A 65,663-nucleotide genomic window follows, 5' to 3' on the forward strand; every position below is an offset into this window, starting at 1 on the left:
CAGAAGGCAGGTACATTATAATTAAGGGCTTTTTGGCTAACACTAAGATTACCTTGTGTAACTTATATGCCCCAAATAGGAACCAGATAGGTTGGCTGTGTAAAACATTGAATGTTCTGGAACTTTTTACTGAGGGTCTGTTGTTGGTGGGAGGGGATTTTAATGTATCTTTGAACCCAGCCTTAGATACTTCAACGGGCAGATCGGCTCTTTCTCAGAGGGCGCTGAGACGATTACACCTTTCATTACAAAAATTGCATCTGATAGACCCTTGGAGAACGCTTTTTCCTTCGGGCAGAGATTACACTTTTTATTCCCATCCGAATAATAGCTATCACAGAATTGATTACCTACTGGTACAAACAGCTAATCTCCAATTAGTTAGAAAAGCTAATATAGATATCATTTCTCTCTCAGATCACGCTCCCATTTTTCTTGACATAGAGATAAAAACTCTACCACGGCCGGCTGGGTCGTGGTCACTGAATGAAACTCTTTTGGACTCGGATTCTCACATTGAAAAACTGACAAGTACTCTTGACTTCTTTTTTCAGAATAATTTGCACTCAGGCCCGCCCTTGCCTATGGTGTGGGAATCTCATAAAGCAGTAATGAGAGGGGAATTTATAGCCCTAGGCTCATATTTGAAAAAGGAGCGATCAAAAAAGGTTGTGTCTATTCTACATCAAATCAGTTCCTTCGAGAGGTTACATAAGAGATCTCAGGTAAATAAAATATTGTCAGAACTGACAGATCTGAGAACCTCATTAAAAAACCTTTTAAACATTAAATCAGCAAAAATTTATATGAGAAGTAGACAGAAGTTTTATCTCCATGGCAATAAGAGTAGTAAGCTTATGACATCCCTACTTAAGAAACAAAAGGAAAAGACGTTTATTAGACAACTTAGAGCTTTAGATGGCTCTTCAATTCTCGGGACTGCAGATATTGCCAGGGAGTTTAAAGACTTTTATGAAAATTTATACAATTTAAATACACCTGATAGCGTGCAGGAGCCAGTCACAGCCTTAGCAAAAATGAAAGAATTTTTGACCTCGTTACATCTCCCTAAAATAACTCTTGAAGGTCAGTCCTTATTGACTGCCCCAGTTACCCCTACAGAGATTTTAGACATTCTTTCTACTATTCCGAACGGAAAGGCACCGGGCCCAGATGGTCTTCCCATTATCTATTATAAAAAGTTTATAAAACCACTGTTACCTCACCTAGTGTCTTTGTTTAATTCCTATTTAGCAGGCCAGCTCCCCCCTAGACAATCCTTGGAGGCATACATCACAGTCCTCCCTAAGGAGGGTAAAGATCCCAATCTGTGCACTAGCTACAGACCAATATCACTGCTTAATGCAGATATCAAGATGTGGGCTAAAATATTAGCGGGCAGATTAAGCAATTTCTTACCTAAGCTAATTTATGCAGACCAAGTAGGCTTTGTAAGAGGCAGGGAGGGGAAGGATAATTCTACTAAAGTCATTCAGTCTATAATGTTTGCTAAGACTCGGGGTATGCCCTTGATGCTCTTGTCGACGGATGCTGAGAAGGCTTTCGATAGAGTGAGCTGGAGGTTTATGGAACAAGTAATGATTAAGTTTGGCTTCCCTCCTCAATATATAACAGCAGTCCTCTCGCTTTATTCACAACCGACGGCCAAGGTCAGAGTCAACGGCACCCTGTCAGATAGTTTTGGGATTAGCAACGGGACTAGACAGGGTTGCCCCTTGTCGCCTTCTTTGTTCATTTTAGTTATAGAAACTTTGATACAAAGCATCAGACAAGATCAACGTATAGAGGGGTTGACGGTGGGTCAGAGGTCACTTAAGACTCTAGCTTTCGCAGACGATTTGCTTTTCCTTATCTCCAATCCATCCCAGGCCTTTCCAATTATTCTTCAAGCCTTTCATCATTTTGGTCTCCTTTCTAATTTCAAAATCAATTTGTCAAAATCTGAAGTGTTAAACATTGGTCTCCCTCACTCTCAGACCTCCACCATTCGTACGCAGATTCCATTCTCTTGGGCCACTAATTCTATTAGATATTTGGGAATAATGATAACTAGAGACCCCACTAACCTATTCCATGACAATTACACTCCTTTAATTCAAAAGGTCAAAAACCTGATGCAGAAGTATAGCTTACCCACTTTATCCTGGATGGGTCGTATTAATGTGTTTAAGGCATATATAATGCCCATTATACTATATACCATGAACATGGTTCCGATTCGGATTCCCCTGACATTTTTTGGAACATTAAAATCCCTTATTGGAAAATTTATATGGAAAAATAAAAGGGCTAGGTTACCTTATAAGTTTCTTTCTCGTCCTCTCTCTTTTGGAGGGTTAGGGGTTCCAGACCTTCTTTTATATTATAAGGCTATCCATCTCAGTAGATGGTTAAAGGTGGTGTCCTGTGCTGAAAGGGAGGAGGGGGATAGTGTTGACTGGGCTTTACTGGGCCCGAGAGGTTTGCCGTATCTCTGGACTAGGGCTAAGCCGCCGGCCTCTCTTAGGTTGGATGATGTAACTACAACTACGTTGCGTATTAAAAGATTGGTAATGGGAGAGTTCCCGGAAGATACTTTCCCCTCCACATTGACACCGATTGGCTCAATTCCCTATTTGTTAGAGCAAGACTTTCAGGATCCATACAATTTATGGTCCAACCTCCCTAGAGAAACGTTAAATAGTTTTTATAGTAATAACACTTTGCGGGAGGGATCTTGGCCACAGGGGGCATCGGTCCAACCAACAAATTTTCTCCAGAAACAACACATCAAACGCATACTTTTACAGTTTGGAAGGAGATTCCCGTCTAAATCTAATTGGTCCTGGCTAGATATTATGATTAAACTTCCATCCCCACGGCAGAAAATTATATCCCGCATTTACTCACATCTCATCTCTCCGAATGTACATTCTAAACCCTCATTTATACACTCGTGGGAAATTGAACTTAATATCACGTTTACAGAAGATCAAATATCTAAAATGCTGTCAAATGCTAGGGGTTTTTCTAGATGTGTACTTTTGCAGGAGAATTCTTATAAAATATTAACTAGGTGGCATTTAACTCCAGCTAAGTTGTTCCAGTTAGGCCTCGTGGATAATGATGATTGCTGGCGATGCCTCAATCCTAGAGGACATCATACGCATATATTCTGGGAATGTCCTAGATTGCGAATTTTTTGGGAGGGAGTTGAGTTAGTTCTCAAAAAATTAGGATTAATAAAGGTGGATCTTGGAGCCACGGAAGCTCTCCTTTCATGCCCGTCAAAAGATTTTTTACCAAAAAAACATGGGCTTCTTCCACTGATGTTGAGTGCGGCGAGACAGTTGATAGCTACCCATTGGAAGGATGTAGCTCCTCCCACGTTGGGAGAATGGTATACGAAAATAAATCAGATTTATCGTTTAGAGGAGCTGTCTAGCTGGGAAATTTATAATCATAAAGCTTTCGTGTCGACTTGGGCCCCTTGGAATAGGTACTTAGAAGACAATCCTCTTTAGGAACATTCTGGAGTTTTTTGTTTTGTTAGGCTCTACTGAATTGGGTGGCTTCTGCTTTGGGGCTCCTGGCCTTACTACCCCATATTAGATAGCTCAATTGTAATACATGGAGAAGCGTTATTTTTTGAAGTGCACCCATGCAATGATTGTGCTCATGTTGTCAACCACATGTTGTTATTGTTAATGTTGTTGATATTGTATATGAATATGTTCCCTTTTCCCCTTCCCTTTCTTTTTTCCTTTCCTCCCCTACCTATTTTTTCCTTATTTTCTCCTCCCTTCCCGCCCTAAACCAGACACTATTTAATATGTCGCCAACTGTACCTGAGAATTGGTGTTGTGTTTAATGGTGATGTTCAAAAACTTAAAAAATTCTAAAATAAAGAATTTACAAAAAAAGAAGGAGAAAGACGTAGAACTGCAACCTATGCTTCCATAAGAGAGAGAAGGAACAGTGCGGAACGAAGGAGTAGGAGAACAGAGAAGAGTTGTGGGTTGGAAGAGGAACCCTGCTTATAGGTTTTCAGCGCAAGGCCGGGGCCCGGTCCCCGAGGTTGTATGGACACTTACGGTTCTGCAGCAGACACCGGTGGAGTAGTTGGCTGTAAATGCATTACTCCCATCCAAGACTTGGGGCACAACTGCATCTGTATAGGGAGCCGGGACTCAGGATAAAGGGAGTCCCCGAAGTAGGCTACAGCTGTCTGCCGTACAAGGAGAGTTGTTAGGAACATCTGACAGGAGGAACTTCAGAGTACCACGGTACTGGAGCTCTTCACACTAAAAGGCGCAATAGAGGAGTCGTTCAGGAAAGGTACATGTTGGCGGAGTGTTGGAGAGGAGAACCCTGACTTGCCCGGGAGGTTGACTGGGTCTCTGCCCCGGAGGACACGGCACGGAGGCAGGCACCAGTGTGTACCACGAACTGTGAGTAAAGCTTTGGAACTACAAGCCCTGGTGTCTTCCAGTTATTGTGCACCAACGCCGTCAGCACCGCTACATCTGGGTATCATCCTTTACACTACCTGCGCCTATACACTGCCCTAGGGTTACAGCTTCACCTGTGGGGAGCTACACCATCTATGCTGCAACACACCATCAGCCCCAGAGGATCTGCACGCAGCGTTGGCTTAACATCTTGCTTGCCAAACACCACAGGTGGCGTCACAAACTATTTCATTTCATTAACTACAAACCACCATTGATTTGGGCGCCCAGGGCCACGGACCGGGTCACAGCTGCCGTGACACATCCCACTGACACCGGCCTGGTACCGAGTACCCCACATCCCTGGGACGGGGGCGACCCAATTTTGGTGTCACGAACATGATGACGAGACCCGATGCCATCGGGTTCTGTGCACCTGAAATTGAAAAGACTTTGAACTTTTGAAAATATGCAGAAGACCTAATTTAATAGACTGTAAAATGGACATTAGAAATGGCTGCTGGTGCGGAGAAGAAGGGCGTGAAGAGATGGGAGGTCCTAGGAAACGACCGCGATGAGTATTGGGCCTTCCCTGCCTGAACTACTATGTGACAGCGACATGGCCCACCCCCCCGAGGGGTTCGCATATTGGCTTGGTATGGAGGCACTGGAAGAAGACGCCACCCCCGGAAGGAGGGGCAGAAGAAGCCAGTGGCGGGAAAGGGGCCAAGGCAGGAAGAAGAACGCCAGAACGCCATTTTGGAGAGTGAGGGAAGGAGGCCTGCGGAGCGCGGGGAAATGGATCTCCCTGGCGCCATGGCTGAAGGCTCCAACCCGATCTACGAGATGAACCGCCGGCATTTGGAAGAAGAAATAGTCAAGCTGACCACCTGGCTGCGGCTGAGGCAGGAAGCCTTGGAGAGACTGAGCCGGCAGCGCGCCCAGGAGGGGCCTACACCTGCGGTACCCGCGACACCGGTACCCGCCGCTGCTGCACCGGATCTTTTCCTGGCAGACCTTGCGGAGCTTGGAGCCACTGCCATGCCATCAGCAGCGTATACTGTCCCCTCTTTGCCGCTGATACCGGAGGACTTGTATACAGCCCAGGGAGCTGAAGCGGAGGAAGAGAAGCTCCTGCCTGGATCTGGCGCGGCTGTGCAGGTCCCGCCAGCGACCCCCGCGGAACCGGAGTTGCCATGGGCTCCACCGCCGTCCCCGGTGTCTCACCGGGCAGCGCCCGCTGCCACCACGCCTGCACCAGAGCAGAGGCCGCACCGCCGGGAACTCCCAGGTATATACCCCAGCCTTCCTAATGGGTTGATGGGGAGGAGGAGGAGGACCATGCTGCTAGGGGTACGATTGGAGCCGGCATGCCTGATCTGACATCTACAGGCCAGAGGGGGGTCTGGATTGTTTTGGGACGGTGATCTCGGGATCCCTTCACTGCCAAGTCCCCAGGTAGTTGCCTGCCAGCGCCGACAAGCTGCAGAAGCCTTAGGAGCTAGACCTCGTACCAGAACCACGGAACCACCTATTGAGGAGGAGCAGTTGATGGGCATTGAGATACATCATGGGTTCCATTTGCCCCAGCTTCAAGGCCCTTTAGTAAGAAACCAGAATCGGGATGATACTACATCTGAGGAGAGTTCCAGTTTGGCTTCCAGAACCCCAGGAGGGGACCACAATTAGGAAAAACTTCCAATCTCGTTACCCAGGAGGGTTTATTTGCACCAGTTGTGCCTTGTTTTTGTTAGCATGCTTTTCTGGTAGCACTTTTGTTGCCTAGTTTTTTGCAATGGCAGCGTTTTCCCAATTTGAACTAGCGATCATGAACTTGGAGTGATCCAAAAACTTTTATTGTAAATAGTTGCACCTCTTTAGGTGCCCTCTCTTGGTTTTACATATTTAGACACTTTGCGAAAATAATGTTTTTGCATGGACACTTTTCGAAGATGATGTCTACCTCAAAGGACACTGCAAGAAATCCCGGCTGGGAGCGGTGTCCAGCACTTACAAGAATAATTGTTGAATGTTTTACTGTGAAGTATTTGATAATGTGTTTTATAAGAGTATTAGCAACTGAGAAATGGCTTTTATAGAAGAATTAGGAATGTCTGATATAGAAATGAATAAAGAATTTAAAGTGACAGGTGACGGACCAGGTACTTGCGGTCAGCGTCTTGCATCTAAAGAGAGGAAAATGAAAGGAAAATGTGTTACAGAGAATAGCACTTTGAATTGAGAATTGCACTTAGAATTAAAAATTTTAGATAGAATTGTTTGTAACGTTCAAGATGAGTACCTCCTATAGGAAGGAAGATTAGTATAAGAAAAGTTTGTTATGCATTACAAAATTTTTGTATGTTTCTTTGCTGTCTACTTTGTTATCTTGCAGCCCGCGGACGTGCTGTGTTTAACGGGGGGGTATGTGGCGCCCCTGAGGTTCAGTCGCCACAGAGGTACTGCACCTTCTCCTAAGGTGTAGTGCCCCACCAACTAGGTAAGTTGGGAACTCCTTCCACACTCCAACACCTGCATCTCACACACAGGATAGTTCAGCACTGACCACATTGCGGCTTCATGCTTAGAGGGTAGCAGAGCACCTTTCGTGGGTCCTTGCTTCGTAACACGAGATGTGCTGGGAGGTGGGTGGAGTGGATATCCATATAAGAGTGGGAAGGTTTAGAATGACAGGTCAGTCTCAGATCAGTCTGAGAGGAGTCTGACGGGAGGTCAAGGCGGAGGAAGACAGTTAGTCAGGAGAGGCTGAGGACTGGTCTTAGTGGAACGAACTCCCTAGGAGAGAGAAGAAGGAGTGCTGCAGCTGCCTCAGTGATCTGAGCCAGCTGGCACGGGAAAGTAACAGAAGGAGAAAGACGTAGAACTGCAACCTATGCTTCCATAAGAGAGAGAAGGAACAGTGCGGAACGAAGGAGTAGGAGAACAGAGAAGAGTTGTGGGTTGGAAGAGGAACCCTGCTTATAGGTTTTCAGCGCAAGGCCGGGGCCCGGTCCCCGAGGTTGTATGGTCACTTACGGTTCTGCAGCAGACACCGGTGGAGTAGTTGGCTGTAAATGCATTACTCCCATCCAAGACTTGGGGCACAACAGCATCTGTATAGGGAGCCGGGACTCAGGATAAAGGGAGTCCCCGAAGTAGGCTACAGCTGTCTGCCGTACAAGGAGAGTTCTTAGGAACATCTCACAGGAGGAACTTCAGAGTACCACGGTACTGGAGCTCTTCACACTAAAAGGCGCAATAGAGGAGTCGTTCAGGAAAGGTACATGTTGGCGGAGTGTTGGAGAGGAGAACCCTGACTTGCCCGGGAGGTTGACTGGGTCTCTTCCCCGGAGGACATAGCATGGAGGCAGGCACCAATGTGTACCACGAACTGTGAGTAAAGCTTTGGAACTACAAGCCCTGTCTTCCAGTCATTGTGCGCCAACGCCGTCAGCACCACTACATCTGGGTATCATCCTTTACACTACCTGCGCCTATAAACTGCCCTGGGGTTACAGCTTCACCTGTGTGGAGCTATACCATCTATGCTGCAACACACCATCAGCACCAGAGGATCTGCACGCAGGGTTGGCTTAACATCTTGCTTGCCAAACACCACAGGTGGCGTCACGAACTATTTCATTTCATTAACTACAAACCACCATTGATTTGGGCGCCCAGGGCCACGGACCGGGTCACAGCTGCCGTGACACATCCCACTAACACCTGCCCGGTACCGAGTACCCCACAGCCCTGGGACGGGGTGACCCAGGAGCGTGTGAAACATTGCACTACACTCGGATATCTTCCAAATGCAGTGTGATTCCCGACGATTCCGGCAACAGAGGAGACGGAGAAATTACTTTCTCCGTCTCCTCGGCACCTGTGCTGCGATTCTTTCATGCCAGAAGATTGGAGCACAGAGCACTGACACTCGGATCATGCTCGTAGCAGAGCAGGAGCCGAGGGTCATTAGAATATCACATCCGATGCTATATGCTAGTGTGACCCCGACCTGAGGATTCATAAGTCTGCAGTCACATAAATTGACTGTAGATGTATACCCCAAGGCCCCGGACAACCCCTGTAAAGGCTTTTTCTTCTTTTGGCTCAAAGTAAATTCACTTCAATAAAATGTACTGTTATAGAAGAATCCAGTAAACACATCTATACAATCACATTTACCTAGCTGATCCAAGAGTGTCTTAGAAAACACAGTAAGGTTTGAGAAAGAAAAAATTCTGACACCCAGAAGGTAAAGGTTTATAGGGTTAAACCTCTGTGTTCTTTCTGTAGGATCATATTTACCTGCTGTAAGGGAAGAACACACATACTGTATTGCTGTTAATGCCAACATTATAGAAGGTTTGGTGGTCCAGACAGAAACCTTCCAGGGACTTCAGAGTGAGAACCTCAAAGTAGATGATTAAAGGGATTTTACTATGTTTTTAAGATATCCCTTGATATGACTTCTTATCCATAACTCGACTATCTTTGACAGTCTAATTTAGAAAGAAAAGAACAGAGACGTTCATGCTTGGTATCTACTCAAATCCGATGGGCTTTTGTAGACCTGATATCGGGATCTCTGGGGGCCCAATGGTCATACCCGAAGCAATCAGTAATATGATCCACAATCAATAACATTTGGTAAAACCCTTTTAAGTGTCATCCAGGATATTATAAAAAGCTAAGAATGTGTTAAATATATCACAACCAGGGCTGTGGAGTCGGAGTCGGAGTCGTGGAGTCGGAGTTAGTTTTGGTTGGAGTCGGAGTCGGTAGAAATGTACCGACTCCGACTCCAGCTTTAAAAAAAATGTATTAATATTTCATAATTGAACTTTCATATGAATTTTATAAATGTTACTCAAATATATATGTTCTATCAAACTATGAACAACAGTGATAAGCAGTTCTGCTGGAGATAGAGACATTTCTTACTTCTTGGGTGTCACTGTTCTCCACTGCCCTTATCTAATCTTATACTTGGTTAACCTCATGCTGCCCCAACCCCCCTACTTACAATGTATGAAACTGAAAGTGAAAATGTGTTGCAAATTCTTAGTAGTAAAGCTCCTCCTCTAGACTAGATCATACTAGGTGTGTGTCTTCCAAGCATCTCACAGCTGCCTGCTACTCAGAAGAGGAAGACTGTAAGAAGTATTATCCTTTCAACAAACTTTGCATTAGTTAACTGTTAGTACCTGAGGAATAATAACAGTATTACTGACCACTATATCAGTTGTACGACCTGCCAATAATTTTGTACAATTGTTTTTAGGAAAAACAATTGTCATTTGGATTGTGAATGCAGAATTAAAAACCTGAGTGTCAAAGAAGCATCACATTAAATCAGCTGTATTTGAACATTTCACCATCACTCAAGATAGAAAACATTATGTCTGTCAGTGTATGACAAATGATCCAGACGAAAACAAATGCTGTGAAGCCAAGATGAGTGCATATTCAGGCAAAGATAAAAATGCTCCTACCAGAGCTTCTAATCTAAAGAGACATTTACAGCGCTTTCATCCAGAAGTACTGAAAGCAGTGGATGAGAAAGACTGCATCCAAACCAATGAACCAGTGCCCAGCTCTTCCAGCCAAACAAAGGAGCAGAGAACTTTGCAGCCATCAGTTGCAAGATATTTTGTCAGTGACAAAGTTACTGTGACAATGACAGTAGATACATTTAAAAAACAGATCATAGAGCTTGTTGTAAAAGATAGTGTGCCTATTTCATTATTTTCACGACCAGCTTTTATGTGTCTGAATGGGGAAATGGCCCGCAAGCTTGGCTCTCTGGAGAGAGAGAGTATTAGAAAATTAGTAATCGAAGAAGCTTTTAAACAAAAGGAAGAACTTAAAAAAACTCTCAAGGGACGCTTTCTGTTTCTTAAAATGGATGCCTGCACACGTCACAGAGTGAACTATTTTGCCATCAATGTCCGATTTGTTTGTGACAAAAATGAAATAGTTACCAAGACATTGGCAGTAAAAGACACCAAAGCTCATCACACCAGTGAGTTTCTCCAGGTCTTGGTGGAAAAGGTTCTGCAAGACTATGAACTTAAAAAAGAGCAAGTTCTTTCTGTCGTAACTGACAATGCTTCAAATATGATAAGTACTATTAAGCTAATGAATGAGAGTAATGATGGTGACCAGCAGCTAGAAGAACATTCTGGGTCCACAGACACAGAAATGTTTGAAATAGAGGAACACAGTATTGTAACTGAGGAGCAAACTGAAGTTGCTTCAGATGAACAGCAACATGATAGTTTAGATGATCTTGTTGAAACTGTGTCAATATGTTCTTTCATTCATCACATGCGCTGTGTTGTGCATACGCTACAGCTGGCTATAAGAGACAGTCTGCAAGAAGGACATGCTGCTGCACTGATTGGCAAGGTGAGAAAATTGGCTACTGTTGCCAGAACCCCTAAAGTTGACTCAATTTTGAAGAGACGTGCTGGAAAAGGGGAAATTATTGATCAAGCCACACGATGGGGCAGTACTTAATGATTCAGCGCTTGGTTGAACTGAAAACCTTTCTTGTAGACATGGCTAACCCTCAACTGACGCTAAATGAAAGTCAGTGGAATCAGGTGACTGAGCTAGAAAAATTGCTAGAGCACCCATTTACAGTGACTAAAAAATTACAAGCAGAGGACTTAACTCCAGGTATTTTCTTATAGGAGTGGAAGAACCTGATGTTTTGCCTGTCCCAAAGAGGAGGGTTAATTGCAAGTGGCATTGCTACATCAATGAAACGGAGAGAGGAGCTACTATTACAAAATAACATTCTTTTGGCAGCTGTTTATGTAGACCCAATGCATCAGATTCTTCTAGATGATCAACAGCTAAGTAAAGGAAAAGAAGCTCTGTTTGAAATAGCAATAAGGATGAAAGGGTTGCAGAACAGTCAGGAGGAACAAGAAGAATTTGGTCGTCCTGCCACATCTTCACCCTCATCATCAACTGATGAAGAATTTAATTTCGAAAAATATTTGGATCACAAGGACCGTGCAAAGCGTTCTCGCATAGAAGAAGAGTCATCCCCATCAAGGAACACAGCCAGTACATTTCAGCAGAATTTTTCATGTGCACTAAAAGAAATTGAGAAATTTGACCGTTCATCAAAAATAACAGTGCAACAAGCGATTCCTCTGTATCCTGACATTGTCAGAGATGTTGCCCGAGTGGTTACTGCTTTGCCACCAACACAAGTTAGTGTAGAGAGGTTGTTCTCTGCTCTCAAAATAATTAGATCAGATTCGAGGGCATCCATGAAGGAGGATCTGACAGAGGCAATACTTTTTCTGAGGACAAATTTATAGATTTCTTCTTATTAACTGCATAAAAGTGTTTATTGCATATTTACTTACAGTTTAGAAAAGTTTATAAAAGTTATTTGCTATATTCTAATTGTATTCTAATAAATGTAGTTTTTGCTCTAAGTGGTCTGATTACTTATATGATAGTGAGAAACTGAATAAGCACGATGTTTAATATTTTACAGCAGTAAATTTGTTGTTATGAATTGTCCATTTATGAAGGAGTCGGAGTCGGAGCCGGAGTCGGAGCCTGATAAAATCCAGGAGTCGGAGTCGGAGTCGCAACTGTGGCTTACCGACTCCACAGCCCTGATCACAACAAACATAACTGACTTCCCACCGGTCCAGTCTTAGTGCTCTAGTTGTCCCCACCAGTCCTAAACAATTTTTCATCACATACATTTTTCGATGTGACAGCTGCAGCCAATCACTGACAGCATTTACATGTATGACACATGAACGACGGGGTCAGTGATTGGTAGCACTGGTAACATAAGTGATGGGCAGCCCACGATCATGTGGTATTGCTCCAGCAGGGGATTTAGAAAGCTAGTAATGGTTACTTTGTAATTTTGACAGATTACCTGTTCTTAGTCCATTTTTCAAAACTTTTGGCCAAAAGCTTTAAGTGATTTTGGTTACAAGTAGAGTTGAGCGAATTTTTCAAAATTCGGTTCCGAATATGATCGGCGCTGAATATTGATTTTACAACGTCAATGGGAGGAGAAATGATCGAATATGTTTGGAACCGATCATCAAACATAAATTCGGCATGAATAGGGTACCAATATGGAAAATTCAGATTCGGCGACCGATTCCGAACATATTCGCTCAACTCTAGTTACATGTTACATATTTATTCCCTTTACATTACAGTAGTGCAAGTGGGCAATACTGAACAAGGTACACATTTTGTAACAGTTATATAATTTTTGGCACCATTTTTTATGATTTTTTTTCGCCTTAAGTTCTTACGCCAAGGGAAATGATGACTTGTTCGATACTCTAGTATAAAGCGGCTGCTTGAAGTGTCTCCATATCACTAAAACAAGGCGTAGAAGAAATACAGCACAGGCCACTGCCAGCAACACCGCTGCGAAAAAGAAAACGCTGATGAGTATAAGAGGACAAAACAGTCAAGTAACTCAGTTATAGACAGTAAGATGCACAGGAAGCCTTGATCCTACACGGTTTCCAATATTTTCCTTCCTCGATTGCTTGTAAGGAAAATCACATATAGTATATATATTTTAAATGATCAGAGTTATCAATACATTTGTGCCAATATTCTGGAGTAGAAATGTGACGTTCTAGTGCAGGGGTGGGGAACCTCAGGCCCCAGGGCCATTTACGGCCCTTAATGACCTTTTATCCGGCCCCCGGGCAGATTCTCAGGGACTGCAGTGCTTTGGCAAGGAGTTGTATTTTGACTGCCACCAGCTCCTTAATTTCTTCTTGCTCTGTGAGCATACACACGCAGTGTTCACTACTGAACACTGAAGGGCATGCAATGAAAGATTACATCCTGACACCAGTGCCTGAGTCAGGATGTACTTTGTGGGCGGAGTTTGTACGGCCCCCGAAGGATGCTACAAATGTCCAAATGGCCCTTGGCAGAAAAAAGATTCCTCACCCCTGTTCTAGTGAATAATGTTGTTTAACATAAATATAAAAGGGGTCGGTGTTTCAGAGTTGTGTCCAGTGAGAATCATTTAGCCAAATCTTTCAGCATTTTTATCACTTAGTTCAACCTGGCATCTTTTTTTAAAATTTTTTATTTTTTGCTTACTCCAGATTTATTTATTAAAATGACTAATTCTGATTTGTGGTCCACCGATGTGATCTCCATGACGTGTAAGAATAAAGAGTCTGGGGCACTAAAGTTGGCCCTTTAGCTTCCCTGTGCCTGTAAGGTTCGCTCAAGAAAGAGGAAGAAAAGCAGATGAATGAGTTCTGTTTTTTTTCTGGAAATAAAACCAACCTTTTCCGGATAAACCCTTTTAAAACGCATTATATGTCAAAGAGATCTTTGTGTCTCCCAAGTAAAAACTATGTTAGCCAAAGGGGCACAGCACTCTACCGAGCTTTACATGCCCTTTGTTTAATTGTTTGTTGCAGATGTCGACAAGTCAGAAGTTACTGACTTGTTAGCTGGAGGCACATCATCTTCACTCTGAGACTTGAATTATTACTTTAGCTGTTCCCGCATAAAAAGGTTCAAAATGTTGTCATTTTTTTCTCCAAAGCTGATGTGTTTAGGATCTTTCTTTGTGCAGATGTTGTATTCATTTTTATGTCACTGTATGAACATGAAAATGTAAAAGTAAATGTTTGGTTTGTCCAATGGTGGGGACAGTGACGCCAGCGCCGATTTTTATTTTATCAGTGACAAACATTTAGAAGAAGGTAGTGGACAACCCCTTTAATATATTGTCCCCTTTGCGTTAAAAACAATACATATAGAGGGCAGCATGGTGGCTCAGTGGTTAGCACTTCAGCCTTGCAGCGCTGGAGTCCTGGGTTCGAATGATGTGATGATAATGTGTGCAAACCATAAAGTGCTGCGGAATATTTTAGCGCTATATAAAAATAAATATTATTATTATATAGTACTTCTATCATCGATTGTGTTTTGTGCACCAAATTCAACAAAATCACTCACACGGTTTAGTTTCATGAATTTTGCACAAAAAAAAAAATATATATCCTTAACTGTTTTTGTGACTTTTCAGTGCAAAAATTTGTTCTTGTTGAACTGGATGCACGATATAATAGTGGCTGCAGAGCAGAATATCTCTTTTTTTTTTTTACAATTTAACCACTCCATTGCAGCGATATCACATAGCAATCTAAATAGTTAACTTAACCCAAGTCTAAAGGCCCCTTTACATTTAGCGATGCACCAGCGATCCGACCAGCGATCTGACCCGGTCAGGATCGCTGGTGTATCGCTAAATGATCGCTAGTGAGCTGTCACACAGGCAGATCTCACAGCGGTGCAGCAGTGACGCAGCGCACGATACTTACCATTCACACACAGCGATCCAGACGTCCTCCCGCCCGCCTCCACGCGTCACTCGTCGTCACAGCAGGAAGCGCACGACGAGAAATGGAGCCGGACATTCTCGCACGATCAGCGATGGACAGCGGGGGAGCCGGTCGGAGGTAAGTATCACACATAGCGATATCGCTATAACGTCACAAAATCGGTGACGTTATAGCGATATCGCTATGTGTAAAACCCTCTTTAGTGTGTGTCAGAGAGTTTTTACTGGGGGCATGTACTACTTCTTCCTGTAGGATACTGACCAATTATAAGCAGGCAGCAAGACTCACAAGAAAGAAGAAAACACTCCCCATAGCTTTCAGTAGATTTCTCTGTGTCTGAGATGTAGCCCTGCTCTCCTGGTCTAACCTCCTGCATGATTAGAAAGCACAGATAACTACCACCTTTCAGATAAGGTCACTGTTGTGGAGGGGCAGTGCAGCAGAGTTTAGCTGTGTCACATTAAACACCCTTCAAACAGCTTGCCTCATTTTTTAGCATAGTCACCTCAGCTGTACATTCCCTCCCCCACACTTCCTGTCCACATATGTGCCAGTAATCACACTTATGTATGTTGCACTCAACTTGTAATCACTCAGCATCAAGAGCCGAGCAGGGTCTCATTACATCTCACACAGGAGGAGAAGTCCAGAACAGGCAAGTTATTCCTATGTGAGATGTATTGACAGTCTGATATGACTACAGAGTGATTACAAGTTGCTTGAGTACAGCAGAAGAAACAAGAAGCCATAGAAGTCCATAGATGGGAGGAATATCGCAATTGCAGGGCGCATGGGCGTGACAACCACTATACGTCACAGGGCCCTGTGACAATAATGGGAGACAACAGGCACGCAAATGAAGACTGGAGTCCAAGTTTCCTTCCAGGTACAGCATGCCCCGAAGACTGTAAGACCGGATTAACATAAAAGATTAAAAGAGGATATCTGAAGCACGAGACTGCAGATATGAGGCATACAGGCATGACTATTTTAAGTATTTTAAGTATTCTAGCACTTGTATGTCCATATTAATAGCTTACATACGTCCAAGGGGGTGACAGATTTCCTTTAAATAAGAAAGACAACTTAAAAAATGGCACAAATCTTATAGAGATTATGTCTAGATACTAAAACTACTAAAAGGGCAAATTACTCAAGAAAATTGGAGAAACAACAAGGATGAATCAGAGCCACAATGTCTACCTTGCAGAATTTCCTTTAAAGTCGCAAACTTAATACGAAGTAGAATGCAACATTTACCTATATAAATATTATTCTCAGTAGGAGAAGCTTCAATGAAATGTTTGTCCAACGCTCCAGATAAGGCCACAATAACCACAGGGTACACGGTCAGTGTATAGCGGATATACTTGTCAAGTACAAAGTTTTCCAAACAGAACCTAAAAGAAAAAATGGCATTAACATACGGTCGTTGAGCTTTTCAGGATTAAAAAAAGCATGGTTTCTTTCTTCCAGATACAGCGCCACATCTGCCCACAGGTTGTACATGGTATTACAGTTCAGCAGAATATTCTTCTTTATAGAAACCACTGGAGCCATAGGCGGAGGAGGACATGACTTGGGGATGGGTGGACCTTTACTCCTGCAGCTTTTTTGGTATAGTGGTGTAGATTTTTAACCCCTTCCTGCCATCCGACGTACTATCCCGTCCACGGTACCCGGGCCCGTATGATCGGGGAAGGGATAGTACGTCGGCGTGATCAGCGGCGCCCACGTGGTGAGCGCCGCTGATCGCGGCCGGGTGTCAGCTGATTATCACAGCTGACACCCGGCACAATGTGTCAGGGGCGGTCACGGACCGCCCCCGACACGTTAACCCCTTGCACACCGCGATCAAACACGATCGCGGTGTACCGGGGGTTAAAGGGAAGCATCGGCAGGGAGGGGGCTCCCTCCGTGCTTCCCTGAGCCCCCCACGGCAGCGCAATGTGCAGCGCTGCTGCGGGGGACTCCCTTCCTCCAGGCCCCCGAATCCAAGATGGCGACGGGGGCCTTCGGGGGCCTGCGGAAGCTGGCTTCCTCAGTGCCTGCAAAGCGCAGGCATGAGGAAGCCTTCTGCAGTGCCTGTGTCAGATCGCTGATCTGTCACAGTGATCTGTGATGTGACAGATCAGCGATCTGTCACAGGACAGTGATGTCCCACCTGGGACTATTTAATAAAGTAAAAAAAAAATAAAAAAAAGTGTAAAAATAATTAAAAAAAAAATCGCCAAATAAATTAGAAAAAAAATAAAAAATATTCCCCCAATAAATCCATTTTTTGGAAATAATAAAAAAAAAAACAATAAAAGTACACATATTAGGTATCGCCGCGTCCGTAACGACCCGCCCTATAAAACTGTCCCATTAGTTAACCCCTTTAGTGAACCCCTTAAAAAATAAAAATAAAAAACGAAGCAAAAAATAATGATTTATTATCATACCGCCAAACAAAAAGTGTAATAACGCGCGATCAAAAAGACGCATATAAATAGCCATGGTACCGCTGAAAACGTCATCTTGTCCCACAAAAAATGAGCTGCCACACAGCATCATCAGCGAAAAATTAAAAAAGTTATAGCTCGCTGAATAAAGCGATGCAAAAATAATTATTTTTTATATAAAATAGTTTTCATTGCATAAAACCGACAAAAACATAAAAAACGACCTAAATGAGGTATCGCTGTAACCGTACTGACCCGAAGAATAAAACCGCTTTATCAATTTTACCGCACGCGGAACGGTGTAAACGCACCCCCCCAAAAGAAATTCATGAAACGCTGGTTTTTGTTCATTCTGCGTCCCAAAAATCGGAATAAAAAGCGATCAAAAAATTTCACGTGCCCGAAAATGGTACCAATAAAAACGTCAACTTGTCCCGCAAAAAATAAGACCTCACATGACCCGGTGGGTCAAAATACGGAAAAATTATAGCTCTCAATATGTGGTGATGCAAAAACTATTTTTACAATAAAAAGCGTCTTTTAGCGTGCGACAGACGCCAAACATAAAAACCGCCATAAATAGTAAATCAAACCCCCCGTTATCACCCCCTTAGTTAGGGAAAAATAATAAAATTAAAAAAATGTATTTATTTCCATTTTTCCATTAGGGTTAGGGCTAGGGTTAGGGTTAGGGGTGTGTTGGGTTAGGGTTAGGGTAGGGTTAGGGTTAGGGTTAGGGCTAGGGTTAGGGTTAGGGCTAGGGTTAGGGCTAGGGTTAGGGTTAGGGGCGTGTTGGGGTTCGGGTTGGAGTTAGAATTGGGGGTTTCCACTGTTTGGGCACATCAGGGGCTCTCCAAATGCAACATGGCGTCTGATCTCAATTCCAGCCAATTCTGAGTTGAAAAAGTCAAATGGTGCTCCTTCCCTTCCAAGCTCTGCTATGCGCCCAAACAGTGTTTTACCCCCACATGTAGGGTATCAGCCTACTCAGGACAAATTGCAAAACAATTTTTGGGGTCCAATTTCTCCTGTTACCCTTAGGAAAATAAATAATTGGGGGCAAAAATATCATTTTTGTGGAAAAAAATGATTTTTTTATTTTCACATCCGAGTGTTATAAACTTCTGTGAAGCACTTGGGGGTTCAAAGTGCTCACCACACATCTAGATAAGTTCCGTGGGGGGTCTAGTGTCCAAAATGGGGTCACTTGTGGGGAGTTTCAATAGTTTAGGCACATCAGGGGCTCTCCAAACGCACATGACACCCGCAGACCATTCCATCAAAGTCTGCATTCCAAAACGTCACTGCTTCCCTTCCGAGCCCCGACGTGTGTCCATACAGTAGTTTTCTCCCACATATGGGGTGTCAGCGTACTCAGGACAAATTGGACAACAACTTTTGGGGTCCAATTTCTCCTGTTACCCTTGGGAAAATGAAAAAATTGGGGACTAATTGATCATGTTTGTGGAAAAAATACGATTTTTTTATTTTCATGCCCTTGCATTATAAACTTCTGTGAAGCCCTTGGGGGTTCAAAGTGTTCACCTCACATCTAGATACGTTCCTTAGTGGGTCTAGTTTTCAAAATGGGGTCATTTGTGGGGGGTTTCCACTGTTTAGGTACATTAGGGGCTCTCCAAAGGCAACATGACACCCGCAGACCATTCCATCAAAGTCTGCATTCCAAAACGTCACTACTTCCCTTCCGAGCCCTGACGTGTGTCCATACAGTAGTTTTCTCCCACATATGGGGTATTGATACTCAGGACAAATTGGACAACAACTTTTGGGGTCCAATTTCTCCTGGTACCCTTGGGAAAATAAAAAAATGGTGACTAAAAGATCATGTTTGTGGAAAAAATACGAATTTTTTTATTTTTACGCCCGGCGTTGTAAACTTCTGTGAAGCACTGGGGGGTTCAAAGTGCTCACCATACATCTAGATAAGTTCCTTGGGGGGTCTAGTATACAAAATGGTGTCATTTGTGGGGGGTTTCCACTGTTTAGGTACATTAGGGGCTCTCCAAAGGCAACATGACACCCGCAGACCATTCCATCAAAGTCTGCATTCCAAAACGTCACTACTTCCCTTCCGAGCCCCGACGTGTGCCCATACAGTAGTTTTCTCCCACATATGGGGTATCAGCATACTCAGGACAAATTGGACAACAACTTTTGGGGTCCAATTTCTCCTGGTACCCTTGGGAAAATAAAAAAATGGTGATTAAAAGATCATGTTTGTGGAAAAAATACGAATTTTTTATTTTCACGCCCGGGTGTAATAAACTTCTGTGAAGCACTGGGGGGGTCAAAGTGCTCACCACACATCTAGATAAGTTCCTTAGGGGGTCTAGTTTCCAAAATGGTGTCATTTGTGGGGGGGTTCCACTGTTTTGGTACATAAGGAGTTTTCCAAACGCGACATGGTGTCCGATCTCAATTCCAGCCCAAAACGTCAAATGGCGCTGCTTCCCTTCCGAGCTCTGCCATGCGCCCAAATAGTGGTTTACCCCCACATGTGGGGTATCAGCGTACTCAGGACAAATTGCACAATAACTTTTAGGGTCCTGTTACCCTTGGAAAAATAAGAATTGAGGGTGAAAAGATCATTTTTGTGGAAAAAATATGATTTTTTAATTGTATGGCTTTATGTTATAAACTTCTGTGAAGCCCATGGAGGTTCAAAGTTCTCACCAAACATCTAGATAAGTTCCTTATGGGGTCTAGTTTCCAAAATGGTGTCATTTGTGGGGGGTTTCCACTGTTTTGGTACATCAGGGGTTTTCCAAACGCGACATCGTGTCCGATCTCAATTCCAGCCAAAAACGTCAAATGGCGCTGCTTCCCTTCCGAGCTCTGCCATGCGCCCAAATAGTGGTTTACCCCCACATGTGGGGTATCAGCGTACTCAGGACAAATTGCACAATAACTTTTAGGGTCCTGTTACCCTTGGGAAAATAAAAATTGGGGTGAAAAGATCATTTTTGTGGAAAAAATATGATTTTTTAATTGTACCGCTGTACGTTATAAACTTCTGTAAAGCCCTTGTGGGTTCAAAGTTCTCACCACATATCTAGATAAGTTCCTTGGGGGGTCTAGTTTCCAAAATGGGGTCACTTGTAGGGGGTTTCCACTGTTTAGGTACATCAGGGACTCTCCAAACGTGACATGGCGTCCAATCTGAATTCCAGCCAATTTTGCATTGAAAAAGTCAAACGGCGCTCCTTCCATTCTGAGCTCTGCCATGCGCCGAAACAGTCGTTCCCCCCCCACATATCAGGTATCTGCGTACTCAGGACAAATTGCACAATAACTTTTGCAGTTCAATTTCTCCTGTTACCCTTGGTAAAATAAAAAAAATTGAACCTGTAGTATTTTTTTTATGAAAAAAAGTTAGATGTTCATTTTTTTTTAAATATTCAAAAAAATTCCTGTGACGCACCTAAAGGGTTAATAAACTTCTTGAATGTGGTTTTGAGCACCTTAAGGGGTGCAGTTTTTAGAATGGTGTCACTTTTGGGTATTTTCTATCATATAGACCCCTCAAAGTGGCTTCAAATGTGATGTGGTCCTAAAAATAAAATGGTGTTGTAAAAATGAGAAATCGCTGGTCAACTTTTAACCCTTATAACTTCCTAACAAAAAAAAATTTTGGTTCCAAAATTGTGCTGATGTAAAGTAAACATGTGGGAAATGTTAGTTATCAAGTTTTTTGTGTGCCGTATCTCTGTGATTTAAGGGCATAAAAATTCAAAGTTGGAAAATCGCGAAATTTTCAAAATTTTTGCCAAATTTCCATTTTTCTCACAAATAAACGCAAGTTATTTAAATGAAATTTTACCACTAACATGAAGTACAATATGTCACGAGAAAACAATGTCAGAATCACCGGGATCCATGGAAGCGTTCCAGAGTTATGGCCTCATAAAGGTACAGTGGTCAGAATTGTAAAAATTGGCCCGGTCATGAACGTGCAAACCACCCTTGGGGGTGAAGGGGTTAAGCACGAGGGATGTTGCTTTAAGAGTAAGAAGCCCAGTATGTCTGTGCCTGGTGGGTTACTGTGAGGAGTGTGGGGCTTATATAGAGCAGGAAATCTGTGTCTCTCCCTCTTTCTTGCACAGGATGAACAGGAGGAAGCATGTCTGCAGTTTCAGGGAGTATAATACTGGGGATATCACCTCACACAGATGATAGGAGCACATTCACCTCAGACATCATGTACTAGTGTAGTATCAGCACCTACATTATGTATGGGATCAATATTACCTCAGCAATTCATGTAGCTGCCGTGTCCCTCATGTGCATGCTACATTTTCCTCACAGACTGTGAGCTTCCATGTGACCTCCCTGCAGACATGTTTGATATACTACTCTGCATTCACCTCAGACATTGTGTAGTGTGTACTAGTGTAGTATCAGCTCCTACATCATATCTGGGATCAAGATTACCTCAGAAATTCATGTAGCTGCCATGTTACCTCACTTATTGCAGAGGCAGCTTTTGTGTGACCTCCCTGCAGACATTTCTGATATACCACATTACTGCTGTATTATACAGAGTCTTCATGAGTTCTGGGTATATGTATGATAGGACAGAGCAGGGACACATACAGTGTCTGCCATTACTATGGTGGAGCTGGGCAGTCACATGTATTAGAGCAGTGGTTTTCAACCAGTGTTCCGCGGCACACTAGTGTGCCGCGACACATGGTCGGGTGTGCCGCGTGTCCACATGGCTAATTTACATGCGATGCAAATTAGCCATGTGGAGGCAAGCAGGGCGGCGGGTCGGAGAGGCAGCAGTCCCGTGTTCCTGTGTCGCTTCCTCCCTGACACAGCAGTCAGCGGCGAGGCTGGATGACATCATCATTCAGCCCCGCGGCTGCTGTGCCTGTGAGAGGAAGCTGCCGGTGAGGAGAGGTGAGGGGTGTGTGTGTGTGTGTGTGTGTCTGTCTGTGTCTAGGTGAGAGGTGTGTGTTTGTGTGCGTGTGTAGGTGAGTTGCTGGATGTGATGAGAAGCAATGATGGGAGTCATGGAGAAGGCGGTGATGGGGAGAGGGCAATGGAGAAGGCGGTGATGGGGGTGATAAGAAGGCGGTGATGGGGAGAGGGCAATGGAGAAGGCGGTGATGGGGGTGATAAGAAGGCGGTGGTGGGGAGAGGGCAATGATGGGGTTGTCGAAAGGGCAATAATGGGGTGGTGGGGAGAAGGAAATGATGGAGGTAGTGGAATGGGCAATTTCTACATGAAGGGGATTATGATGGGGCATATTACTACAAGAAGGTGATAATGATGGGGCATATTACTAAAAGAAGGGGATAATGATGGGGCATATTACTAAAAGAAAGGGATAATTATGTATAATATGTACTGTTTTAGTGTCATTTTGTGCCATTTTGGTTGGTGGTGTGCCCCGGGATTTTTTACGTCTAAAAAGTGTGCCGCGGCTCAAAAAAGGTTGAAAATCACTGTATTAGAGACACTGGTGAGAGGAGCAGTCGGCGGATGGTATATGTATGATGAGAGGCTGCACTTCATGTCAGTGCACTGTATACTGACCCTGCTGTGTGCTGATTATCCCCCCTTCCCAGTTATGGAGTCTGATGATCTGTATGTGACCTCATCTCTGTTACATACTTTGATGCTGGGTGTGCAGATCCAGTGTAACCAGGTTACTCACTATATGTGGTATATGTGTAAAGGCTCTATTCCTGTGCTGTATACTTCACCTGTACCACAGGTCTGTATACATGATATCACTCCTCACTCTGCTATATACGGATCATGCTGGGTATAGACATCCTGTGTCTCCAGGTCATTTTCCTGGCTGTACATATAACCTGGACATGACTTTCAGCTTAGTGCTTGATCTCTGTAGCTATTGCTGCCTTTAGTCCTCCCCCTCGTATGTTGCATGATCAGAGTATACCCACCAAGAGCTTATTTTATATTACCTAAGATGGTGGCTAGCACAGGCCTGAATGGATTATGTTTTATCATGTGTAAAATAAATAATCGGGGAGTAACTCAGCACATTTGAGTGGGCACTAATAACAGCACATGGCGGGCGGTGAGTGTGCACTAATAACTCAGCACATGGCGGGCAGGGAGTGGGCACTCCTAGTGAGATGCTGCACATTGCTCTGGAGAACACATCATGGGCCCAGTTTTCAGTCCTGTCTCTCGTCTATTGTATGTAGTAGAGTGACCGACTGGGATACAGAACTTGCAGTTTTCTGCTCACACACCTATGGCTGCAGGCAGCTTATTATTATATTAGACCTACATGTTTCTTACCATTTATGTGCAGCTGGTGATTAGAGTCTGTAACTGCTGTAGAGGAGCAGGCGGCTTCTCATTTATTGCTGCAGCATATAACACAGCATTGCCCATCTCTATTTCTGGACCTTACGATGGGATATTTTCCATTATTAACTTGTTGTATACCTTGGTTGTAAACCTGCATGGTTTTTCACCCTCACTTATCCCACATGTTTTTGTGCGGTTGGAGGGGTCCTTGAAGTTGGTTGAATATGGTCTTGGGGATCCATTGGGATATGGTTTCCTCCTTTTGGAATTTAATATGGTTCTGGATCTGGTGAAAGGTGGAGGGGAGTTTCGGCAAGGGTTTGTCGGATCCCTAGGAAATTGAAGTGAACATTGGAACCCTTGTGGTTATGGTGCTCCCGAGCTGGTGGGGTAACGGCCAGGAGTAATTGTTGGTACATTTTATGTTCACTTTATGTTTGATAATCACCAGATTTTTGGGAGCTTCAAGGACTCCTACCAGCGTGTTAATATTATTTATGCTTTGTTGTTTTATGGTATGTTTGTTTTAATAAAGGTGTGAATAATAATTATATTAAAAAAAAAAAGGGATCAGTGTATACCCACCAAGTGTTTATTTTATATTACGTAAGATGGTGGATAGCACAGGCCTGAGTGGATTACCTGGAGCCTGGTGGTTGGGGGGGTCCTTGAAGTTGGTTAGAAATTGGTCTGGGGGATCCATTGGGATATGGATTCCTCTTTTTGGAAGTTAATATGGTTCTGGACCTGGTGAAAGGTGGAGGGGAGTTTCGGCAAGAGTTTGTCGGATCCCCAGGAAATTCAAGTGAACATTGGAACCCTTGTGGCTATGGTGCTCCCGAGCCAGTGGGGTAACGGCTGGGAGTAATTGTTGGTACATTTTTATGTTTGGTAATCACCAGATTTGGGAGCTTCAAGGACTTCCCCCCGCCCAGCGTGTTAATGTTATTTATGCTTTGATGTTTATTTTATGTTTATTTTAATAAGAACATGACTTGAAAAAAAAATTAAAAATTAAAAATTAAAAAAAAAAAAAAAAAAGTTAATTGTTTTCATTTTAGTGGGTCCTTGGAAGTTATTTATAAATTGGTCAGTAGGGGTAACCATATTAAGTATGGACCTCTGGGGTGGGGTTCTTGGAGTTGACGCTGAATCAGCGACAAGGAATTGGAAGTTAAAATTCTGGATCTGGCTTTTGGTTACGGCGCTGGACGGGTAACTCTCGACGGGGTGTTACCCGGGAGCTTTTGGTGGTTGGACTTCCCGGAACGGGATGTTTGGTGCCCTCGAGCTGGTGGTTTACGGCTGAGGGTAACGTGGATTTTTAAGTTCTTGTGTTTTTGCCAAATATTTAGCCAGAATTTTTGGGGCTCCAAGAACCCTCCCCTCATGTCAAATAAGATTGTGTATTTAATACTTATTATAAATGTTTATGTTATTTGTTAATAAACTGGCCGCTGACCCCCCCTGGGTTTGGAAGGGTAACCATTTCAGGTATGGCACCCTGGTTTTGAGGGGTAATCATCTCAGGTATGGCCCCCTGGTGTGGAGGGTAACCATCTCGTGTATGGCCCCCTGGTGTGGAGGGGGTAACCATCATGGTATGGCCCCCTGGTCTCCAGAAGCATTTATATTTTATAGGACCTTGTTAGGGTAAAGTCCCTGGGGTCATAGCAATCATAATTTGCATGCCTACAGAAGAAATTGGCTCCTCTGAGCCAGGAACAGTGGCTGGAGGGGAGAAGAGAACAAGGTTGTCGATTGGACAATGCAGTTATCTAGTGCATGAAACTGAAGAGCAATGTACCTAATCTGTGTGCCCTTGAGTCAGTGGGAGTGACTAAGGGTAAAGTAATCAAGTGCATTAACATGAAGGGCTATATGCCTATTCCCGATGGCCTTGAACTGGTGGGAGCGGCTAAGGGTATAATCAAGTGCATTAACACAAAGGGCAGTATGCCTACTCCCGGTGCCCTTGAGCCAGTGGCAGCGGCTGAGGATAAAGTAATCAAGTGCGTTAACACAAAGGGCAATATGCCTATTCCCAATGCCTTTGACCCAGTTGGAGAAGTCAACAGTAAATGTTATCAAGCGCATAAAAAACAATTAACAATGGCGTGGCAGTTTTATTAATAATGCCTTTGTAGACTTTTTCTGCTTTAGGTTTATTTAAATTACTACTTCCAGATATTCTGAACCTTATTTTATGGTTGGTTATAATGTTATATTGTGTATAGTTTTTAATTACTCCCTATTTATAATATCTTTCTATTGATATTTTCATCACTTTTCGGGTAGTGATAGTAAGTGGGTTTAAGAAATTTTACTGCACAGCTACTGTAAATAATGGTGGTTTCTAGAACTAAAATCTGTGATTTGGTGAATTATTAGAGCTGGCTACAATACGTGCGGTATAATAGTTTTTTGAGGCATGACAGATGTCATTATACAGGTATTCAGATTGTGGCTACGACCTTAATTATGGTTTACTTTCCACATTCCCCATTATGGGATCCTCATTGCAGGATGTTTAGCAACTGCTATTTTGCTGTAGTTACCATATAATCGATCATAACTTGGTAGCATGGCATTGATAAAATTAATCTGTCAGAGCTCTGAAATTTTCATTTTATTACTTGTGTGCACAGACTTTCCATAGCATGTAGAAATGGTTGATGGCTTTGTTAGGCATGGTTGATGGGGGTCGAGTCCATTTAAGGTGTCAAATGGCCTCTCTGGTGGCGGTTTAGGAGTCAGGTGTAAGTTGCAGGCAAGTTAAGGTGGACTCATTTTAACTAATAGAGGATGTAAAACCTCATGGTGGTGAACAGGCTCGGCTTTGGTGGCCAGCCTCAAGGACGTTGTAATGGTAACGTCAATCAGGGGCGGGCACAGTGGTTAAGCACAGGAGTGAGGATAATAGGGTCATTGGTGCCCTGAAAGTTTACTGGCTCTGCTTGAATGGCAAGCCAGTGCGTGCCGCCCCTTTATGGCTGTCTGTCCTGGTTCTGTATGTCAGACAGCTGGGGATATCACAGTACTTGTGAATCCCAATGTACTAGCTCTTCAAATGACTCCTACTGTGATTGTTTTAATCCTGTGATTTAAATAAAGCTGTGGCCATTTTGACAACCAAAATAATGTGTTGTGTATTTATTCTAGTGCCTAGGTTTACTGTAGTTATGGTGGTTTTAAGATAGAGTGGGGGTCCGTCCCATATCCATAAGTCAAGAAACCACTGGAGCCATAGGCGGAGGAGGACATGACTTGGGGATGGGTGGACCTTTACTCCTGCAGCTTTTTTGACATAGTGGTGTAGATTTTTAAGCACGAGGGATGTTGCTTTAAGAGTAAGAAGCACAGTATGTCTGTGCCTGGGTGGGTTACTGTGAGGAGTGTGGGGCTTATATAGAGCAGGAAATCTGTGTCTCTCCCTCTTTCTTGCACAGGATGAACAGGAGGAAGCATTTCCCGCCCACCCGCCCTGTTTATAATCATTGTCCTAAAATGTTTTAATTATTGCTTGTATGATGAATGCTTTATTGTATTTTTGAATTTACCATTGTATATTTTGTTCCAGGTTCAATTTTATCATGGCTATAAAGAGTTAACAGCATTACCCTTCTAAGCCCAAGGGAAGGGCCATCCATCAGCCATGGTTCCCTAGAGGTTTCCTCCACAGGGGGTTTTTCCTCTCCTGAGTGCTGTAGGATGACTCTTTGTGAGTCGGAGGTTTGCCAAGTTAGTCCCCTTAATGCTTTTGCAGGGACTTCTAGTTTATAAGTTTACTAAAGTGATTTATTAAAAAAAAAAAAAAAAAAAAAAATGGTGTCAAATGTGAATTTATAACCCGTCACAGCTTTGTGGTCTAGGAGTCAGGTGGAAGTTGCAGGCAAGTTAAGGTGGACTCATTTTAACTAATAGAGGATGTAAAACCTCATGGTGGTGAACAGGCTCGGCTTTGGTGGCCAGCCTCAAGGACGTTGTAATGGTAACGTCAATCAGGGGCGGGCACAGTGGATAAGCACAGGAGTGAGGATAATAGGGTCATTGGTGCCCTGAAAGTTTACTGGCTCTGCTTGAATGGCAAGCCAGTGCGTGCCGCCCCTTTATGGCTGTCTGTCCTGGTTCTGTATGTCAGACAGCTGGGGATATCACAGTACTTGTGAATCCCAATGTACTAGCACTTCACCTGACTCCTACTGTGATTGTTTTAATCCTGTGATTTAAATAAAGCTGCGGCCATTTTGACAACCAAAATAATGTGTTGTGTATTTATTCTAGTGCCTAGGTTTACTGTAGTTATGGTGGTTTTAAGATGGAGTGGGGGTCCGTCCCATATCCATAAGTCATGAAGCTATGCTGCAAAACCCATTGACCGTTGTGGCGCTGCCACGTTTTTGTAATCCTGTATAACTCCTTTAAGTAAATAAAATTCATTAATTACAATTGCCATTATATGTATTATGAATTTTAATAACGTACCACAAAACCACTTCAAACACCAAGATGGACAGGCATACTGTAGTAGAAGTGCTATTAGGAATGCCACCATTGTATGTCAATGCCGCTGCAAAGTTTAGTAGACATGCTATTGTGGTCCAAGTTGCATACACAGCTATTCCATTCTGAGCCTGTAAAGACACAATGGTGGATCGCTAGAGGAAAAGCGGATTTTTAGATTATTTAAAAAAAAAAAAAAAATGCAGTAAGCTTTCTTAAGGCCACCACAGGCATTAGACAGCTGTCGACTGAACGGTGGTTAGGTCGATCATTCTGCCAGCAGCTGTCCCAGACACCGCTCTCGTTCGGCTGGGCGCTCCTCTGTTCCCTATGAGACAGCCATCACTTCTCCCCATTAGACAATACATTCACACATACCAGATTGTTATTCTCCCTGACAATAAATTGTCCGGGGCTCTCCTATGTATTGGACTGTCTGCTGAACACGTTGATATCAGTGGGTTCGGCCGACGTTAGTCTAATTTATATAGGGGGCTTTACTCTTGGAGACAGTGGTAATATGCCAGCAGTGATAAGCTGATTTCATTTGGACTGGCCGACTATCTAATGTGTATGGGGTTGTATTAAAGGTGTCCTGGGAAAGAACGAACGGGCGACATTGATTTGATTGTGTCCGTTTTTACCATCAGCGATGCATCCTACCCATTAGGCAGGAAACAATGGACAGCACTTGGATACAAATTGGATCAAATTCATGTTCTTTCCATTTTTTTCATTGACCATTTGACTTGTAAGGGTGATTGTAATCTTGATATTACAGTATATCAAAATAAATCTCGTCTCTATTTTTTTTTTGCTCTGTGCAAAAAACGGATATTTCACTATGCCCATGTTGCATTTGTGCTCTGAAGCACATAACAGCCCATAGAACACTATGTGAAATATGTAATATGTAACATCTTCATTGCCGAACACCACAGGTGGCGTCACGAATCATTCATAAACTTTATTCAACCACTCAACCCCTTTACATGGGCGCCCAGGGCCACGGACCGGGTCACCGCTGCTGTGACATTCCCCTCTGAAGGACCGGCCAGGTACCGAGTACCCCACAGCCCTGGGAGGGCGACCCACATCTAACACTCCTTATTCCAGGTTGTCTATATTTTGTTGCGCATACCGTACATTGAGCATAGCATCTGTATGTATGGGGAACATATGGCGTTGTGATTTTGAATGACATAAAATAAGTTTCTTGCACAACTTACAAAGATTCGAATAAGCCACAAATCCAGTCGTCTTTGTCTATGAAACCATTCACCATGAAGATGGAGTGCTCGATGTGAAATAAAGAGCACTATGTGGTTTGTCAAAGCAATGACACCCAGAAATACCAAGGCAGGAATCAAAAGTCTAGAAAAAAAACACTACAATAAACATATGTAGATAATGAAATAAAATAAATAAATTAAATAACTACGAAATTCAGTGATAATGACTGTATGCATCTTCATACGCAAGATAATTAACAGATGGCTGATATATTGCCAAGAATAGTGAAAATAATACAAGGATACTACAGCAAGTTCTTCTACAATGTACAAACCATACTTACTCCCGGTCCCAGAGGAAAAGCCAACCTACATTGAGAATATTATTCAGAATCCATACAAGGTAGAAGGAGACTGGAAAAACATCTGGTTTCAAATACATCCAACCAAGCTCACTCCTATGGAAGGAGCAGGAAAGACATAAAATAAATGATTTATAGAGCAAAAGGATCAAATTATATATATATATATATATATATATATATATAAAAAATATTTATATTTTATATTCTGTGTAATACTTTAGTCAGGCCCACCTAGCTTGATTAACAATTCCTCAGTGCTCCTCCTCTCTGCTGCTGCAGAGATGTCATACAGCTCAGTACAAGCTACGGCTATCAATCAGACTTGTGAGCGGACACTGAATCCACTTGGGCTCCTGATGTCACGGGTGTGTCAGTGGTGACTGACAATCATCCTGGATCCGGCTGTAGAAGGGCATTGCGATTAGCTCAAGCACCTTCTTGATTTTTGTATCTCTGTTGTGGAGCGATATCCCGCTTCCTTTAGGACCCAACAGTTGCCTCCACCTTCTACTGCTAATTAGACACCTTTGCTGAAGGTTTTTATTCATTCCATGGCTGCAGCAGGTTGCTGATGTTAGCTCTTAGGCTGGTTTCAGACTAGCGCATTTTACATGCAGCGCACGGTGCCGCTAAGCCCCGCCCCCTGCCCGCCCCGTCCGGTCATTTTCTCCTACTATCGCACACGGCTGCATGCGATCTGTGCACCCTAGCTTTAGCATAGGGTGCACAGACTGTGCGCTGGCCATGCGCTAGTAGGATTTTTGCGTGCGCTGCGCACTTTTGAAGGTGCGCTGAGCGCATCAAAATGCAACATGGTGCGTTTGGCGCACACCGGCGCACCTTCAAAGTGCGCAGCGCACGCAAAAATCCTACTAGGGCACGGGCCAGCGCACGGTCTGCGCACCCTATGCTAAAGATTCTAGTTGCAAGTTCTAACAATTGGTTAGGTCCTTCTCAGAAGACTCTTGGAGGATTGCTGGCGTGACATCTCGGTGGTCTTTTCAAGTTAAGTGTTCCCCTCGTTCGACTACCCTCTCTGTCTTTAGTTGTAGAGGAGACTGACTAGTGCTCACCCAGTCCTCTCCCTAACTAGGGCCTATCAGTACGGTCAGGCAGGGATTAGGTTCCTGTTCGGTGATAGGTGCAGAACCTATATAGGGATGTTTAGGGCAGACAGGGTGATGTTAGATCTGCCTACGGGTCACCACTCGCCACTTCTCTAGTGTTTGGGCTCCCCCTTCCCTCTTCCCTTTGTTGTGCACTTACTCCTTCCTCACTCAGCGTGACACCTGAGCTCTCTCGCATGCAAATCTCATAAAATGTGCATTGTAATGAAAGAATTATACAGCCATTCTGACATGGATATTTTTTGATCAAGTAAGTACTAATGGATCTATTAACTATTATATGCAACCTGTATTGTGAAATCTGGTAACAGTTCTTCTTTAACAGCAGCCAATTTTTGCACTTTAATTTTTCCTCCTTTTTATCTAAGATCCATAATATTTTTACTTTTACATCTACAAAACTGTGTCTGTTTTCGTTCTTTTTTGGACAAGTTGTAATTGTGAATGACACCATTCATTTTAGCAAACAAAAATTCCAAGTGTAGTGAAACGGTGAACAAAAAAAATGCAAATCCGCAATTGTGGTTTGAGGCTTAGATTTTTCCAGTGATCATTTTATGTTTAAAATGATTTAGCAACATGATTCTCTGGGTTAGTACATTTATGTTGATACTAAGCTTGTATAGGTTTTTTAAAAATTAATAGTTTTTTTTAATAAATTTGTGAAAAAAACTTTTTATTTGTGTCACCATTTTCTAAAAAAATATTGTTTTTTTACTGTAGTTTAAGGTGTATGAGGGCTTAGTTTTGGTGAGAAAGCTAGAGTTTTCATTGATTCCAATATTGGAGCAAATCTAATGTTTTGATTGCTTTTTATTGTATATTGTTGAGAGACGTGCAGCAACCGAAAAACGGCAAATCTGGTGTTTGTTTTTTTCTCTACAGTGTATATAATAAATAATATATATATTGATTGGAGTTTTGCTGATGTGGCGATAACACATATGTCTATTTTTTGATTCTTTACATGTATTTATTTTAGTATTGAGAAAAGACATGCGTTTATTCAGATTGTTATGCTCTTTTACTTGTTTCATGTCCCCCTAGTGGACTTCAACCTGTGAGCTAGTTCTAACTACTTCACTTTTACGAGCAGTCAGTGAGATGATTGGGACTGGTTGCTCTCACCCCGGGGCGTGGTATGGCAGATGAAAAGGAGACCAGTTGTTTCATTCAGTGTCTTTGTAGAGGTGTGCAGACCTCCAGTGTTATTTGTCTTTGCTAAGGACTAAAGAGCTGATTACTAACCCAAGTGGGTGAACCCGCGCTTCTGTATGGACTATTCACTTTATGTTTTCACTTTGTGCTCAAAAATGAAGAAGCTGTATATTCTTTATTTAGCATCCAGACAAAAATAGACTCATATTGTATGAACGTTTTCGGTCCAACAACGGACCTTCATCAGAAAGGATTTTTTTGTTTTTTTTAAGGAGGTCCTCCTTACACGGCGGCACCCTGGATTCCTCCTGTGGGCACTAAGCGCTGTATCTGTTTGCAGAGCCTGCACTCCTAGCGCTGTTAACCCATTCCTGTAGCCCTGCTTTATCCAGTCACATTAATCTAACTCTAACCAGATAGACTCGTGCTCCAGCCTCTATATAATACCAGCAGCATAGACTTTGCTGCCACCTAAGGATATCTATTACCCTAGTTGTATCTTTTGCAGTTTTCTACCAAAAGAAACCAAAGAAAACCTTTCTGATGAAGGTCCGTTGTTGGACCGAAAACGTTCATACGATATGAGGCTATTTTTGTCTGGATGCTAAATAAAGAATATACTGCTTCTTCATTTTTGAGTGCCAAGTGTTTTTGTACTTATTTATGGGTTGGAAACCTTACTTGAGCACCGAACAACCTTCCTTTTTTTTCTCTGGAGTGCAGTGTTCTTTTGTCTACTAGGCTGTTTTGTTTGGTTATCCTAAATGGTTTATGGAGTTTTAATAAACCAACTCGGACGTTTTCTGAAAACTGCTTTCCGTGCCTATCTCAAACCACAACTGAGTAGAAATAGAAAGAGTAGAAATCTCTCAAAGCTGAAAAACAGCCAGTATCCACCGTGTATAATGCAGGCTCAGCTCCTGTGCCTGCTTCATACATGCACACCTGATATGCTCTGTACATGTACAGCGTATATTGAATAGTGGTTAAATGGTACCTAATGTAGAGGCAGTATACTACAGCTATCAAGTGTGTTGAATAAATGCACTGAAAATATAGTTTGAGTCCTCTACCTTCATCACCCTTCTGGATAGTGACTGATGGTCTACTATGTATGGAATCCATTCTTCTGGAGCGTGTTCTGCGTTTTTCATGGATAGAACACTTCCCCAATATAATATATAGAGCTGCTCACATGTCTGTTTTTGATCAAAATTACCCATACAAGTCTATGTATCCGTGAAATATCATTAACAGCACAAGGACGGCATTTCCTGTCAGTTTTTAACATTGTAATTTGTACGAGAAGTTTTGAGATTTGCTTATTTTATATGTTCATATCAGAAAATCAGTTATGAAACTGACTCACCAACCAAAAAACTGATGAAATGCAGACTGTCTTTTAGCACACAGGAAAAATCACTTACACCTGAATGTAAGCCCTCCATACATATGAAAACATGTCAGCCGCACAGGACGATATCGACAGTTTGGCAGACACTCTAATATATATGGGGGTGCCGGTCCAATTGATTGTTGGGGAGATGCCGATTTGGTATTTCGGACTGCTGATTACTTTGTTCTTCCGGAGATAAGCTGCCGGCAGACATGTCAGTCGGCGGCTTTCTCAAAAAGAACACAGCAGTTGTCGACCAAGCGATCACTGCGGTGTATGGGAGAGACCGCCGAGATGGCTGCTGGCTGAACAATAGGCCAACGAATCGTTTGGCCGACAGCCATCTAACGTTTATGGGGATTTTAGAGATTTTTAAGACAGCCTTCAAGGGAATAACATGCTAGAAAGCATTGTGCTGTGACCTTCATACTGACTTATTTATTTCTACCTTCTGCAAAATCCAGAAAGGATATAACCGAGCCAGAGGAACTGCCAAGCATAGATCACATTCCAGATCATAAATGTCCATCTCGATGGTGTGAAATCAGTTCTGAATTTATCCGATATATTTCCCACTCTCTGTAAGAATATATCTGTGGGTACAAACATCATTCTCGTCAGGGTAATTTCTGTATGTTGTAATTATACCTAATAGGGTAAATATTCTATGTAATAACAGTGAATGGCCCCTGCTAATAAAAAGCATCTTGTACATTACAATAACCCCAATTACAGGGGAAATCCAGCCTCCTAGCTGCGCAGCAGAGCTGTCTGGGTCTCCAATGACTCCGCAGCTCCTGCTCTTTCCCTTTACACAGCAATCACAAAACCGCTATGTATGGAGTAGGAAGCGTTGGCACTTCATAATACTGTGTACACAGCACTTCTTTAGCCCTGGAGAAGGCAATAAATGTATGTGCTTTCTTTATGGCTACTCCGACTGACAGCCAGATCTCCACTTTCACAGCTGAATGATCACATGTGGCTATGCTCCTATGCAGTTAGGTTTTAGAACACCCCTGCAGAGTAGGAGTGGGACCGCCTGGATGTTTAAAATTTATGGGCGATCCGGAAACGGTTAAGAATAGGCAGCCATAGATTAACAATTTTACTCAATAACCCTAATTACAAAAAAAAAATAAATAAAAGGATCTCTAATGTCAGGGTAAAAAACTGGACTTTCTAGCCAATGTAAGATCCAGATTTCCACACTGTCGGATCCTGTCATGTAGAACGGGATCCCCAAACCGTCTCTTCATTTGAAAGAGAGAGATCTTGAGTGTTATTGTGAGATCTCACACTTTGAATTACCATATTTTTCATGACTATAAGTCACACTTTTTTTCTCCCAAAATTTTGGGGGAAAGCGGGGGTGCGTCTTATAGTCGGAATGTACTTTGTTGGCGTGGTGGCAGCAGGAGTTGGGCGAGTTTTCTGGTGGTCCGATGCTGCAGGGCGATGATCTCACTCCCATCCTAGCCTGGTGCGGCAGTTTCAACGGTGCTCGGTGCTGCGGGGGGCTCTGGAGACAATATGTGAAATCCCAAAGTCCCCGTTGTGGCCTCTGTAAAAATGGCCACCAGAGACGGCGCATGTGCAGATTGAGATCTCAGCTCCAAGACCTCATCTCCCGAGATCTCAGGACGAGATATTGTTGCCGAGATCTCAATCTGCGCATGCGCCGCCTCCGACGGTCATTTTCCCAGAGGTCACAGCATCAAGACAATAGAACTGCGGGGACTTCCGGCTTTCACATAATGTCGCTGGAGCGAGATCATCGTCTTGCAGCGTCGGACCACCGTAAGAATCGCCCAACTCCTGATGCCACCAGTGCTGCCGATCCCCCCAGGGTAAGATGAATTCAGGACTGTAAGACGGACTCCCATTTGACGCATTAATTTTTTTTCTCCCCATTTTCCTTCTGAAAATTAGGGGTGCATCTTATGGTCCGTTGCATCTTATATTATGAAAATTACGGTATACAAGTTCTGCTACATCCTTTACTAAGCAGTTTCCGGACCACTAATGATGTTTCTTATCAGTAACTGCTCAGTGAAGGATGTAGCAGAGCTTTAATTCAAAGGGTTTACAGATCCTGCTGTTCAGTCCAGGTACCCACAATCTGGAATTTTAGACGAGTGACTCAGCTAGAAAGTCAAATGGGGAACATCTAAGCCCAGTTATCGGGATCTTTGAGGGTTCCAGTGGTGGGATAGATGAGAAATGTCCAAACTGGGACACCGCAACTAAAGGGTTTGCACTAACTTATATGGTGGGTACCTTCAATTCTTAGCAATGGAGAGCCAGCTTTCTTCCTCTTGGGGAAAGAGTGAATTTGCAATTCTAAGGTTCTATGTGGTATTTAATAAATATGCTAACCATAGCGTATGGTCAATAGTGCATTTTCATGGCATTTCTGGCACTTTATAATTTTTTGCAGAATATTTTGCCATTTTTATTAAAATAGATGGCAAAGAATGACTCCAAAATGCCTACGCTATCAGTAGAGGAAATTGGAAAAAGTTTTGTTCATCTATGGCAGTGAAAAGGCAGATCTGGTGTAATGGACAAGGAGCGTAGATTTATGTATTATTGCTACAGTGTAACTATATATTATCACATTTCTTTACCTTTCATTAATCCAGAGCCAGCTCCGGCATTAAACGCCACAGTAACAATGTACACAGCGACAGTGAGGAAGATCAGGATTATCTTGAATACGCTGTGCTCGTACATTTTTAAACCTAAAGAAATCATTAGAGATATATTTGCTGGTCAGACAGAATGAATGCATCCTGGAGTATCTCATTCAGTTTCCTGCTAGACAAGAGATAACTGTGAGCTGAAGGCTTTCTCCCCCTGACTCCATCCTCATCATCAGGGCCGCCATCAGGGCATTACTGCCCTGACTGGCGTATGGGGCCTGCATCGGGCCCGGTCTCCTCTGCTCACCGGGCCCGGTCTCCTCTGCTCACCAGGCCCCTACCGGCAGGTAAACCAGGTCCTTAGCGCGGCGCTGCGGGCGGCAGCTAAACGCTATTGACATGCGGGCCCGCCGGCCCGCACGTCAATAGTTAACAGCCGCCAGCCAATCGCTTCTGCAGCTTGGAGGGACGGAGCCTCGCCTGCCGCTGGAGAGCGGCCAGGTAAGGAGAACTTTTTTTTGTTTGGTTGGTTTTTTTTACAGCGGCGATCCGGGGGGCCGGGGGCAGAGTGCTGGACATGGGGCAGAATGCTGGACTGGGGTAAAATGCTGGACATGGGGCAGAATGCTGGACTGGGGCAAAATGCTGGACATGGGGCAGAATGCTGGACTGGGGCAGAATGCTGGACATGGGGCAGAATGCTGGAGACTGGGGCAGAATGCCGGACATGGGGCAGAATGCTGGACTGGGGCAGAATGCTAGACATGGGGCAAAATGCTGGACATGGGGCAGAATACTGGAGACTGGGGCAGAATGCTGGACATTGGGCAGAATGCTGGAGACTAGGGCAGCATGCTGGACATGGGGCAGAATGCTGGACATGGGGGCAGAATGCGAGACACGGGGCATGATTGGAGACACTGGGCAGAATGGAGATACGGGGCATGATTGGAGACAGATGGGGCAGGGTTGGAGACAGATTGCACAGGATCAGGGGGCAGAATGGATATGATGGAGATCATATGGGGAAGAATGGATACTCATGAGGGTGGGATGAGAGAACATATGGCTGAAGCCAGGAATGAGAAACGCGGGGGTCAGGATGGGGGATATTATTACCATAGGGGCTAATTAAGGGATATTATTACTGCAGTGATGTATTTAGTTTTTTGAGGATACTGTTTTAAATGGGGGGGCGGTCCTGTTACTGTGCAGAGCGACACAATGTCGCCTTTTTTTCTTCATGTGGTGTAATGTAGAAGTTGGGAAAAAATAAGTAATGTGTTCTGCAAGCGGAGCTCTAGCTAACTGTGTTATTTCCTGCAGAGACAAGTCCTGGCTGGAAGACGTGATGGCAATCTGTGCTGGATGAATGAATAGCAAGAATGAAGGACTTCACCTAGAGACATCACTGGTGAGTTAGTGTGTTACCTGTACACTGACACTATACAATGTATACTATATACAGAGGTCCTGTGTATAATGTCACCAGTGATCACTGTGCTACCTGTACATTATATACAGAGCTCCTGTGTATAATGTCATTGATCACTATATTACCTGTACACAGACACTGCATACTAAATACAGATCTCCTGTGTATAATGCCACTTATGGTGATAGTATTATGTTTTTTTATTAATGATCAGTATTGTAGTATTCAGTCACCATGTGGTGGTAATATGTGGTCTGGGCATGGTGCGGTGGTATTTGTTCCTTGCATGTGGTATTATTCAGTCACTATGTGGTGGTAATATGTGGTCTGGGCATGGTGCAGTGGTATTTGTCCCTTGTATGTGCTATTATTTGGTCACTTTGTCATGGTAATATGTGGTCTGGTCATGGTGCGGTGGTATTTGTTCCTTGTATGTGATATTATTCGGTCACTATGGTAGTAATATGTGGTCTGGTCCTGGTGTGGTGGAATTTGTTCCTTGTATGTGGTATTATAGGTCACTATGTGGTGGTAATATGTGGTCTGGACATGGTGCAGCGGTATTTGTTCCTTGTATGTGATATTATCGGGCATTTTAAAAATTGAAAAATAAATAAAAATATACCTAAAGTGTATTGCATATTTTAACAAATATTTAATAGGTAACAGTAGAGTAGAGCCCGGCCAAAAGTGCCTACCCTGTTATGGTGGCTGCTTAAAAAATCTTTTGTCCAAAGCAAAAGCTGCCGGCTATATGTGTGATCTGGTGATGGGAACTGTTAATGTGTGATAAGTGAGAAGTGGAGTTTTTCTAAGAGAGAGCGGTGGGACTGTGGACAGTTTGAGGGATGGAGGCGGGGCTGGGTGGAGTCTGGGCGGAGTCTCAAGGGGGCCCTGAAAATGTTGCCAGTATGGGTCCCAGAAATTCCTAGTGGCAGTCCTGCTCATCATACCTATGGGTCAGCTGTATGGGCAGGTTATTTCTATGGTAAAAAGCTGCCTAACACCTTTACCATGTTTCTCCAGCAATTAAATAAAAATACAACATGTCACCATCATGCTTTGCCAGTAACCATAGACTTAAGACCTGTTCACATGGACTAATAAGTGGCATCTGTCAGTAAATATTCAGCACGGTGGCTCAGTGGTTAGCACTGTTGCTTTGCAGTGTTGGAGTCCTGGGTTTAAATCCCACCAAGGACAACACCTGCAAGGGTTTTCTCCGGGTTCTCTGTTTTTTTTCCCACACTCCAAAGACATACTGATAGGCAACTTAGATTGTGAGCTCCAATGGGGACAGTGATGATAATGTCTGTAAAGCGCTGGATGAACAAAGAATAATAAATATTTACCCATCAGCAGTTGTTTATTAGCAAACCGCGATAAGTGATGTGCACAGTCTGTAAGAGTGATGGACTACGTGGAAGCAGTATGTTACAACAGTTTACTAGTGAACACACATATCCCCCCACCCCATCTGCAACTGATTATTTTCTATTTACTGCTGCCATAAATCAAACAGAGATATTGTGGAAGAAATCATGAACTTCTGCAGCGGGGGTTATCTGCCCTATAGATCTACAGTAATAGATACTCCGCTGCTTGCACAGATCGCCTGCACACACACACACACACTACCAGCCCCATACTCACCGTTCTGCTCCTCTTATCCACAATGTACAGAAAATGGGAAGCGTCACGTTATTTAATAACATGAAACTTACACAATAGCAGGAAAGCCTACAGGGGCCAGTAACGAGGGAGGATGGCGAAGTGAGTCACAGTCCTGACCAGTGATTGGGTGGAAAGTGATGAATGGAGAGGCTTATGCAACTCTCCAAGGGACATGTTATACAACCGAGGTACCGTGCCGTCTACAGGGGTATAGGCGGATGGTCAAACAAATATACAATATATCATGTCTGTATTAGATCTACATGGATACGGTGGTGTAGAAGCATCATGGAGGGCACACGAATTGCTTCCCTCTCCATGGTATGGTGTAAGGGTGTGTGCACACGCTGCGGATTCTGCTGCGGATCTGCAGCGGATTTGGCCGCTGCGGGTCCGCAGCAGTTTTTGCTGTGGTGAAGAGTACCATGATTCCCTATGAGAATAAAAAACCGCTGTGCAGACGGTGCAGGTTTTTCCCGCGCGGTTTTCCTGCGGTTTCGAAACCGCAGAAAGAATTGACATGTCAATTCTTTCTGCGGATTCTGCTGCGGTTTGCCATCTCCTCCATTGCGGAGATGAAAAACCGCAGAGCAATCCGCAGGTAAAACCGCAGGTCTTTTTACAAAATCCGTGCGGCCAAATCCGCACCCTAATCCGCAGTGTGTGCGCATACTCTTAGGCTACGTTCCCACGATTCGGAAGCAGCAGCGCTTTGGACGCAGAGTATTTTTGCTGCCTTGTATTGAACGCAGGTGAATCCGCCGGTGATCACTGAACTGTGCGGATTTACCACGTTCAATACATTTCTACTGATTAAATTTCTGACTAAATTGACAAACTGCGGTCTTGAAAGATGCACCGCATGTCAGTGTCATTGTATAGTGGATACCCTAATAACTGCCTAACCTAAGTGATTGGTTTTGAGCATTGTTGAAAACAAACATGAATCTGGGAACAACATGCAAACTCAATGCAGATGCTGAAATCCCAGGAGAAATCACTGAACAATTACGTCTTCTAGCAAAAATGAAAAGTGATGTCTTCCCTGCTGAGACCCGCAAGCTGACCATAACCGAGTAAAGGTACTGTCACACTTAGCGATGTACCAGCGATCCCGACCAGCGATATGACGCGGTCAGGATCGCTGGTACATCGCTAAGTGGTCGCTAGTGAGCTGCCACACAGGCAGATCTCACCAGCAACATCGCTGGGGTCGGGGGTCGCTACTTATCTGTCACACCAGGCGATCCTGCGTCCTCCCGCCCGCGTCCACGCGTCGCTCGTCGTCACAGCAGGAAGCGCCGCAGGAAGCTGACAACGAGAAACGGTCCTGGACGTTCTCGCGCGATCAGCGATAACCAGCGGGGGAGCCGGTCGTAGGTAAGTATCAGACATAGCGATATCGCTAGCAATATCGCTATAACGTCACAAGTTATAGCGATATTGCTAGCGATATCGCTTAGTGTGACAGGCCCTTAAGAGAACCTCTACAATCCCAGAAGATATCGGCCCTGAGTCTTGTCTGTTTTAGAAAAGCTGCTTCTTCTACTATATTGTAATTATAATAGATCAGGTTTGGGGATTTAATAAATGAGCCAAAACCAGACAGCAGATACAGAGAGCCATTAGCTCTAGAAAGCCCGACATTTCTGTGTACTATACAGACAACTTATTTCAGTTCAACTGTAAAGCGCTGCGGAATATGTTGGCGCTATATAAATAAAGATTATTATTATTATTATATTATTATAGTGGACATGTAATACTTCATATCACCTGTTGAGGCACTATAGGAAAGATGAATGCTTACTGACAGGTTGGCTATAGGTGATCTCCGCAGGTCCTAGCAGCGGGACAGCCTGTGATCAGCTCATTTTCAGGGGTTCCTTTTATTGAAAAAAAAGGAGATTGTCCAACGTGATGACCCTTTTAGCAGAATTTTCTAGGTTGTAAAAAATGTTATACATAAGCAAATAGTGATTAATGGCATGCTGTTTTTTTTCATTCTAAAATTTTGACTGTTCAAACTAATTTATTATTATTGTCAACTTGATAGAGTATACAAAGGGCTATTTGCAAAACAGAATGTTATCCCCGATAACTAACTGATCTACTTCTGGCATCCCCAGCGATCCTCAGGTTTCTGGCACATGTAAGCTGAGCTCTGCAGACCCCCATCTTGAATGGAGTGGAGGTGCGCGCGCTAGACTTCTGCTCCATTCATTGCCTATGCCACTTCCACAGAAGGCCAAGCCCAGCAGTCGGACCCCTAGTGATCAGTAATGTAGCCCCTAATCTATGGATAGCGACTAAGTTACTATTTTAAGAATAATCCCCTAATATGCACCACTGGCGCAGTTTAGCGTGAGAGCTGTAAGTTATACGATGCTTAGACATTGATGGAGGGATCTGTCCTACATTATTACACCACCCTCTTCTATTATGTACCACAAAACAGCACACAAAAAGTTTCAGGTTACCACACTCATTTATTGCTGCTGGGATTCCACGTGACCTTTGAGTAGTTATTATGTTATACAAAGGCTGAGATCTTTTGTGGCTCATGTAGTAAAGTGATCAACCCCAAGGAAATTCTAGAAGTTCCTACTATTTCAACATGATAAAAACTCAAAGGTGTGAACTGGGATATAAACTGTTGTGCCTGCAGCATGTAAGCGCACATTCACACTGGCCACTGAACAGAAAAAAAATAAAGACAGAAACAGAATGATTAAATACCCTGCAGTAAATAAATAAACAGCATAGTGCATGAAAATAAAATGCGGTACTTGGTTAACTTGTTTTTTGGTCAAAAAAATGCAAAAGCCATCCCACCACTTCACGGTGACCGTACTGGGACAGTCCTAACTCTAATATTAAAAACCTTACTGTCACACTGGCCACTATATTATTTCAACATGATAGTTTTGTCTACATGTTTTGTGGCTGTGAATACAGTAATGTTTGCCTTTATTATGGTAATAGATAAAAATCTATGCCCCACAGCGATCTCATAATCGTGTTATTCACAGTGAAGGTGTAAGGCGTCAGGTTCCTGTAGCGGTTCAACCGGAATCCAGAGCCTCACATTCTGCAGTCTCCCATTGTCTTTCAACTGCATAGGAGATTGCTCAGCAATCCCGGCTTCCCAGACGCTCTGCCCAGACCTGCTCTGTGGGGCTGGCTATTGCTGCCACCTTTGGGTCAGCAATGGCAATGAAGGCTGCTCAGCAGCAAATCGCTCCAGTGGCTAAGTCCTCCTGCCGCTCCACTGAGCATGCTCACGAGACGATCTCCCATTGGAGATTGGGAGCCACATGTCCAGGTCCTTCTCCAGATCTGATTGGTCCATCTCAGGGATCTGGAAGCTTCCAGGAGGTCCTGGCTATAAAAGGTTCACATGGCTGCTCGGCTATGCGCTAGTATAGACTCTAATTGCTACTGTGTGAATGGTGATGGATGTATGGACTGCAAATGACTCATTAAGATTCCCCTCCCTCTGATATTACGAGTGCGCTTAGGGATCTAGTTATAGAGTCTACACCAGTCAGTGGCAAGTTACTGGCCACACGGCACATCCTCCACAGTGCTAGCGTCCGACAGTGCGCCCCTCTTGGGCACTGTCGCTTTGCGGCTGAGTCAGTTGCTGCGCTGCTGCAGCAGCACTAGTTGGCGTGCGCAGTAGCGACGCTGCATGCACGGTAGGTCTAGATGGACACCGCCCTGAGTCTTGGGCTTAGTCCTGTGACCACATACCATGCGTGCACTTCGCTGAGTCCTGTAAGGTCAACAGGCTCTGCATTTATGTTCATGCCTTAGGCAACTCTGTGAATCAACAGAGTACACCTAGCGCACATCGGGTGACATATAACCCACATGCGTTATACCGCCATATAGCGCGTCTGCCATTATCTAGCAGCGGTTTTAAGACCTACTGCACGGTGGACCCAGGGCAGCGAACGCACTTTCTATTATTTAATATTTAGTGCGTTCCGCCGTCCCTCACATTATACTAGCGCAAGGGTCTGGCTAGTAATAGCGGACCAGCAGCAGTTATTGCAGTACATTCGCCAGCTGGATGGCAGGTTGGCGACTCTCAAGAGTTCTGCCTCAGCTGTGAAGGTTACTGAGGCTGCTGCGTAGGTAGACGCAGAGGCTGTCTCGCGTGTGTCCACGTCCACGCCTGCGCCGACAGGATCCCGCCTCCCGTTGCCCGATAAATTTTCTGGTGACAGCGCCTCCTGTAGGGGTTTCGTGAGCCAGTGCTCTATCCAGCTTAAGTTACAGGCTGCGAGATTCCCTACAGAGCGGGCTAAGGTGGAGTTTATCGTTTCCCTTCTGTCGGGCAGGGTGTTAGAGTGGGCCACGCCACTGTGGGAGCGTGGTGACCCTGTGGTTCGGACCGCTGCTCAGTTCCTAACATCTCTGAAGTAGGTCTTTTTGGGGCCATGAGTCACTCACGACACCTCTCTCCAGCTAGTAGCAATAACACAGGGATCCCTCTCGGTCAGCCAGTACGCCGTCCGTTTCCGGACACTGGCTTCCGAGCTGGAATGGCCTGATAAAACCCCCTCCCTGTGTTCTGGAGAGGTTTGGTGGAGCATGTTAAGGATGCTCTATCTACCAGGGAGGTTCCCGTAAGTCTGGAGGAGCTGATTGCCATTTCCACCCGCATCGATCTCCGTTTTTCAGAGCGCAGGCTGGAGCGTGCTCATGTGGTAGGGGCCCGGATTGGGGGGTGGTCCACTGCTTACCACGACCGGACGATGCAAAGACGAAACGGAGGAAGAATTCAGTTGTAACAGATCCAGGTTTATTGGCCGCCCTCCTGACGACCATAGCCATGCACCGCAGTTCCTTTACAGCTCTCCGTTTCCAGGCCCGGGTACCTTTCACCTTTCCTTTAGTCATGATGACGTCCCTCGCAGATCTTTCGCTGAGGCTGTCCTAGACCAATCTACCGCCAGCACTTCACCTGCTCGAGGTCGTCGTGCAATCGGTACCCCCGGGGCCTCGTCTGTCCTGCGGTACGTCGTGTCAGGGCCACCCCCCTGACTGTCTTCTCCTGTCAGTCCCCTGGTCAAGCTCTTCACCGTTCTCTGTCTTCTGTCCTGAGTCTTCCTCTGCTGAGCTCCTCCCGGGACTAACATGCCTGGAGCCCCAACCAGTCCTATTTATCCCCTCTCTCACTGGGAATTCCCCTCCTGGGTTCCTATCTCCCCGCCCCCCATGACTAAGCGTTTCTCAAGCCCAAAGCTGCTGTTGAGTCCTGAACTACTCCCCCAGTCATCTTGTGGTCATTTCTAGGTACTGCACTCTCTTGTCTGTCTTTCCCAGCTATCACCCCGTTGTCCTTGTCAATCTCCGTCCATAGTGCACCAACCGTTCCCTCCTACTTCCAGTCAAGTCTGTCCGTCAAGTCACCTTCCCCACACTCAATCCAGACGGAAGGTTAGCTTGGCTCCCAACCTCTTTGAACCTCTAGAACCTCCCGAGCCGAAGAGTTTACCTCCAGAGCCCATGGAGGTGTCCCGCGCCGGTCTCAAGACGCGTCCGGCACAAAGCTCCACACGCTGTTACCAGTGTCGACAGTCTGGTCACCTGGCTATTAGGTGTTCGCAGCGGCCGAAAAAACAAACGCGTCCACAGGTAATTGGTGGGGGTCTATTCGCTATGGAGACCTTCTCCCCCCAACCGGCGCTCCAAGGGACGTTAGATGGCGGTGATTTCTCCTGGGAGGTACAGGTCACAGTGGATTGCAGGGCAGAAGGGAATTTTATGTCCTCGTCCTTCGCCCAACAGCACGCTATCCCGTTAGTACCTCTTCCTCACCCAGTGCCCATCAGGGAGGTAAATGGGTCTACCTTGTCATCCCAGATTACCCATCAAACAGCACCCCTTAGGCTCTCAATTCAACCATCTCATCAGGAGACCCTGTCCCTGCTCATTATGCCAGAGGTCATCGATCCCTGGCTCCATTACCATTCCCCTCATATAGAGTGGTCCTTGGGGAAAATACTGGGATGGAGCAAAGACTGTGTGGGAAGGTGCATGGGGGGAGGCGTCCAAGTAGCCTCTGCGGAGGTGCCTGCGGATCTTTCCGCGCCCCCTACTGGGAATCTGAAGACCGTGGCTCCGGTCGTCCTCGAGTCAGTGCCACCAGGCAAGACCTTTGTCCCGCCTCACCTGCGGTCCAAGGTTCTTGCGTGGGCACACGCGTCCAGGGTGGAGGGTCACTTTGGCTACAAGCAGACCACAAAACTCCTGGCAAGCTCTTATTGGTGTCCGCACAGGGCTCGGGACACTAAAAAATACATTCAGGCATGCGCCTCTTGTGCTCGGAGCAGCTCCTCTAAACAGAGGCCGGCTGGGTTACTGTATCCCTTGCTGGTGGCAGACCGGGCAATGGAGGTTCACGACAGTCTGGGTCACACCCCGCATGTCACTCTATCCTCTAAAGTGAGAGTGAAGACGCCCGCCGACACACATCGGCGCCCCGCTACAACTTCTGTTCCTGGCGACTTAGCCATCCCTGACGCCTTCCACGTGTCCCTTCTCAAACCTGTTCACTTTTCCCGGTTTTCTGAGTCATCTGCCGGGACATCAGACTTGTCTTCGGACAAGCCTGAGGCCTATGCCTCTGTGGGACACAAGGTGGTACGTGGCAAAAAACTTTATTTGGTGGATTGGAGGGCTCAGGAGGGAGGGGGCCCTGGGGGGGTAATGTTAGGCGTCGGGTTCCTGCAGCGGTTCAACAGGAATCCAGAGCCTCACATTCTACGATCTCCCATTGTCTTTCGACCGCAGAGGAGATTGCTCAGCAATCCCAGCTTCCCAGACGCTCTGCCCAGACCTGCTCTGTGGGGCTGGCTATTGCTGCCTCCTTTGGGTCAGCAATGGCAATGAAGGCTGCTCAGCAGCAAATCGCTCCAGTGGCTAAGTCCTCCTGCCACTCCACTGAGCATGCTCATGAGACGATCTCCCATTGGAGATCGGGAGCCACATGTCCAGGTCCTTCTCCAGATCTGATTGGTCCATCTCAGGGATCTGGAAGCTTCCGGAAGGTCCTGGCTATTAAAGGTTTGCATGGCTGCTCGGCCATGCGCTAGTGTAGACTCTATTTGCTACTGTGTGAATGGTGATGGATGTATGGACTGCAAGTGACTCACGGTAGGTCTAGACGGACACCGCCCTGAGTCTTGGGCTTAGTCCTGTGACCACATACCGTGCGTGCACTTCGCTGAGTCCTGTGAGGTCAACAGGCTTGGCATTTATGTTCATGCCTTAGGCGACTCTTTGAATCAACAGAGTATGCCCAACGCACATCGGGTGACGTATAACCCACATGCGTTATACCGCCATATAGCGCGTCTGCTATTGTCTAGCAGCGGTTTTAACACCTACTCCACGGTGGACCCCGGGCAGCGAACGCACTTTCTATTATTTAATATTTAGTGCGTTCCGCCGTCCCTAACAGAAAGATACGAATCATGGGTACTTTTTCACACAATATTGATGGTCACATTGTGTCCAAAGCCTTATCACACCCAATGTCCCCATAATCATAACAGCCATAGTGCTCCAAAGATGAGGGACAAAGGTACTTAGCGCCCAAAGCATGGTAGTTGTCAGATGGACAGTTATTTATTTAATTACCCCTTCCTCACTAATCCTTGGCATTCTGATTGAAAATATATGTCTGTAATGCTTTATAAAGGAGTGTGCCAAATTTCATAGAAATGAGTAGATATATGGGCATGTAGGTCATAGGAAGCTTAATAAAATGATATCTTGATATCTGCGATCTGATGTCTGATTCCAGAAAAATTTGTGTTTTTCTTTTATGTAAATGAGATGTTCAGGACTATGGGGTGTCTTGTATTGTATGGAGGACTATGGGGTGCATTATACAGTACGGAGGACCATGGCGAGTGCATTATACTATATTGAGGACTATGGGGTGCATTATACAGTACGGAGGACTATGGGGAGTGCATTACACTATATGGAGGACTATGGGGTGCATTATACAGTACGGAGGACTATGGGGAGTGCATTATACTACACTGAAAAGCAAAAGGTAGCAATGTTTTGAACTTTTGACTTCCAGGCTCCATATCTCACCATTCACTAATGCTTCAAATGTGACACCACCATAATTTTGTAAATAATCATCTCATACATAAATTTGACTTGCAACTATTTAGCATATGATTAGTTATGCAGATTCTTGTCATGTCACTGTATTTTTACTGTTTTTCTCCTGGTGGCGGAAAGATCTTTTTCTCCCTGTATGCTACAAATTACATCCTGTTCTCTCATTCCCTAATAGCTCAGTGTGTTATTAGGTTGATTCTCAAGTGAAAGGTCACCAATTCGAATCGAGGAGCTGCCATGAAGATTTCACAAGAAAAAAGAAACTGCATCATCTAGCTCATCGATAGTGGTCTCTCGGCCAAGAAACTTGCCAAAGGGTGGACGTCCAGGCAAAAATATTGGAGTCGACATATGAGGAAGCCTCAACTTCAGTATTGTCATAAGAAGTGTCGGCTTGAGTTTACGAAAAATGGACAGAAGAAGATAGGGAAATGGTGATTTGGAGTGATGAGATGAAAGTCAATAGACTAGACATTGATGGGTGCAAATGGGTCTGGAAGAAATTGTCATGTATCTAGGTTCGAAGCCTTGAGCCTGTGCTTTGTTGTTGGCTTTTCTGTCTGGCAAGCCACAGCATATACACCTTTTCTTTGGGTGTTTAATTTCTGCTTTTCTTGCTTCAGTCTTTTTAGGGTAATGTGTTTTCATTTTCTCATTTGTCTTCCCTATCACCTTTCGGGTGCAGTTTTATTTATTTTCCCCCTGCTGGTATATCCTGCTGGTGATAGTCTCATTTGAATGTCCAGCTATACTGATGTAGTTTAAGCTAGTGAGTGAAAGACCAGCTATGGTTCATCTCTCTCCTGTTTATGTTCTTTACCCTGCACCTATCTTCCTTTCTTTTTAGGAAGTAGGCGGCGTATTCTCTAACAAGACGTACTTAATCCTTTATTTTTTATTTTGTGGTTTGCTTTACTCACTCAGCAATCTCTTTCTTTTTCAGCACTCTTTCCCTTCTGTAGGTAATTTGCACTCTACTTTACCCTACTGTTCTTTAGGAGGAACGTGAAGCACTTTCTGGCAGTATAGCTCCATGTTGCCAATGTCTGTTCTGTGGTTAGGGATAACTCAGCTCTCGCAGGAACCACTAGAGACTGCGGGGTCAGTATCTCTAGTCTGTAGAGGAATCAGCAGGGTCAGTTGCAGTTTTTAGTGTGTTACCTATTTTCCCAAATGAGTTGATATACTATCATAACAGAAACAAGGAAGGAAGCGGCTAACAGATTGAGAAATTGAAGGCACTGTCAAGTTCAGTGGAGGAAGCCTGATTATATGGGGCTGTTTCCCAGGCAAAGACATTGGATACTTGACCAGGATCGATAGTGGTCTCAATTCTGAGCTATATGTGAGTATCCTACAAGACGAGTTACTTCATACACTATGTACCCCACAGTCTCCAGACCTCAACCCAATCGAACACTTTTGGGCATAGTTGAAGAAAAGCTTTATATATACCTGAGTCGATCAGTATGCACCAACTTTGGGAACGTGTAGAAGAGTGGGAGAAGATGCAAATTAGATATTAGAAAAAACTTTTTAACAGTGAGGGTGAACAATGAGTGGAAAAGGCTGCCACGAGAGGTGGTGAGTTCTCCTTCAACAGAAGTCTTCAAACAGAGGCTGGACAGACATCTGTCTGAGATGGTTTAGTGGATTCTGCATTGAGCAGGGGATTGGACACGATGACCCTGGAGGTCCCTTCCAACTCTTACATTCTATGAGTGTATGACCTGGGATCAAATTTCGGTCGAGACATGTTTGAATCAGAGAGTATGTCCAGAAGGATTCAGGTAGTGTGCAAAGCCAAAGGTCGATTTACAAAATACTGGCAAAATAATAAAAATTTAGATTTTTAGGAGCACAACAGTAACAATGCAGTGACATGACAAGAATGTGCATAACTATGATATGCTAAATAGTTGCAAGTCAAATTTATGTATGAGATAGGCAAGATGATTGTCTATAAAATGATGGTAGTCTCACATTAAAAGCAGTAGTGGATGGTGAGATATGGAGTCTGAAAGTCAAAAGTTTAAAACATTGTTACTCTTGCTCATCAATGTAAGTCTCCCTGAGAATCTGCCTTCAGAGAATTAAAAGGAGGATTTAACAGTGTGCTGTGTAATGGCTGCTCTCCTGATCTCACTGCAGAGCTTCCATCTCACAGGCAGACAGTGCTGCAAAATTGTTGCAATACAGCAGAGCTGTGAGAGCTGCAAAAAATGTGTTTGTAAGAAGACAAAGTTCAGTTCTGCTGTTCTGTGTTAGTTACATGTCTCACACTGGTATTTCTCGCTTTCATTTACAGTAAGCTCTGGAGGCAGATTCTCATGAAGAGCAGTGTCCACCCATACTCATGAACAGCTCACTTAAATATAAAAAAAAACATGAATTTCTCTGGAATAAGACATCGGATCGAAGATATCAGGGTATTCACTTTCCTATGACCTGCATGAACATATAGTAGACTTAGGAGGGTCAATTCTACTGACAAATCCCCTTTAAATTTTATAGATAAATTACGTAAAGTGAATCTTCAAAAATGGATTAAAGTGAAATTTGCTCACTTTTCTCCAATTTTGAAGAATCATGTTACTCCAGAAAGGCTTGTTGTAGTCCCATCCCTCTGACACCCAGCAACCAACTTCTCTATGCCACTAGACTCCATGAGCCCTTTGTACAGGTCTCGGTGCTTCCAGAAGAAAGTACAGTACAGTATCCCTATATTAAAACCTACCTGCATAAATAGCCATTGTTCTTTTGTAATATATTATCAAGGGGAGTCTTATATCAGGTGCCGCTATTGGGAGAGGGCTCAAGAGCTGAAACCCGCTTCATAAAAAGGCAGGTGTCAGTTCTTTCAGTAAATTCATCTAAGGCCACGTTCACACATTCAGTATTTGGTCAGTATTTTACGTCAGTATGTGTAAGCCAAAACCAGGAGTGGGTGGTAAATGCAGAAGTGGTGACGTGTTTCTATTATACTTTTCCTCTGATTGTTCCAGTCCTGGTTTTGGCTTACAAATACTGATGTAAAATACTGACCAAATACTGATAGGGTGACCGTAGCATAAGAGCAGTGATCTGAGCTACCTTATTACTGCACAATGAAAAATGAGACCTAAAAAACAATGGTGGAATTGCCTTTTTTTTCAACCTTTCACCCCAATTTTAGCCCGTTTTTTCAGCACATCATTTGGTAAATTGAATGGTGTCTTTCAAAACTATAATTAAAGGCCTTTATATGGCTAATGTTTACAAAAAAAAGCTTTTGAAAGAAGTGGAGAAAAATACAAGACAAATATGAAAATTGGCTCAAATGGAAGGTATTAAACTTTTTTATACAGTCTTGTTAGGAAAAAGTGACTGATGTAATAAATGCACTAATTGTCCTACGGTGATTGGCCGGGCAGACTCATTTGCTTCGGTATGGCAGCACATGGAAATGTCAGTGTGTACTCCAGCTCCTCCTTGTGGATTGAGAATGGTACTGTAATACATAAAGATGATAAAAAATACACACATTGTTCATATAAAGCACACACCTAGTGCCCACACAGTGCCTATGGTGCCATATAAATCTACTGAACCCATAATGCGCCCCAAACACATTCCTGGTTGGATTGCTTTTGTGCTCTTTGATCAAATAACGCTAACTAAGTATCTTACGTTTTTTTTAATGTCTACAGCAATACTGGAGTTCATGTATTCATGCTATTTCAGGGATAGGAAGATGTGCATTGAGAAAAGGTAGAGGGGAGGAGGTGCATAATTAATTTTTTTTTTTGAGGTGTCACCAGCCACCACCTAGCCTGCTTGCTGTAGTGCATCACAAACATCTGTCAAGTCTGCAGTCTTCCCCATGATTGTGGAGCCTACTGAAACAGACTAAATTACTTTTTTAAACGCACTTAGTAGAAAGCCTATGCAGGTGTTTTTTGTTAATTATTCTAATTTACTGAGATAATGACTTTTGGGTTTTCATTGGCTGTGAGCCGTAATTATCAACATTAACACAAGTGAACACTTGAAATAGATCACTCTGTAATGACTATATAATATATGAGTTTCACTTTTTGTATTGAAGAACTGAAATAAACTAACTTTTCATGATATTCGAATTTTGTGAGAAGCATCTATATACCACTGAAACTGAAACTCTATCACTTACTGCTTGTGAAGTTCTCTGCTTGAATCCCTGTGCTATCTGCAGGGGCACCATAAGGGCATTACTGCCCTTACTGTAGTATGGGGCTCGGTAAGCAGAGAGAGGTTCAGACTGGGCTCTCTCTTTCTGCTTCTGGTCACCGGGCCCCAGTGGCAGGATTCTGCCAGTTCAGTAGCTGAACGTGCGTCTGAGGATGCACTTTCAGTTGAAATCCAAAGCCATATTTAAGAGCCACCAGACAGTGACAGGCTGGCAGCTGACATCAGCACGCACATCGCCGGGGTATGACATCACTGCCATGAGTTGGTGTGTCTGTGCCTCAAATGGTTTAGGGAATGGGGCAGAATGGTGACAACATGGGGGCAGAATGGAGACATAAGGCAGAATTTTGACAAATGGAGGCAGAATTTAGGGGGGCAGAATGGAGACATTGGGTAGAATGGAGACAAATGGGGATAGAATTTAGACAAATGGTGGCAGAATGGATACATATGGGGGCAGAATAGAGACCAGGGTTGCCATCAGGGTATTATTGCCCTTACTGACGTATAGGGCCTGGTGAGCAGAGGAAGGCTCGGACCGAGCCCCCCCTCTTTCTGCTTCTGCTCATCGGGCCCCAGTGGCAGGATTCTGCCCGTTCAGTTGAAATACATTGCCTTTTGGGAAGCCGGTGGCTTCTAGTTAGTAGTTGCCAGCTAATCACAGGCTGTCAGCTGACGTTGGGGGGAAGTCGCCAGCATATGACATTACAGCCATGCGCCGGTGTGTCTGCGCCTCAGATGGATTAGGAAGAAGATGCTGCTGGACCTTGGCCATATAAGAAGAAACTTTTTTTTTTTCTTTTTCATAAACCCGCTCTAAGGGAGATCATATGGGGCAGAATGGAGATACTTGGACGCAGAATGGAGACAACATGTGGCAGAATTTAGACACATGAGGGCAGAATGGAGACACACGGGGCAGAATGGAGACACACGGGAGCAGAATGGAGACACACGGGAGAAGAATGGAGACAAATGGGGCAGAATGGAGACATGAAGCAGAATGTAGACAAATGGGGCAAAATGGAGGCACATGGAGCAGAATAGAGACACATGTGGGAAGAATAGCGATATGGGGCAGAATGTAGACAAACGGGGCAGAATGGAGGTATGGGGCTGATTGGAGACAAACGGGGCAGAATGGAGACATGAAGCAGAATGTAGACAAATGGGGCAAAATGGAGGCACATGGAGCAGAATAGAGACACATGTGGGAAGAATAGCGATATGGGGCAGAATGTAGACAAACGGGGCAGAATGGAGGTATGGGGCTGATTGGAGACAAACGGGGCAGAATGGAGACATGGGGCAGAATGTAGACAAACGGGGCAGAATGGAGATATGGGGCTGATTGGAGACAAACGGGGCAGAATGGAGACATGGGGCAGAATGTAGACAAATGGGGCAAAATGGAGGCACATGGAGCAGAATAGAGACACATGGGGGAAGAATATTGGGCAGAAAGGAGATACAGTTGTGGCCAAAAGTATTGACACCCCTGCAATTTTGTCAGATAATACTCAGTTTCTTCTTGAAAATGATTGCAAACACAAATGCTTTGGTATTATTATCTTCATTTAATTTGTCTTAAATGAAAAAACACAAAAAGAATTGTCCTAAAGCCAAATTGGATATAATTCCACACCAAACATAAAAAAGAGGGTGGCCAAATTATTGGCACTGTTCGAAAAATCATGTGATGCTTCTCTAATTTGTGTAATTAACAGCACCTGTAACTTACCTGTGGCACCTAACAGGTGTTGGCAATAACTAAATCACACTTGCAGCCAATTGACATGGATTAAAGTTGACTCAACCTCTGTCCTGTGTCCTTGTGTGTACCACATTGAGCATGGAGAAAAGAAAGAAGACCAAAGAACTGTCTGAGGACTTGAGAAACCAAATTGTGAGGAAGCATGAGCAATCTCAAGGCTACAAGTCCATCTCCAAAGACCTGAATGTTCCTGTGTCTACCGTGCGCAGTGTCATCAAGAAGTTTAAAGCCCATGGCACTGTGGCTAACCTCCCTAGATGTGGACGGAAAAGAAAAATTGACAAGAGATTTCAACGCAAGATTGTGCGGATGTTGGATAAAGAACCTCGACTAACATCCAAACAAGTTCAAGCTGCCCTGCAGTCCAAGGGTACAACAGTGTCAACCCGTACTATTCATCGACGTCTGAATGAAAAGGGACTGTATGGTAGGAGACCCAGGAAGACCCCACTTCTTACCCCGAGACATAAAAAAGCCAGGCTGGAGTTTGCCAAAAAGTTACTTGAAAAAGCATAAAACATTTTGGAAGAATGTTCTCTGGTCAGATGAGACAAAAGTAGAGCTTTTTGGGCAAAGGCATCAACATAGAGTTTACAGGAGAAAAAAAGAGGCATTCAAAGAAAAGAACACGGTCCCTACAGTCAAACATGGCAGAGGTTCCCTGATGTTTTGGGGTTGCTTTGCTGCCTCTGGCACTGGACTGCTTGACCGTGTGCATGGCATTATGAAGTCTGAAGACTACCAACAAATTTTGCAGCATAATATAGGGCCCAGTGTGAGAAAGCTGGGTCTACCTCAGAGGTCATGGGTCTTCCAGCAGGACAATGACCCAAAACACTCTTCAAAAAGCACTAGAAAATGGTTTGAGAGAAAGCACTGGAGACTTCTAAGGTGGCCAGCAATGAATCCAGACCTGAATCCCATAGAACACCTGTGGAGAGATCTAAAAATGGCAGTTTGGAAAAGGCACCCTTCTAATATCAGGGATCGGGAGCAGTTTGCCAAAGAAGAATGGTCTAAAATTCCAGCAGAGCATTGTAAGAAACTCATTGATGGTTACCGGAAGCGGTTGGTCACAATTATTTTGGCTAAAGGTTGTGCAACCAAGTATTAGGCTGAGGGTGCCAATACTTTTGTCTGGCCCATTTTTGGAGTTTTGTGTGAAATGATCAATGTTTTGCTTTTTGATTCATTCTCTTTTGTGTTTTTTCATTTAAGACAAATTAAATGAAGAAAATAATACCAAAGAATTTGTGTTTGCAATAATTTTCAGGAAGAAACTGAGTATTATCTGACAAAATTGCAGGGGTGTCAATACTTTTGGCCACAACTGTACATTGAGGCAGAATGGAGACATGGGGCAGAACACAAGGGGTCAGGAATGGGAGAACACAAGGGGCCATAATGGGAGTACACAAAGGGCCAGGAATGTGATAATACAAGGGGCCAGCAATCGGAGAACACAAGGGGCCTGGAATGAGACATATGGGGCCCAGAATGACGTACTCATGGGACCAGGATGTAGGACATTATTACTGTAGGGATTAATTAAGGGATATTATTTCAGCTGTGATGTATTTTATTTTTGAGGATACTGTTTTCAGTGAGGCGGAGAGGTCCTGTTTCTGTGCAGGGCGACACAATGTTGCTTTTTTTCTTTATCTGTTGTAATGTAGAAGTTGGGGGAAAATTGTGGAACTTGCTCTTGTAGTAATGCTCTACATAACTGTGTGTTATTTTCTGCATAGACGAGTCCTGTCATATAAATATACAAACTGATAAACCTCCATTGTGGGACACATAAAAGGCTATATACTCCTATTAACCACACTATTTAATTCTTAAGAATATAAGTCTAACAAGACTCTATACATAACATAGGGTTACTCAGTGCGCTAATTTGTAAGTAACATACTAAGGTCCATCCTGCATAACAAAAATCGCATCTGGCCCAGCAATTATACCATAGCCATAAACAGACACTACAGACATAATACAAAGTGATCATTTAAACCTCTAATGTTATATCCTGAAAGACTCACATGTGTGGAGCAAATGCCACGTGTCCCTCAGCCCGAAGCATGACACGCCCCCTGAGGAAGAGTTGTTAGACTTATATTCTTATGAATTAAATTGTGTGGTTAATAGGAGTATATAGCCTTTTATGTGTCCCACAATGGAGGTTTATCAGTTTGTATATTTATATGACATGTTTTAATTTTTTGATTAATAAAAATGATGTTTTATAGTATATGCAATTTGTGCTATTTCTGTACTCCAGTTCTTTGAACTAACGGTGGGACAGACGGGTTGATATTGTAGTATTGGCACATACAATAGTTTGGATCTAATTTGATATTATAGATGAGTCCTGGCTGGAAGAAGTGATGGCAGTCTGTGCTGGATGAAGCAGAAAAGAGAGAGTTCAACTAGACAAATCACCGGTAAGTAATTGTATTACCTGTACACTGACACTATATACTATATATCAGGGGTTCTCAAACTACGGCCCGCGGGCCACATGCGGCCCGCCAAGGACTTTTATCCGGCCCCCCCGCCAGGCCGACATTGAACTCATGAACTGCACTGCAGTTCAATACCGGCGGGCCCTCTAATCGCGGGCGGGACGAGGCGCCGAGGAAAGGCGTTACGCAGCCCTCCGTATGCAGCAGAGCACAGTGCACACAGATGGCGTGATTGTCATCACGCCGCCTGCGCGGCCTGATGACGTCATGCCGCCTGTGCAGGACTGAGATGAGCGGGCGCCTCTTCAGAGCAGCGGGGGACATAGGTGAGTACTGTTTTTTTTTTTTTTTTAACGCCGGGTCCTATTGGGGTCATTTACCTGCCTAATGGGGACATGTGCTGCCTAATGGGGACATTTACCTGCCTATTGGGGTCATTTACATGGCTAATGGGGACCTGTGCTGCCTAATGGGGACATTTACCTGCCTAATGGGGACATTTACCTGCCTAATGGGGACCTGTGCTGCCTAATGGGGACATTTACCTGCCAATTGGGGACCTGTGCTGCCTAATGGGGACCTGTGCTGCCTATTGGGGACCTGTGCTGCCTAATGGGGACCTGTGCTGCCTAATGGGGACATTTATCTGCCTAATGGGGACATTTACCTGCTTAATGGGGACCTGTGCTGCCTAATGGGGACATTTACCTGCCTAATGGGGACATTTGCCTGCCTAATGGGGACCTGTGCTGCCTAATGGGAACTGTGCTGCCTATTGGGGACCTGTGCTGCCTAATGGGGACTATGCTGCCTATTGGGGACATCTACCTGCCTATTGGGGACTTGTGCTGCCTAATGGGGACCTGTGCTGCCTATTGGGGACATTTACCTGCCTAATGGGGACATTTACCTGCTTAATGGGGACATCTACCTGCCTATTGGGGACTTGTGCTGCCTAATGGGGACCTTTGCTGCCTATTGGGGACTTGTGCTGCCTAATGGGGACATTTACCTGCCTATTGGGGACATTTACCTGCCTATTGGGGACCTGTGCTGCCTAATGGGGACCTGTGCTGCCTAATGGGGACATTTACCTGCCTAATGGGGACCTGTGCTGCCTAATGGGGACTGTGCTGCCTAATGGGGACTGTGCTGCCTATTGGGGACCTGTGCTGCCTAATGGGGCCTGTGCTGCCTATTGGTGACATTTACCTGCCTATTGGGGACCTGTGCTGCCTAATGGGGACCTGTGCTGCCTATTGGAGACATTTACCTGCCTATTGGGGACATTTACCTGCCTAATGGGGACTTGTGCTGCCTAATGGGGACATTTACCTGCCTATTGGGGACATTTACCTGCCTATTGGGGACCTATGCTGCCTAATGGGGACCTGTGCTGCCTAATGGGGACCTGTGCTGCCTATTGGGGACATTTACCTGCCTAATGGGGACCTGTGCTGCCTATTGGGGACATTTACCTGCCTATTGGGGACCTGTGCTGCCTATTGGGGACATTTACCTGCCTATTGGGGACATTTACCTGCCTAATGGGGACCTGTGCTACCTAATGGGGACCTGTGCTGCCTAATGGGGACCTGTGCTGCCTAATGGGGACCTGTGCTGCCTATTGGGGACATTTACCTGCCTATTGGGGACCTGTGCTGCCTAATGGAGACCTGTGCTGCCTATTGGGGACCTGTGCTGCCTAATGGGGACATTTACCTGCCTATTGGGGACCTGTGCTGCCTAATGGGGACCTGTGCTGCCTATTGAGGACATTTACCTGCCTAATGGGGACATTTACCTGCCTATTGGGGACCTTTGCTGCCTAATGGAGACCTGTGCTGCCTATTGGGGACCTTTGCTGCCTAATAGGGACATTTACCTGCCTATTGGGGACCTGTGCTGCCTAATGGGGACCTGTGCTATCTATTGGGGACATTTACCTGCCTAATGGGGACATTTACCTGCCTATTGGGGACCTTTGCTGCCTATTGGGGACCTGTGCTGCCTATTGGGGACATTTACCTGCCTATTGGGGACCTATGCTGCTTATTGGGGACCTGTGCTATCTATTGGGGACATTTACCTGCCTTTTAGGGACCAATGCTGCCTATTGGGGATTCTTGCACCACACCAGTCTGAGCCTGAGGTAAAAGTGGAGTTCCACCAATATGGGCACTGGTGAGGCTGCATTGATGGGCACTGGTGAGGCTGCATTGATGGGCACTGATCAGGCTGCATTGATGGGCACTGATCAGGCTGCGCTGATGGGCACTGATCAGGCTGCATTGATGGGCACTGATCAGGCTGCGCTGATGGGCACTGATGGGCACTGATCAGACTGCATTGATGGGCACTGATCAGACTGCATTGATGGGTACTGATCAGACTGCATTGATGGGCACTGATCAGGCTGCATTGATGGGCACTGATCAGGCTGCATTGAGGGGCACTGATCAGGCTGCATTGAGGGGCACTGATCATGCTGCGCTGATGGGCACTGATCAGGCTGCATTGATGGGCACTGGTGAGGCTGCATTGATGGGCACTGGTGAGGCTGCATTGATGGGCACTGATCAGGCTGCATTGATGGGCACTGATCAGGCTGCGCTGATGGGCACTGATCAGGCTGCATTGATGGGCACTGATCAGGCTGCGCTGATGGGCACTGATGGGCACTGATCAGACTGCATTGATGGGCACTGATCAGGCTGCATTGATGGGTACTGATCAGACTGCATTGATGGGCACTGATCAGGCTGCATTGATGGGCACTGATCAGGCTACATTGATGGGCACTGATCAGGCTGCATTGAGGGGCACTGATCAGGCTGCATTGAGGGGCACTGATCAGGCTGCGCTGATGGGCACAGACCAGGCTGCATTGATGGGCACTGATCAGGCTGCATTGATGGGCACTGATCAGGCTGCATTGATGGGCAGTGCAGTTTGTATGTCTCTGTGTGGGCAATTTTATTGCTGGTATATTGTTTTTGTAGCGCTGTATATATGTTGGTATTTTACTAACAGCAATTTTGAATCCCTAGGAAACAATGATATCAAGAAAGAGAAAAAATTGACTCAAAGTGTAGGATATTCGAAGAACCCAAAAAATCGGTAAGTTTGATGATTTAACTTCATTTTTAATATTGTATTTGTTCCTATTTTTGTTTTATTACCTCTAAATAAGATATGTGCAGTGTGCACAGGAATTTATTCATAATTTTTTTAAACTATATTCCGGCCCTCCAATGGTCCGAGGGACCGTGATCTGGCCCCCTGTTTAAAAAGTTTGAGGACCCCTGCTATATATCATGTACAGAGCTCCTATGTACAATGTCATTGGTGATCACTGCATTACCTGTACACTATATACAGAGCTCCTGTGTATAACGTCACTGGTGATTCCTGTATTACCTGTACACTGACACTATATACAGAGCTCCTGTGTATAATGTCACTGGTGATCCCTGCATTACCTGTACACTATACAGTATACACTATATGCAGAGCTCCTGTGTATAATGTCATTGGTGATCCCTGTATTACCTGTACACTACATACAGAACTCCTGTGTATAATGTCACTGGTGATCACTGTATTATCTGTACAAAATACACTATATACAGAGCTCCTGTGTATAATATCACCAGTGATAATTGTATTACCTGTATGCTATACACTATATACAGAGATCCTGTGTATAATGTCACTGGTGATCACTATATTACATGTACACTGACACTATATGCATAGCTCCTGTGTATAATGTCACTGGTGATCCCTGTATTACCTGTACACTATATACAGTTGTGGCCAAAAGTATTGACACCCCTGCAATTCTGTCAGATAATACTCAGTTTCTTCGTGAAAATGATTGCAAACACAAATTCTTTGGTATTATTATCTTCATTTAATTTGTCTTAAATGAAAAAACACAAAAGAGAATGAAGCAAAAAGCAAAACATTGATCATTTCACACTAAACTCCAAAAATGGGCCAGACAAATGTATTGGCACCCTCAGCCTAATACTTGGTTGCACAACCTTTAGCCAAAATAACTGCGACCAACTGCTTCCGGTAACCATCAATGAGTTTCTTACAATGCTCTGCTGGAATTTTAGACCATTCTTCTTTGGCAAACTGCTCCAGGTCCCTGATATTTGAAGGGTGCCTTCTCCAAACTGCCATTTTTAGATCTCTCCACAGGTGTTCTATGGAATTCAGGTCTGAACTCATTGCTGGCCACCTTAGAAGTCTCCAGTGCTTTCTCTCAAACCATTTTCTAGTGCTTTTGGAAGTGTGTTTTGGGTCATTGTCCTGCTGGAAGACCCATGACCTCTGAGGGAGACCCAGTTTTCTCACACTGGGCCCTACATTATGCTGCAAAATTTGTTGGTAGTCTTCAGACTTCATAATGCCATGCACACGGTCAAGCAGTCCAGTGCCAGAGGCAGCAAAGCAACCCCAAAACATCAGGGAACCTCCGCCATGTTTGACTGTAGGGACCGTGTTCTTTTCTTTGAATGCCTCTTTTTTCTCCTGTAAACTCTATGTTGATGCCTTTGCCCAAAAAGCTCTACTTTTGTCTCATCTGACCAGAGAACATTCTTCCAAAACGTTTTAGGCTTTTTCAGGTAACTTTTTGGCAAACTCCAGCCTGGCTTTTTTATGTCTTGGGGTAAGAAGTGGGTCTTCCTGGGTCTCCTACCATACAGTCCCTTTTGATTCAGACGCCGACGGATAGTACAGGTTGACACTGTTGTACCCTCGGACTGCAGGGCAGCTTGAACTTGTTTGGATGTTAGTCGAGGTTCTTTATCCAACATCCACACAATCTTGCGTTAAAATCTCTTGTCAATTTTTCTTTTCCGTCCACATCTAGTGAGGTTAGCCACAGTGCCATGGGCTTTAAACTTCTTGATGACACTGCGCACAGTAAACACAGGAACATTTAGGTCTTTGGAGATGGACTTGTAGCCTTGAGATTGCTCATGCTTCCTCACAATTTGGTTTCTCAAGTCCTCAGACAGTTCTTTGGTCTTCTTTCTTTTCTCCATGCTCAATGTGGTACACACAAGGACACAGGACAGAGGTTGAGTCAACTTTAATCCATGTCAACTGGTTGCAAGTGTGATTTAGTGATTGCCAACACCTGTTAGGTGCCACAGGTAAGTTACAGGTGCTGTTAATTACACAAATTAGAGAAGCATCACATGATTTTTCGAACAGTGCCAATACTTTGTCCAACCTCTTTTTTATGTTTGGTGTGGAATTATATCCAATTTGGCTTTAGGACAATTCTTTTTGTGTTTTTTCATTTAAGACAAATTAAATGAAGATAATAATACCAAAGAATTTGTGTTTGCAATCATTTTCAGGAAGAAACTGAGTAGTATATGACAGGATTGCAGGGGTGTCAATACTTTTGGCCACAACTGTACAGAGCTCCTGTGTATAATGTAACTGGTGATCACTGAATTATCTGTACATTGAAACTATACACTGTATGCTATGTACAGAGCTCCTGTGTATAATGTTTCTAGTGTTCACTGTATTATCCGTACATGGACATTACACCCTGTATACTATGTACAAAGCTGCTGTGTATAATGGCACTTATGGTAATATAAGTATTGTGCTTTTTTATTGTATGGTAGTATTTGGTCACTATGTGATGGTAATGTGGTCTGGCCATGGTGTGGTGGCATTTGTCCCCTGTATGTGGTGTTTTTCGGTCACTATGTAGTGGTAATATGTGGTCCGGCAGTATTTGTCCCTTGTATGTGGTATTATTCAATCACTATGTGGTGGTAACATGTGGTCTGGTCATGGTATGGCAGTCTCTGTCTCCAGTATGCGGTATTATTCTGTCACTATGTGGTGGTAATATGTGGTTTGGTCATGGTGTGGCAGTATTTGTCCCTTGTATGTGGTATTAGTCACTATGTGGTGGTCAAATGTGGTCTGGTCATGGTGCGATGGTATTTGTTCCTTGTATGTGGTATTATTTGGTCACTATGTGGTATGGCCATGGTGTGGTGGTATCTGTCCCCTGTATGTGGTATTATTGGTCATTTTAAAAAATATATGTGACACATTCCCTTAAAGAAAAATAGAAAAATATACCTAAAAAGAGTATTGGATATTTTAAGAGATGTTAAATAGGATAGAGTAAAGTAGGGGAAAAGAGTCTACCTTGCCTTGTTGTGGTGGCAGTCTTAAAAAATCTTTTGGCCAAAACAAAAGCTGATAGCTATGTATGTGATATGGTGTTCGATGGGAACTGTTAATGTGTGAGTGGTGAAGTCGTGGGGCAGAACTGGAGTTTTTTCAAGGGTGCGAGGTGGGACTGTGGAAGGTTCGCGGGGTGGAGGCGGCGCTGGGGTGGAGATAGGGCGGAGTCTCAAGGTGCCCTAAAATGTTGCCTCTATGGGGCCTTGAAATTCCTGGTGGAAGCCCTGGCTATCTGCTCCTGTTTGCTTGTTTGAATTTCTGCTGTCTGACCGTGGCCATTTTCCTGACCATTCTTTTGTCTTCTGATTTGACTTCTGTCACCTCTGGTTCGCTCCTCCTGTCAGCAGCTCTTCCATGAAAGCAATCCAGTAGACCACATTGTAAGGCCAGAACTCTGTTCAGGGGTTAAAGGGCGAAGGCCTTTGGAATCTGCCAGACGGAGTGGCTAGCTCCAAGTCTGTCCAGGGTAGCCTTTTTCAGTCTACGGCCTCTGACAGATGTTACAGCTAGCTGGCACTAGAAGCCATGCTAATGAAGTATCTAAAATCACTAAACAATCCTATCATCCTTCTAGATTTACATTTTGATGATATACTTTTGGAATAATGTTTTTTCCTCAAGACAAGGGAGGTTTAAATAATGGGACAGGATATGATCCTAAAAATAGATGTCATATCTTCGAGAATCAACCTAAATGGAAACTTTAGTAAAATTCAGTTTTCTACTTTAAAAGTTTCTTACTGCTTTATTTAAACAAATATCAATCACTGTATAATGACAGGTCAACTCTATAGAAGAACTAATAGTTGTTTCTAGTCTGTATAATTCTATGTGAGCTAAATACAAACGTATAGCCTTATAAGGATTTAGTCTCCAGGAAAATCATACCTTTTAGTTTAATAATTATTTCCTCCATTATGCAGAAAAAGCTCTTTAGCTTGGTGCACCCTTGATGTAACCGAGTGGCTTAGTGTACCCGGAAGAGCAGTGAGCGGCTGCAGCAGAGATGAGAGAGGGCTTTGTAATCATTCATCTCCGACACTTAAACAGTGAGCACATGTTCAAGTTTTTCTCTTCAGACAGAACTCACTCTGGGTTAGCCAGCATTGTTCATCAATGTAGGTAGGAGCTAGTGATGCATGAAAAAGTCTTTGGTGGAACTATGGACTAAGCCGCTCGGCTGCACCAAGGGTGCACTAAGTACCCTAACTGGCATCTTTGATTAATAACTGCACAACGGAGGAAACTATTATTGAATTAAATGTATGATTTTATGGGGGCTAAATCCTCTATTTGGCTGTTTAGTTTGAAATATGTTAGGCTGACAAACTTCTTTTAAAGGGGTATTTTCTAGTTTGGAGGTCATCACCATCCCATCCCTAGGATAGGAGATAACTTCCCAATTGCTGGGGACCTGATCATTGGGACCCCACTGATTTACTTGGGCTCTGGTTTGAGAATTTTCTTGTTATGTGCTAGCAGAGTTCCAAAATGCTTTGATCATTCCTTAGGTTGCGTTGGGATTTGTATTTTCTCAGAAGTATTTTTATTTTATTTATCTTTTTAAAGAATGTGTTCTTTTACATTAACTTACACATCAATCTGGTAAAATCTATTAAAGATATTCAATGGTTTACTATGGGGTAGTGATGCAACTAAAAAGAAAGCAGTGGTCACAGTTGTCACCTTGTTTTATACTTGTATGCCTCCCTTTCACATTAGGCTTTTCAAGGTGTGGGTTCACAGGTGCCCTGGTCCACTAGCAGAAACCGCATGGACCAGGGATCATCCCACCGAATGCTCGCTCTCCTTTCACCATAATACAGTGTGGCAATACTTTATTGAATCAGAAAACAAGCAAATAACAAGTGAAACAGTCCCAGAAAAATCACCAAGATAGTTCAAAATTAGAGTCTCACCCTTCCACTGACTCGCCGGGATAAGAACAGCTGTGACTTCAGAGCTTCCAGGGCCAACTACCCCACCTGTGGTATGCAAAAACAGGAGATAATGACAAGCTTAGGAAGCTGACAGTCCATTGAGGTACAAGGCCAGTTGATTGGAGGGTCATGACTTGGCTTCTTTGAACATCTTTGGAGCCAGGTGACCGGTGGGTTTGAATCCTGGCTTTCCCAAACTTATCTATGGGGCTCAGGTGACCGATGTCCTGGCTGCTGTCCTGTAGAGAGTCTCTGGTATTTTGGATGTCTGAATGTCTTGGCTGAATACCTCTTGATTGTATATATCTCACTAATATAGTTCACATAGGTGTTGTTCTTCAAGCCAGCATTTACAGGTAAAGGGGAAGAATGGTGGCAATATCAATTCTCATTGTTCGATTATGTAATCTATTTGCATAGTTTTTCCTCCTCTGTTTCGCAAGTCAACAAACTAGCTGGCCTGGACAACGTTTAGTCAACATATATTAGCAAACATCATTGTTCAATGACCCTGTATCACAGCCTTGGAAAGCTAGCAGACAATAAGTCATAGGAGCTTATATCAGATGCAAACATTAGCCATTCATCCATTTAGAAGTATCAACTTAAGGGCCTGTCACACTAAGCGATATCACTAGCAATATCGCTATAATGTCACTGGTTTTTGTGACGTTATAGCGATATCGCTATGTCTGATACTTACCTCCGACCGCTCCCCCGCTGGTTATCGCTGATCGCGCGAGAACGTCCTGGACTGTTTCTCGTCGTCAGCTTCCTGCTGTGATGACGAGCGACGCGTGGACGCAGGCGGGAGGACGTCAGGATCGCCTCGTCTGACAGGTAAGTAGCGATCCCCGACCCCTGCGATGTCGCTGGTGAGATCTGCCTGTGTGGCAGCTCACTAGCGACCACTTAGTGATGTACCATCGATCCTGACCGTGTCATATCGCTGGTCGGGATTGCTGGTACATCCCTAAGTGTGACAGTACCTTTAACCTACAAGAGTAAACATTTCATCCTCTTGACCATGAAGAAAGAAACACGTAAATTCAAAAGTTAACATCTAGATAACAGTCTATTCCTCCTGGCTTGCTGAAAATAGACGTCTGGTTAATTAAGATAAAATGCTGTGTCGTCACACAAGGCTTGCACACAGTTGTGTATCACGATTTATACAAAGTCTTGACACATGAGGCTCCTAGACAAGCATAGTGGGGTTGGTGAGAAAGGGAAGAGGCACATAGAAGACCAAGACCTTGGCTTCAAAACAAGTAAAACCGCCATGATGCAGACGTGAGTCAGAATCACAAATTAATCAATTTTGCATGTGCGTGATTTTTCACACATTATTCAACTCACAAATAAAAACTAATAAGGACAAGAGAGTGCAAGTGGTGCTGAAATCAATGTGCGCCAAATGTCTGGCCAACAGATGTAAAGACGGAGGGGGGACGAAGAGTTCATATATGAAGACATTTTCAAGATTAGAAACTGCGGAGAATTGTCTCATCTTCCTGACTGATGTTTTACGAATTAGAAACACGTTCTAGTTTGGCCGCTGTGATGGAGCACAGCACTTTTATACCCTGGTCTGGAGTCCAGGATGCTTCGGTTAGAGGTTTGCATAGACTGGATACTTTGCAGTAAACGAGGTCTGCACCACCTGTGTGTAGTTAACAAATAATTATAAATTAATGTTTCTAAGTAACAGCAGTCTGTTGGCTGGGTCCGAAGAAATTACACACATATT

At 44.2% G+C, this 65,663-nt stretch overlaps 1 protein-coding gene across 1 annotated transcript; it reads right to left on the reverse strand.

Moving 5' to 3' along the window:
• Positions 1–11,940: 11,940 nt before the first annotated feature.
• Positions 11,941–36,113, reverse strand: LOC141057234 (uncharacterized). The gene is made up of 7 exons (XM_073553762.1): positions 36,005–36,113; positions 33,823–33,967; positions 29,673–29,786; positions 29,326–29,470; positions 28,079–28,227; positions 16,097–16,236; positions 11,941–12,881 (listed from the first exon to the last, which is right to left on the reverse strand). Exons 1-7 carry the CDS (start codon positions 36,108–36,110, stop codon positions 12,760–12,762), a joined length of 921 nt encoding a protein of 306 aa, XP_073409863.1. The 5' UTR covers positions 36,111–36,113; the 3' UTR covers positions 11,941–12,759.
• Between the last annotated feature and the right edge of the window lie 29,550 nt (positions 36,114–65,663).

Source organism: Dendrobates tinctorius, unplaced genomic scaffold, assembly GCF_039654945.1.
Source record: "Dendrobates tinctorius isolate UK_male_01 unplaced genomic scaffold, ASM3965494v1 ptg000203l, whole genome shotgun sequence".
Lineage (NCBI taxonomy): Eukaryota > Metazoa > Chordata > Amphibia > Anura > Dendrobatidae > Dendrobates > Dendrobates tinctorius.

Coding starts and splice junctions, on each gene's coding strand:
- LOC141057234 (XM_073553762.1), bottom strand. CDS start 36,110: ATGTACGAGCACAGCGTATTCAAGATAATCCTGATCTTCCTCACTGTC. Junction 33,968..36,004: donor TGGCTCTGGATTAATGAAAG/GTAAAGAAATGT, acceptor TTGTACCCACAG/ATATATTCTTACAGAGAGTG. Junction 12,882..16,096: donor TGAGAATAATATTTATATAG/GTAAATGTTGCA, acceptor TCTTTTTCGCAG/CGGTGTTGCTGGCAGTGGCC.